Source organism: Lagenorhynchus albirostris, chromosome 12, assembly GCF_949774975.1.
Source record: "Lagenorhynchus albirostris chromosome 12, mLagAlb1.1, whole genome shotgun sequence".
In the NCBI taxonomy this organism is placed as follows: Eukaryota; Metazoa; Chordata; class Mammalia; order Artiodactyla; family Delphinidae; genus Lagenorhynchus; species Lagenorhynchus albirostris.
The window spans coordinates 65,696,821-65,768,909 of record NC_083106.1 but is presented as its reverse complement, the minus strand read 5'-3'; the positions used below and the strand labels follow the sequence as shown (position 1 = coordinate 65,768,909).

General features: G+C 41.9%; 1 long non-coding RNA gene across 2 annotated transcripts; it reads right to left on the bottom strand.

Moving 5' to 3' along the window:
• Positions 1-26,077: 26,077 nt before the first annotated feature.
• Positions 26,078-37,251, bottom strand: LOC132530778 (uncharacterized). 2 transcript variants are annotated; one of them, XR_009543888.1, is made up of 3 exons: positions 37,101-37,251; positions 26,694-26,775; positions 26,078-26,196 (listed from the first exon to the last, which is right to left on the bottom strand). It is a non-coding gene; the product is annotated as an uncharacterized LOC132530778 (long non-coding RNA). The 2 variants fall into 2 exon arrangements; XR_009543889.1 differs by lacking the exon at positions 37,101-37,251 and adding an exon at positions 35,408-35,454.
• Positions 37,252-72,089: the final 34,838 nt, after the last annotated feature.

Here is a 72,089-nt window from a genome sequence, read left to right as displayed (position 1 = left end):
GGAGGCAGCTCATTTAGCTTCTGTATTAGTCAGGATTCATGAGAGGAACAGAAAGAACAAGATAGCTAGTTAGGTAGATAGAGGATAGTTAGATAGATGATAGATAGATAGAAAGATGATAGATGATAGATAGATAGAAAGATGATAGATAGATTGATAGATAGATAGAAGATAGATGATAAGTGATAGATGATAGAGAGATGATAGTGATAGATGATAGATAGATAGATGATAAATGATAGATAGATAGATAGGTACATAGAAGACAGATAGATAGATAGATGATAGATGATAAATGGTAGATAGATGATAGATAGATACATAGATACATAGAAGACAGATAGATGATAGATGATTGATAGTTGATAGATAGATGATGGTGATAGATGATAGATGATGGATAGATTGTAGATAGACAGATGATAAATGATAGATATATAATAGATAGGTAGAAGATAGATGATAAATGATTATAGATAGATGATAGAGAGATAGATGATAGTGATAGATAGATGATAGATAGATGATAAATGATAGATGATAGATAGAAGACAGATAGATGATTGATAGTTGATAGATGATAGTGATAGATGATAGATACATAGATAGATGATAGATGATAGATAATTTTAGATAGATAGACAGATGATAGATAGAAGATAGATAGATGATAAATGATAGTTGATAAGTGATAGATGATAGAGAGATAGATGATAGTGATAGATGATAGATGATAGATGATAGATAGCTAGATGATAAATGATAGATAGAAGATAGATAAATAAATGATAAATGATAGATAATAGATAGATGATAAATGATAGATGATAGATGGATAGATTGATGATAGATGGATAGATAGATAATAGATAGATCATAGTAGATAGATGATAGAAGATAATATATGACAAATGATAGATAGATGATAGATAGATGATAAATGATAGATAGATAGATGATAGATAGATAGATAGGTAGAGAGTTAGGAGAGATTTATTATAGGAATCGACTCATGCGGCTGTGGAAGCTGAGAAGTCCCACAGTCTGCCATCTGCAAGCTGGTAAAGCAGGAAAGCCGGTGGAATAATTGAGTTGGAGTCTAAAGACCCAAGAACCAGGAGCTCTGACATCCAAGGGCAGAAGATGGGCGTCCCAGCTCTAGGAGAAGGAGCAAATTCACCCTTCCTCTGCCTTTTTGTTCTATTCAGACCTTCAATGGATTGGATGGTGCCCACACACATTGGGGAGGATGGTCTTCTTTACTCAGTTTACTGATTCAAATGCTAACCTCTTACAGGCACACCCAGAAATAATGTTTTACAGGTTACCTGGGCATCTTTTAGCCCAATCAAGTTGACACTTAAAATTAGGCATCACAGCTTCTGGGGCTCTGCCCTCTGCTGTGCTGGCTGCCAGTCTAGCCCTCACTGAGGTTTCCTGCCAGCACAGTCCATGCTGCCCCATGGTGGCATGGACCAGCCCTGCCCTCTAATACACGCCAGGGCTTCTGCTCATTCACTCATGTGCTTCTCTGTCCTGGGGAGATGCCTACACACACACCCTCCTGGGAGGGGCTGGAGGAGGGAGGGGAGATTAGGAAGGAGAGCTTGTAGCTTTCAGGTAGACCCTCAGACTGTACCCAAACCACAATTCTCTCCTGATACCCAGCCCTCGTAGCGTCATCCAGCCCACCCTTCTAGCCCAATGGATTTCTTCATTGCTCAGGAGGTTTTGTTTTGTTTTCCTCTCAGGGGTTCTGAGGTTGCTCCCTGTGATGTAGCCTCTGTTACTCTCCTCTCTCCTCCTCTGTCTTGTCAGACACGGGTATGTGCAACCCCAGGAAAACTAGGCAATGCAGCTGAGTGCAGAGGATCTATGGGAGAGATGAGATCTGCCCTCTCACCTCCAAGCCGAGCTGAGTCTCAGAGAGGGGCCCAACCAAGACACCCACTTATGCCCATAATTTCTGTTTCCTAAAAATGTCAGGAACAAATGAAATTTGTTCCCTTTTAAGGCCCTGACTCTTCTTTCGACACCTTTACATACATCTTTTCAGCTTAAACTCCTGTCGCATGTTATCTTATTTACTAGGTCTTTCTTATTTCAACATTGTGAGAGAAGAAATCTGATCGGTCTGGTTGACGGCCAGACATCAGATGGCCAGACTGGCTGCCTTGGGTGGGTTAGAAGCCCACCTCTGATACAATCAGCCATTACCAAATTGGAGAGGGGGCTGGGGAGAGGGGAAGGGTGTCACAGGGAACAAGGTCATCCAATCCTTCCCCTTCAGCTGCCCCTGTGTGTAGGTCATTCTCTTTTTAGGGGGGCTACTGGTGGATAAACGCAGTAATCAATACCTCAGTTACATTCATACGACAAAAGTGAGCTGTCTTCTGAAATACTGACTTGTGACCCCCTCCCCCGATATTCAAACTTCCAACCTTGGTTTTTTTGTTTTTCTTCTCAGGAGTATGAAAAGTAACAAAGAGGAGAAGTGTTTGGGGACACATCTTGTGTTGTCACCTAAGCCTGAGTTTTTGTTGCTTAGATGATTCGTATATAGATTTAAGTGCCGTCAGATTTCACACAGATAAATAATGATTCACAGCTTCAGAAGAACCCTGCTGTGTCCTTTTATGCTGCCTTTCATAATAAGACTTTAACTGCCCTTAAAACACTAAATCTCATTAACATTATCTCCAACACGCTAATAGGAAAAACAGGCCTGTAGAACAGTGACAGTTTATGATTAAAAACACATTTATTTAAAGGCTGAGCTGCCTCCACTTGAATATAGCCTCCTGCTTCCATAATCTGCTTTTCACAGATGCTTTTTAGCAGGCAGCCCCTGCTATAGCTCTGCTAACAGCGTAAAACCTTGAATGATATGCCTGGATTTGATATGTGCTCATTGCTTATCAGAAATTCCTCAGTTGTAGCCTATCACTGATGAAATTACTTCCCAGGAGAAAACTGGGCACTTTTGGAAGACGCACTAATGCCACCGGGCCACTAGGGTCACGTTTAGTATTCCACAACAGTAACTGTCGTGGCTTATGAAAGAGTCAGTCGTGATGGAATAGCATGCTTCATGCTTTGTTCACCTAAAGAGGAAGATACAGAGACAACCTGGCCCAAGTGTATAATGGAATGCAATAAAATTGCTCCAATCTATTATTAGTTTATTTAAAACCACGAGTAACTCAAAGCGATTGCTGGTCTTCACCTGAAATAGACACATACTGTGATTCCATTGTGAAAATCTCGGATAATCCAAACCTTACTAACTCAAAAGTTTTGTGGAGTGATGTTTGTATGTGTGGACATGTCACACAACGCTCCTGCTTTTAGTCTCAAATAACTGAGGTTACATTTTGTAGCCAGCTCTGGTGGAATAGTACCATACTTTACCTTGAACAAGGCTCAATATATTGTGGAGACAATTCATTCTATTTAGGGTTGGGATACTCCACTGAGGAACAGTGGGTGGGCGGCAGTTTGATGACAGAGAATAGAGCCAGCAAACTCACCACGTGCACTTCCCAGAGCTCCAGTGCAGCAGGGATGCTTGGGCTGGGCGGAGAGGAACCAGGAGTGTTGCCTGCACAGATGTCCCCCGCAAGGTGGGAGGTAAAGGGAAACCAGGGCGGGCCCTCCCTGGCTTGAGTAGAGACACAGGGCTGAGATGGATGGCATTAGACAAGGAGCACCCCAAGGGCAAAGGACAGGTTTAAGTGAAATGAAACCTTGACTCACTATGATAAGGACAGGGAGTTGGAATGTTTTACATTCCCCTCTTCTGTCACCATTCTTATAACATCTGTGTGGCTCGTGTAACTGGGAAGTCCAGGACACAGTCACATGGTCTCCAGTTCTCCCTCAGCTCCGTTTCTCCTCTTTGTTGGTCTCGCACTCCAGCGAGTGCTTGCTATGTGAAACCACGGAAAAGGTAGTCCCCAGCAGCTCCAAGATCACGTGGACCTCCCTGCTCAACATCTCTGGGCAGGGGCGACAACACCTTCTCTTCCGGGGTCCGTATATCAAGTTTTTGATCGGCCCTACTGGGTCACGTGCCCATGCCATGGGCCCATCATTTTAGAAAGGGAAATAAAAACCATGACTGGCACGGTCCCATCTTGAAAGAGAAAGAGGTGCCAGGTAGACAAAAGTAGCCCCTGTGAACCGCAGTTTCCTTGAAGCGCTTATTTTGAGCCGGGGTCGGTCTAATTCTGACATGAACTAAGTTTTTGTGAAAGGCCTTCTTGAAGAGGGGCGACTCAGTTTGTATGGACAGTCCAGGCACAACCTCATATTCAATTTCTCTCATCCACCCCCCAGTACCCACCCCTTCTGTCTGTCCTCTCCCAATGTTTTCACATTGTCGTGCCACCTCTGTGGACAATACCCTTAAAATGTGCTGGTGTTTATGTGGCAGAGGGTCTTGAACGCCAGACAAAGGTGTTTGCACCTAATTCCTCCATCAATAGCAATCCATTTATGACGTTTGAGCCTGGGCACGAAATGACTGAATTTCTCACTTTAGGGAGCTCAGTCTGGAAGCGGAGTGCAGGATGGATTGAGAGAGCAGGAGAGGCAGTGAGGAGGCAGGAAGGAGGCTCGCACAGGACTCTGGCCAGGAGCGGAGGAGGCCTGGTTGAAGAAGGGGTGGGAGGAAAAGAGCAGGGGTAGAACGGATGGCTCTTTCAGAGGCAAAGTCTCTCAGTTCTTGGAAACTGACTTGATGTTGGGGAGCAACAGAGAAGGAAGTAAAATTTTTAAAACAACCTAAGTTCTCAAGTTTTGGAATTGAGGAAAAAGAGGAAGAGGATTGGCATTCGATGTACAGCAGGCAGTTGGCAGTATGGATCTGGAATTCAGGAGAGGGGTTGGGGCAGGAGAGAGAGAATCCTGAATATAGTTAGAGCTGAAATAATGGGAATCACGCGATTGTGTCCAAAAACTACAGAGAAATACGGGGAAAGCAAATAACACTCAGTCCCTCATTCCAGAAACCTGGGAGTCATCCTTGATTCCTCCATCCCCTCATGTCCTATATTCAGTCTTTCAGTCACACCTGACAATTCTGTCTTCAGATTTTATCCTGCGCCTGTCCACTTCCATCCTTTGCCACTCCCTTCCCTTAGTGAAGACTCTCCTGCCTGGACCACTGCAGGTTGAGTCGCTTCTAAATGGTCTCTTTGCTTCCACTCTTGCCTGCCTCCAATCAGCTGTGGCATGTCACCCTTAGGGCTTTGAGCCCTTAATGGCTTCCCACTGAGGTTAGAATAGAATCCAAGCATCATATTACGGTACACAAGACTTTGCAAAACTGGGTCCTTGCCTCTCTCTCCAACTTTCTGTCCTTGTCCCCTTCCTTCACCACCTTTTAATCACTGTCATCTTTAGGTTTCCCAACATGTCAAGCTGTCTACCAGTTCTGCTCTAAACTCCTTCACCAGCCCTAGCCCTACCTCTTCTTTTTCATCCCTTCTCTCCAGCTTCCGCTTCTACTTCCCATTCCTTTAATCCTCCCAGGAGCACAGAGTTATTTTTTATTCCCTAAAGTATCATCTTCCACAACAGATCCCTCCGTGGCCACCCCCATTCTCACTCCAGCACTGCAGCATGAAGTCGCTGCAGTCCCTAGAGGCCAAGGGGTAGGGAACCCGGGTCTGACCGATAGCATAAAGCTCATAAAAATCATCATACTTTCCCTTTTAAAATACATTCCAGTTTTAAAGAATATAATACTAAACATGGAAATTATTTTTTAAGATAAGGTATAAAAGGATTCTTCACTTAACAAAAGGATTCATCTTGAGGTTTCCTAAAATACTGATTTTTTTCCTCCTAATATCATCAGAGATTGTAATTTTATTTTCCACCATTCAGTTCACACAGTTTTCAAGCATACAGCAATTGCAGAAGATGCTTGTGTTATTCCTGTGTCATAGACAGTAAGATTGAGTCACAAAGTCTTGCCGTGAATGACAAAGACTAAATGATAGAGTCAAGGTTTAGCAACCAGAGAACTGTTAGCATGGAATCTTTGCTGATATCAAAGACTAATTCCATTTCCCCAATAATTTCCTCTTAAAATATAGACTAAATTCCTGCCTTTGTTTTCCAATACCTGCAGTGGACTTGAGTGTAAAGATCTTGGTGATATTTTGTATAGCACTGGGTAGGGGATTCCCAGATGATGGTTACTTTGTTCCTTAGGCCACTCCTCAGCCGACGCTTATGTTTGTGTTGGGCTGCCTGCATTGAGACTATTTTTTATTTTTAACTTCTTTTAAAAAATTAAAGTATAGTTGATTTACAATGTTGTGTTAGTTTCAGGTGTACAGCAAAATGATTCAGTTATATATATTCAGATTCGTTTCCATTATAGGTTATTACAAGATACTGAATATAGTTCCCTGTGCTATACAGTAGGACCTTGTTGTTTATCTATTTTATGTATAGCAGTATGTATGTGTTAATCCCAAACTGCTAATTTGTTCCTTACCCCCATCTTTTCCCTTTTGGTAACCATAAGTTTGCTTTCTGTGTCTGTGAGTCTATTTCTGTTTTGTAACAAGCTCATCTGTATCATTTTTTTTTAGTTTCCACATATAAGTGATATTATACGATACTTGTCTTTCTCTGTCTGACTTACTTCACTTAGTATGATAATCTCTAGGTCCACCCACGTTACTGCAAATGGCATTATTTCATTCTTGTTTTATGGCTGAGAAGCTATTTTTGATAATACATTTGTGTTTTGTCCAGTGAGCAACCAGGCAGAGAGGCAGTGCTAGGACAGTTAAGTTACACTTTAGCGTAATTTCAAGACGTGAATAACAAGTTCTTTTTTTAAATAAAAAAGGAAATGAAATTAAAAACAAGATGTCAATTTAATCTGGGAGACTTGAAATGACAAGCTTGCCCCTTGTCAATTTTGTTCCAGTTCACCAAGTCTCAACAATCACAGCAGCAGGGCAGAGGAGGAGAGGCTGTCCCTCGACCCCAGGACCTTCTTGCATTTGTGGGTTTAATCTGGGCTCCAGTATTATTTTCAAGGGTTTTTATGGTCACAGATTCCTGCTTATATTAAGAAAGCTTTTTGTAGATAGAGATCTATCTGATGCTAGCTAAGCAGCATATGATTACTATAAAAGTAATTTATAGGAAAAAAAACCCACCCCACCTGAATCCTTAGGTACTTAGATGAGTATACACGAGTAAATTTGAGGTCTAGAACCAAGCCCTGTCTAAACACAGCTTCATCAGATTTTGATTTGGGCGGAAAAATTAAAGCTCGTGCTTTGCTCCAACATTTTCACATTAAGACAGTCTCACCAGCTTGATTGTTTTGTTCACCTTGTCTGTTCTCCCAGGTGCACCGGGACAAGGGTGATAAACCCGACTCAGGCAACTGTTGTAAGGGAAATTGAAAGCCATGTAAATCCAGGGCTTATATTAACTGCTAAGAGCTTAAGCACCAATAGTCAGTACCTACTTAGAAGCCTGCATGTTCCACAACTTGCTCAAGAACTGGAAGAGAAAAACACCACATCACATTCTTTCATCACATAGAAATAATATATTGGTCCTGAAAGTATTTTTAGTTCTCCATGGAAAAAGAAAATTCAATTTTGCCTTTAAAAAAGTTTAAGTAATTCCAAACAGAAGTACAATTTTTTTCCTCAGAATTTTCACATCTTGGGACAGGAGCAATAATAATTACTCTTATTTGAGGCAGACCCCAGACCAGTACTTCATATGTGTTCTTTTCTTAATCTTCACAACAACCCCACAAAGTCGTTTCTATTATCTCCCTTTTACAGATGAGTAAACGAGGGCTCAGACGGGCAGGGGTGGCCAGTTCCGTATTCAAATCCCATCTTCTGTGATTTCACACTGCATCTCTTGGGAATGGAGTTCCAGTCATTTGGCGAGACTTATTTTTACCTTTGTGGGCCCAATTTGTATCTTGATTTATTAGTTTTCTTTAATGAGAGAGACTAATAAAACTGGTCAGCTCTGACATTTGACTTTACCCTAAAAAAGGCCATATTAGACGGCCATGCCATCCTGTTGACATTGGGTTACACTTTACCTTGTCTTGGGTCTCCCTTCTTACCTCCTGTGGCCTCACTGGAACTCATAGAACTCATTCTATCTAGTTCCCTTTTCCCTCCCTCGCTGAGTTTTCTAACATGCCATCTTCAAAGGGTATAGCAGACTTACATCCATGAAAAGTTATATGCACATTAGAATATAAATCTAATGAATTTTTAGGTGAACTTGTTACTAAAATATACTTATTGTAAAGGGCATGAACCATGCGTTTACAGCTCTACACATTTTCAAAAAGTGAACCACCCATACATATAACCAGCACCCAGATAGAGAAATAAAATATTACCAGGCAAACTAATGATATTTTAAATGCTGAAGGGAATATTCTTATTTCAAAGCATATGTAAATAATCTTTTTGTAAAGGTAAGGATGCATTTGAAATGTGTTTCATTATGTCCCACCGTGTTTTATGCACCAATTTTCATACCTTGTGTTTTGTTAAACCCATGATGTGTTTAAAGAGAACCTATGGCCAAGCACCAACATCAGAGTATACAAAGCACGTCTACATGCAAATAAAATCAGAAAACATCCAGTAGAAAGATAAGCAAAGCAATTAAATGGCATTTCACAAAAGAGGCAACAGGTGACCTGTGACTTGAGAAAGCTGATCAACTTTATTAGTAATCACATAAAGACAGAGAGAAGCAACAATGAAACACTTTTTTTCCCATCCAATGCTTGGCACGTACTTTAAAACTTCGACATCATCAGAGACGGGCAGTGATGTGCAGCCACGGGGACATTCATCTATGACTGATGGTTATGTAATTCGGTAAAAAAAACTTAGGAGTGGGCAAAAAAAAAATTTTTTTAAGTAAATAGAACTTACGTAGAACAATAACAAGCAGCAAGACATGAACACCTTTCCCAGCCTCACATCAGAACTCAACACCACGTAGTCCTTAGAGTGTTTTCTCCTGGTTATTAAATTAAAAACTGTCTTTCTACAATAAACATCTAGAACAGACATTTCTGTTGTGAATTCTAAAAATTTGCTTATCTTTAAGAAGCAACCCCTTTAGGGAGGACTTTTCCTTTCTGCTCACAGGTGGGTCCTAGTTTCACATTCCCGGGACAAGAAAAGTTCCCAGTAAAAGCCTGCTGGTTCTGTGGTTTAGTTTGTCAACATCTTCTGAATACGGAGGATTATATATAACACACAATCTGTTTTACATTGTCTCCATCATTTATTGTTAGCTTTCCACCAGTGGCCACCAGTGGCAGGTCCGCTGCTGTCTCATTTGACAAAGCAAGCATCGTTTCTATTCGAGAACGTGAGGCAGGCCTCCTTGCAGAGGGAAGAACACGCGCATTTCCAAGTGCCAGGCCCCACGTGTGAAGGGAGTCTGTTATGTTTCAGTGATGAGTCACAGAGGATGTTGCAGGTGGTGCAGAGTGATGCTTCAAAAGGTGAAAAAAATACTGATGGAGCCGAGATCAAGGATTAATATAACAAGGTGACAGGGGAGAATAGATGAGTCTGAGTTAAATATTTTAGGACAAAAACTGCCCAAGTTCCAATTGTACCACTTAGTTTTGGATGATCTCAAGGAAGACTCATTCTCTTGTGCCAAATGGTTTCTTTTCTTAGATAACGTTTATGTCTCAAGACTTGTGCATAGAATGTAGATTAGTGTCCAAATGTGGTTTACATTAGAATCTCCTGGAAGCCATGATAAAAATGCAGATGCTTGGCCCCTAGTCTAACCTACTCATGGGGAATCTATGAGGTTGCAGCCCAGCCACCAGTTTATAAGAAGCTCCCCTGGTGATTTTATTTTTTTTTTATTTTACTTTATTTTATTTTATATTTCCCAGTTTTATTGAGATATAATTGACATATAACATGGTATTAGTTTAAGGTGTACAACATAATGATTTATATAGGTATATATTGAAAAATGATTGCCTCAATAAGTTTGGTTAAAATCTCTTACCTCACATAGTTATACATTTTTTTCTTTTGATGAGAACTTTTAAAATCTCTCTTAGCAACTTTCAAATATACAAAATAGTATTGTTAACTATAGTCACCATGTTGTATATTACATCCCCAGAACTTATTTATTTTATAACTGTAAGTCTACCTTTGGACCACGTTTACCCATTTTGCCCACCTGTCACTCCCCACTTCTTGTAACCACCAATCTGTTTTCTGTATCTATGAGTTCAGTCTTCCTAGATTCCACATGTGAGATCATACAGCATTTGTCTTTCCCTGTCTGACTTGTTTCACTTAACATGAGGCCTTCAGGTCTATCCATGTTAACATTGGTTGGTCCTAGGTGGTTTCCATGTCTTGGCTATTGTAAATAATGTTGCAATGAACAGTAGAGTGCAGGTATCTCTTCCAGATAGTGATTTTGTTTCTTTCAGATGTATACCCAGAAGTGGAATTACTGGATTGTATGGTAGTTTTGTTTTTAATTTTTTGAGGAACCTCCATACTGTTTTCCATAGTGGCTGCACCAATTTACATTTCCACCGTAAGTGTACAAGGGTTCCCTTCTCTCTACATCCTCGTCAGCACTTTTTATTTCTTATTCTCCTGGTGATTTTTATACCCTCCAAAACCTGCTCCAAAATTGGGGCAATCCCTTACATTAAATTATTGTGGAAAAGTAAAATTATGAAGTCTTTGACTTTTAGAGTTCAAAAGAAACTTAGATATCAATTTTCATGGAAAGAATCTGCAGGCCAGTGGTTAAGTGATTGGCACTGACATCCAGTGATATAGTCATGAAGCCAGAGAGAGAAGAAAATGCTGTGACACACAGCGTAGAGCTTATACGATACTTACATCCTCCATCTCTAAGTTAAAATTCAATTGTATTGTGTTTAGAGTTATCTCTTTTTTTGGCGTGATAGTTATTTTGTGCGCAAAACAAAAATTTAGAAAACATGGACACGAAGAAAGAAAGTTAATATTTTAGTTTATTTCTTTGAGGCCTTTTTGCGTTTTATACATGTTATTTTGTACATACTTACCACAATTTATATGTAATTTTGTATCCTGCTTAGATTTTTTTTTTCAGTTATACTATGGTAATCTTGATTTTACAGTAATAATAAGCACTTAGTAAAAGTAGTTTCATGTTGATACCAAGTTTATCGATGCTATAGAAGCTGCAGTGGTTGCTAAGAGAAACTGATACTTTGTTCCCATGGGAACCATTGTTTTACAATGAGAATTATAGACTCTCTAGATTCAAAGGATAAAAACTTAAGTTTGGGATGGAAAGTATTTCATCTCCTGGAAAACTGTGAAAATTACCAATCTGTGATTGGAAATCATGGCCATGTGGTTGTAATCTCCCAAGTGGATGAAAATGTTCTAGGTTCTATTTGATTTCTTTTTCAGCTTCCTTTGTGTTGATGGTGATGCATGGTGATCATGATAGGAGGGTAAGGGAAATGGAACTAGCTGCTGGTCAGCCACTCCTAGACAAGACAGGTAGTTAGGAAACAACTTCCATTAGATACTGTCTAAGCTGGTGGTGAGGACCTCTTATTAGAGAAGGGAACAAAGGGAAGAGAGTTTTTTATACCAAGCCGCTCTACAGCATTTAGGGAGGGCAATCTGCTTTATTCAGATTTAAATGTTAGTCTCATCCAAAAACATGCTCACAGGTGCCATTTTTTGATTCCACATAAAAGTGATGTCATATGATATTTGTCTTTCTCTGTCTGACTGACTTCACTCAGTATGACAATCTCTAGGTCCATCCATTTTGCTGCAAATAGCATTACTTTGTTCTTTTTTATGGACTTATTTACAAAACAGAAATAGAGTCACAGATATAGAAAACAAACTTAAGGTTACTAGGGGGGAAAGTGTGGGTGGGGGAGGGATAAATTGGGAGATTGGGATTGACATATACACACCACTATATATAAAATAGATAATTAATAAGGGCCTACTGTATAGCACAGGAAACTCTATTCAATACTCTTCAATGACCTATATGGGAATAGAATCTAAAAAAGAGTGGATATATGTATAACTGATTCACTTTGCTGTACAGCAGAAACTAACACAACATTGGAAATCAACTATACTGCAATAAAATTTTTAAAAAAATAAATAGAGCTTCCCTGGTGGCGCAGTGGTTGAGAGTCCGCCTGCCGATGCAGGGGATACGGGTTCGTGCCCCGGTCCGGGAGGATCCCACGTGCCGCGGAGTGGCTGGGCCCATGAGCCATGGCCACTAGGGCTGCGCGTCCGGAGCCTGTGCTCCGCAACGGGAGAGGCCACAGCAGTGAGAGGCCCACATACCGCAAAAAAAAAAAAAAAAAACCCAAAAAAACCCCAAAAAAATAAATAAATGAGCACATAAAAAAAAACACAAAAATCAGAAACTCCATCACAGATATACCCAGAATAACATTTGGCCAAATATCTGCACCCTGTGGCCCAGTCAAGTTGACATATAAAATTAACCATCACATCTATTAATGGACCGAGTTTTGCTACTACAGATAATACTGTAATGAATAACCTTGCATATATAGCATTTCATAAGTGTGCAGGTGAATCTATATGTAGGATAAATTCCAGAAGAGGGATTCCTGGGTCAAAGCAAGTAACTTTGTTAGCGATTGCCCTATTGCCATCCCCTAGGTTTACTCTGATTTGCAGTCCCACCAGCATATGTGTTTGTTTCACTACAGCCCTGTCAACAGTTATATTAGCAAACTTTGGGAAACTTTTGCCATTTTGAAATGGTATCATTTCAATACCGTTGAATTGATATGGAGCTTTAATTGGAATTGCACTTTACGAGTGAAGTTGCACATCTTTTCCCACGTTTAAGGACCATTTATATTTCTCCCTCTGTAAATTTTTTGCTCATGTTCTTTGTTCAGTTGGACTGTTGGACTTTTCTCAATTTCTAAGACTCACTAAACATTAAGGGGCTTGGCCTTTTGTGATTTAGGTTGCAAACATTTTCTTAGTCTGTCACTTGTGTTTTGTGCTTATGTTGCTTTTGTATCAATTTGTATCAATCTTTTCTTTTTTTAAAATAAATTTATTTATCTATTTATTTATTTTTGGCTGTGTTGGGTCTTCGTTTCTGTGCGAGGGCTTTCTCCAGTTGCGGCGAGGGGGGGCCACTCTTCATCGCGGTACGTGGGCCTCTCACTGTTGCGGCCTCTTGTTGCGGAGCACAGGCTCCAGACGCGTAGGCTCAGTAGTTGTGGCTCACGGGCCCAGTTGCTCCGTGGCATGTGGGATCTTCCCAGACTGGGGCTCGAACCCGTGTCCCCTGCGTCGGCAGGCAGACTCTCAACCACTGCGCCACCAGGGAAGCCCTCAATCTTTTCTTTTATGACTTCTGGATTTTGAACTCTGACTAGAAATACCTTTGAGGGGTACTTTAGATGGGATGCTCAGGGCTTGATAGAGACACCCCAACTCCTTGCTTGTGTGCTGGGGAAACATTTGTAAAAGTGCTAAGTACTTGAGGCAGTCCTGTGGAAAACGAGAATGTACAGAGCTGAACGCAAATGAGCAAGGAAACTAAAAATATGTTTTGACCCAATGTGAACATTAAAAATGAGGTAAAACAGACAATATCAGAGAATCACACATAATGAAAGTAATTATATTGATTCTAGACTGGAGAAATATAATCTTTTGGGGGGAAGAAGTTATGGTTTGTCATAATTCCTCCAACTGAAGTAGGAATGCATAGATTTGATACACATTTTGATAAATACAGCTTGACTAATTTAAAATTGATTTTTAAATCTTGCTGTTTCATCTTCATCCATTGAAAAGCAGATTTGCTTATCCTGGTAGTCTTTTATGGTATTTGAATACTGGTCTGACTACTTTTAGAAATGAATAATAGATTAAAAGTACACTTTGCAGCTTACATTAGTTACTTTTGTAATGCAAAGTAGAAGTATGATAATGTACTATTCAGCATGCTTTAATATGATTTATACATAAACTACACAGTATAAGAAATTCATTATGCCCTTCACAGTGCATTTCCTGCGTACAGAAGCTTATGTTTACTAGCGTTTCATCTCATAATCAGGTTGCCTAATGGAGGGTGTCTGGGCCCATGAGTGGCTCCGTGCTTCACTTGTCCCCTGACTCTTTCAGTGACTTTAGGCAATACTTTTCTGAGCCTGGGGTTGGGCGCTTGTAAAAGTGAGTGGATAACTTGTGGATCCAGCTCAGAAGAAGTGACTGTGGATTAATGACTTTAGGGCTGTAAATGGCTTAGAAGTGTGGAATTAAGCAGGCTTTCTGTTATTAATTATTATTCTGGGAATTATCCTACTTTGGAAATTAGACTCTACAATGGTCATTTAATAAGGCAACTGTTCATTTCTGTACATCTGGGAAGAAATCCTCTTTTGCTTTGTAAACAGTACCTGGTCACGTAATGTATTTTTCGATTTGCAAAGTGTGGATTTACTGAATAGCATAGGTGATGGCCCTTGAAGTCAGCTGCCTTTAAAGTCAATTGTATTCTATTTTTAGAATGAGCATGTACAGATTTGATGGAAGCTGGGGAATTGGAAGTGGAGGAGTGGTTCTAAGAAGTAGGGCTGCCTCTAACATTTGTGGGGCTTGGGGCAACAGTGCACATGGAGGCCCACGTGCCATATGTTGAAATATTTAAATGGTATAGATCAAACTAACAGACTGTTAAATAAAATATGTTCTGTCCTCTTACCTTGATAAATATATCTTCATAATGACCTAGAAGGCCAGGTTTGAATTTTAGATTTCTCTGAAGGTCCCAGAAAACTTGTAAATCACATTTCTCTTTTTTTTCCTCTGTTGTCTGGTGTCACCGTGATAGTGACTAGTAACCATCTCCAGGCTGGAATTTGAATACACACATCCTTGAGATATGTTTTCAACTCTCTACCTATTTGTGACATGCAAAATCATGTTTCTTTTTTGATAACCCTGATGACTGTCTCTATGAAAATGGGAACCATTAGAATAACTGAAACCTCTAAAATAGTGAGATTGGTGCCTGTAATAAGCGCTTTGATACAATTTGATTCCTTTGACAATCTAGATTTTGATTTGACTTGGTCTATTTAAATTCTGCTGGGAACATAATTTTCACATCAAACTTCCATTGCAAATTGTACGATGAGCAAAATATGCAGGTTTTGCACACAAACTTATTTTCTGCCTGACACGTAAACCGTTATTTTAGATTCAAAGGAATCTTATTGGTCAAATAGATCTAATAATGGGGATGATATAATAGAAAAATTTATATCCATAGAGAATGCACCTTAAGCAGTTTTATTTTATAGCTGTTATTTTTATTTTTGCTTGGGTATACGATTCTTGTTTGTCAAGACTCCACTTTCTTTGTTGAAATGTAAAATGCATATTGGGCAAATGCTCCAGGGCAATTTGCATAAAAAGTGATGACAAAGAGCAATTAGTACTTCATTATTATGCAGTGAAATGCTACTTTGCTCGAAAGTGACTGTAGTTTCTCCCCCCAAGACCCTTACAAATCTGGTACAGCATTGTTCTAAAAATAGTACTTAAGAAACCTCTGTTTGTAAATCAGGGTCTTTGACTTTCCGCTAGAAATCCGGGGGGAGGGGGGGAATGAAAGCACTTAATAAAATTATTACCCCAGATCTTTATAATGAAAAACAAGCACCAGAATTCTGTTAGATAAGACAGGTCAGAAGATTTTAATGTCTCATCAAATTAGATCCCTATCTTATTTTACCCCTTGGGATCAGCTGTCAAAGCAGCCTTAGATCATACATTGATAGCAACATCCCCCATCCCCCTAACATATACTCAGAAACAGGGTCATGCCACACACAGCTACACAGCACAGAGCAAACAGTCCCAAGGTATCTCTAGTTAGGAAGGCTTGATTTTTGAGTACAGATTTCATTACCATGAAATTCCTTTAGGGCAAAAAAGAATTGCATCAAAGAAACAGTGTTGGGAGGCAGACTTTGTAAATGTTCACCCCATCACCTGCGTTACCAGGCTCTGCCTGTCTCTAATTTGCCAGGAAGTGCTCCTCTTTTTGTTTTGTTTTGTTTTGTTATTTTTTGTTTCTTGTTGAGCCAACATATTATCCAAAACTCTGTAAGCCAAAATGTTCCAGCACTGTGTGTGTGATGACCAAGTAATTGGATCCTGGCAGGATGAGAAAGAAGCATGGGAGACTACCAAACCTTTGGAAAATGACCTCGGGTGGCTGGAGACAGACATGGTACCTTTCTTGGGAAACCCCAAAGCAGGCTTGGGGAGGGGAGAAGGAAGGGGTGGAGGTGGGAGTTTGGTGAACATGGCCTTAAATTTGGTTCTCCCCCTGCCTGATCCTCTGTGGGCCAGACCAGATCCATGCAATTCCTCATACCACATCCCTGGCTGACATGGCTGCAAGATGGCTGACTAACCTGCTCTACTTGTATCCTAAGGGGTCTCTCTATCCTAGGAGGCTGCGATCAGCCTCATCATCTGCAGTTTGGGCTCAGAGGCTCAAGGCTGTGGGGCATGTCTCCCACAGGGAGGGGGTGTGGAGAGACCCTTAGGCACATTGCTTCAAGGAATAAGTAACTTGTGCAGCTGAACGTTGTCCTTCACCCAGCCCAGATTTTATTTACTTTCTCCTTTGTTCCTCTTCTCCTCTGGCCACCAGTGAGAATACTATAAGGTCACATAGCTCATACCATTTCAAGGATGCATTGTCTAACCTGGAGGTAATGTATGATCATTTTATACACCGCCACAGATTCATTATTCATACAATTTTCTATTAATTTTTAATGCCTCCAAGCCCCTACTTATTTAACATATAATGCAATTGGCCAGACATCTGTATAAAGCTATGAAAAGTGTCTCTGAAGTACTCTTCCATAGATCTCCATCTGTTAAACAGCTGATGAGACAGTACTGCTCTTACCCATGGGCAGGACCCCCATCTTGGGTCCCCACACCTCAGAAATCCCCACGACTTGGATGGCTTTCCATGAAGGAAGTCCCCAGCCTGCAGGGCTATTTGGACAGGGTGTCCAAGCCTGAACCTGTTTCTCCCCTTCAGGGCACTATCCTACTCTTTAGCCAGCCTGTAAGGTTGACCAGATATCCAGAGGAGCTCTAATATTCATACCTATGGGATCCTAGAGCAAAGGTCAGGCCTAACTCAGAAGATCAGCTTTGTCAGCATAGGTTCCCACTAACACTGACTAGCAAGTTATTTCTTTTGCAAGATTGCATGACATTGGACGGGTAGGATGGTGCTGACTTGCTGATTTGGGGTAACTGTCATTCACAAGAGATGAAGAAGATGAGAATTTTCACGTTGAGCAATAAATAAGTACCCATTGTTCTAAATCTTCACCAGTAAATCACTATGCCTTACATGGGTTAATTTTCTAACAAAACATTTATATATACATGACCCTGCAAGATATATTTGCCTACAGCTCACACTCCCCAGGGGTAGTAGCCCTGCCCTAGGGAACAACTATAGGTTCTTGAACCGAGGCTGATGTAGACCAAGTATTTAGAAGGGGAGACACTGGAGGTGGAGAAGAGCAGGGAGAGAGCTGTGGCATCCACAAGGCTAAAAGCAGCCATGGTGGTTGACCTGAAAGTACTTGGATTGAGAATCACGGGATCTGGGCTCCTCCTGGCTCTGCTACTTCCCAGCTCTGTGTCCTTGATACAGTCTCTAAATCTCTCTCTGCTTCAGTTTCCTCATCTATAGAATGAGAGCATTCAAGAGGATTATCTTAGATAGTGATTCCACACGTGACTTTGCAGCAGAAGACACAGAGAAGCTGTTGGGAAAAAAAAAAAAACCCCGCTTCTAGGTACACCTTCCTCCAAGTTTCAGGAAGTCTGGGGGTGGGACTTGGGATCTGTATTTTTTTAATTATTTTTTTAAATTTTATTTTATTTTATTATTTTATTTTTATTTATTTATTTTTTGGCTGTGTTGGGTCTTCGTTGCTGCATGCGGGCTTTCTCTAGTTGCAGCGAGCAGGGGCTACTCTTTGTTGCGGTGCGAGGGCTTCTCACTGTGGTGGCTTCTCTTGTTGTGGAGCACGGGCTCTAGGTGAGTGGACTTCAGTACTTGTGGCACGTGGGCTCAGTAGTTGTGGCTCATGGGCTCTAGAGCACAGGCTCAGTAGTTGTGGCGCACGGGCTTAGTTGCTCCATGGCACGTGGGATCTTCCTGGACCAGGGATTGAACCTGTGTCCTGTGCATTGTCAGGCTGATTCTTAACCACTGCATCACCAGGGAAGTCCCCTGTATTTTTTTTTTTTTTTTTTTTTTGCGGTACGCGGGCCTCTCACCGTTGTGGCCTCTCCCGTTGCGGAGCACACACTCTGGACGCGCAGGCTCAGCGGCCATGGCTCACGGGCCCAGCCGCTCTGTGGCATGTGGGATCTTCCCGGATCGGGGCACGAACCCATGACCCTGCATTGGCAGGCGGACTCTCAACCACTGCATCACCAGGGAAGCCCTGTATTTTTTTTTTTTAAAGCTCCCAGCAGATTGTGGCACGCAGCAAGGACTGGTCTTGCTTTCTCTTAGGAGTCTCCCGGCTCTAAAGGTTTGGGACATTGATGTCTCAAACTCTAATGGCTCAGGCGATGGAGTCATTGATATGATGCTGGTGGAGTGTATAGGGGAGAGAAGCGAAGAAATATTTTCATGCAATGCCAGTGCTGGTCAAAATGATGGCTTGTGTGTATAATGAAACGCCAGGTATCGTTCTGAGTGCCCCACACACATGGCCTTGGTCAGTCCTCACCGCAATCTCTTATTATTCGCACTCTCCAGATGACGTAACAGAATTAGAGAAATAACTGGAATAACTGGCCAAGGTTAAATGCTGATATTATTGGCAACTTGGGTAGAGGAGCTGAAAAAGTGGGAGGGATCACAGGTAAATCCATGTTTTTGAGGCTGGCAGACAGGGGACACAATTGGGATGGATTTATTGTTTGTTCGCTTGCTTTGTTTTGTTTTCTCATTGGTGACGGTTGGTGAGACCACTGGGCAGGATGAGCGTCTAATTAGCTGTGATAGTGAGTTGCCCGATTCGTTGAGATACTTGAAAATATCCCCCTGGAGATGAGAAGAGAGGTTGAGCTGGAGGCTGTGGATTTGGGAATCATCAGAGATGAGAAGGGCAGTTATGTGAGTGGGAGGTTCGTCGACTAACTTCCAGGATAGAGAGGGAAGTATTTCTTAAGGGAACCGGCTTGGGAGGGAGAGCTGGGTGGGCAAGACTCCAGCATCGACTCAACAACTGAAATCCCCAGCCTCTCTGGAAGAGCTGTTCTATTATATAGTTTGGTCAGCAGCTCAGCTCCATATTTTTATCCACCAGAATGTTTGGATCAATACTACCAGTCCTCATGATTTACTGAACCTGAATTTCTCTAACTGCTCCATTAACTCCTTGGAAAGTTTTCTCCTCTGTTAGCACTGGATCATGATTTTCTATAAAACTTGCCCTTGAGCAAGAAATTCTCTCATCATTCTCACTAGGGAAATTGTCTTACTCTTTTCCCCCCTACCTTCTCCATCCTTCCTCACTTTCTGAAGAGTACTGTTTCATGAACCCACATTTTGCCTGCTAATTAGTGTTTTTGAATAAACACTTGCTATTGAGCTTGGAATCTGTCGGGTTTTTTGCTCAGGCTGGTTTGTGAGTTTCTAATCCTTTGTGTCTGTTCATAGTTCCCCAACTTGGTTATTAAATTAAGGACCTTTTTTTGCGCGGTAGAGACATTTTGGTGTTGAAGCGCCTGGTGCCGTGGTCCCAGTCTCTACGTGTCCAGTCCTGTGTTCGTGTTTGTGGTTTCGTTTCCCTACGTGCTGGGCACAGAGGGATCTGATGGCCAGACAGCCTGTAATAAAAGGTGAATTCACTCACAATGTGCCCCTTTGTTCCAGGGAATATTTTGTTCCCTGATCCTCAGCTTCAGCATCATGAAAAACCATTTGTCAAGCCCGTAATTTCCAGAGTGTTGCACTAAGAACTCCACAGAGTTTCCCTGCTGTGGTAGAGCCGGCTATGATGGAGCCAGGCCCAGGCACAGGAGCAAATTCTGTGGCTCTAGTCTTCATCCACAGTCCTGCAATTTGGCAGGAAAAATGCTGTCTTTCCAGGTATCCCCAGCCATGCTGGGTTACCTGAGTGGGGGCAGGTGTGTGTTGTGTAGAAGCAACAGTACATGCGGCAGTGCTGATAGTTTAGACAGACACCCCGGAAAAGAGGAAGGGGGAGCCAGCTAGTTTATTGTCAGGAAGCTCCAGCATCAGCAAGTCGCACCCTTTTCAACAGTTTGCCAGGCAGGGAATATAACTGTTGAAGTCCCTGCAAGTCACAGCATTTGGATAAATGTCTGCAGAGAGTTCTTGCCTGTTAGGAGCCAATAATCCAGCTTGGGATGATACAAACACATAAATAAGTATATAACTCGTGATCACATACAAGGCATAGACAAAGAAGTAGACACACATCAGAGGCAAGGGACGTTTTGTGTGTTTGTTTGTGTGTGTGTGTGTGTGTGTGTGTGTGTGTGTGCAGAGCTGTACCATTGATACGGTATCGTAAGGACTAAATGCCCTAATCCCTAAAGTACTTAGAGCAGTGCCCTGCCCTTAGTGAATGCTATGAGCCTGTTAAATGAATGAATGGACGAATGAATGAATGAATGAATGGGTAGATAAATATAGAATCAAGTTTAATTTAGGAAAGCTGGGAAAATACCAAAGTAAGTGGATTTCTCTTTCTTCCTATACCAGATTAACTAACTGGGTTCAGGTATATATAGGTTGTACAAAGGTGTGGATTTTGATGTCAGAGGCTGCAGTCTCTCCTCACACAGGAACTGCTGGAAGCCTCACTGGTCCAGTACTCAGATGTGCTGGATATGACTGGTATCTGTAATTTATATAGCTTCACACACTGGTGAGAACCCGCTCATACCAACAAGTGCAGGCAGGGACTGGTTTCATACTCAGGCAGAAAAGATAAATGGTTATTTGTCTATCAATGAGGTACATCAACAATCTGATTGTGATAAGTTGGAAAGGACCGGGGAGACCCAAAAAACTTGTTAAAGTCACTTAAAAAAATCTGAAGACCATCAAAAAGAGAAAGGAACAATGGTTGTGTATAATCTGCCAAACAATTAATGTAGGACAACATACATTTTTTCCTGGCTGAAGATAAAAATCCTAGCAAATGTACAAAGAAGAATTGCACATCCAGGAAAGGCTTAAATGGTGATCCTCTTAGCAGATAATAACCAGACACATTGTCCATTATAGGTGAACGAAAATCATAGAATACAATTTTTGAATTAACCCGGAAGTTAATACATCTTCTTGAACTGATAAATTCCTGTGCTAAGGTAATCAGCAAGACGGGACAAAGATGCCATTAGAGCTGCCACTTTAGAATTTCATTAGGTGAGAGAGAATGCCCTTCCTCAGAAATTAAAGGAAAAATATAGTTTTGATAAAAATCAAGGGTGTTTTTCTTTGCAATGTATTCCAGTGAGTTTTATAAAAATGTTGCAAGGAATAAATATGTGTAAAAGTTTAAGAAAGCCTGGAAGGATTTCCTCCTGCAAAGTGATGTGTAGATAAGTTTTAGCACGTCCTATCATTTAATGGGGGAATTGCAAGGGTTTCAGATGTTATTTTTGATCTTCTAATTCTCCAAGTTGTTTCTGATAATAACCTTTTAATTTGAGGCTAATAGCCATAAGTCTTTTTGAAATAATAATACCGTCAGCTCTTAGGTGTATGTACTAAAGGAACTAGCAAACTTGAAAAGGAAAAATAATCCTTTCAGCTGGGCTAAGTCCAAGACCTCACTCAGAGTGAAATAACAGTGACGAGAGAGGCAAGTCCATGGGTTAAAGAGACAGCGGTGTGTGTGTGTTGTTGTCTGGGGTGTAGGCACAGGGTAGTGCCTGGAGCTTTCCGCGTCTCTGCCACAGATTCTCCTGTTAGCCCTGTGGGCCAGATACCAGTTAGTCTGAGATATGTTCCATCCCCTACAGTGTGTCCTTGGAAGGACAAGAATACTGTTGTGAAGACCACCTTTTCTTCAGGGAATTCCTTATTAGTTGCTTATTTCATTGACACATGAAACACAAGGGTGGCCCTGGCCCATTGTGATGGACGCTGCATTATGCCCAGATCCTTGCAGCCCCTGCTTCAGCCCCTGCTTCAAGCTCATTCCCCAGCTCATGGCTTAGTAAGACCTCCCAGAAATTGCCCTCAGATGAAGAGAGCCATCTTAACGCTTCCTGGGGGCAGTCTGCACCCGGTGACTGACAGGGTGGGGACAGAGTCCTGCCTCTTGGCTTCGTTTTGGACAAGTCTACAGGGTCATCCCAGCTTAAGAGTGTCCTGGGGGTCCAATGAGGCTTTTGTTGTGACAGAATGAAGCCCAAGTACAGCTTGCTTCACTCTCCCACAGGTGTGGTTCCCCAAAGGACTCCCCAGTAAACTTCCTGCATTCCAGTAGGTTTCTGGGGGACCTGATCTGTAACTCTTGGTGATGTATTCTTGATGCTGAAGGATGGAGATCCACGTTGGAGTAAGAATCAGACAAACCGTCATTCTTTGGATCAGGGTGACATTTTTCTTATTTGCATAAACTCTTTCCCTAATCCCTTCCCTCCCCAATTTTCCTACCCTTGATTGATCCTAATTCACTCATAGGGTCTTCCCATGGGACAAGTCATTTGTGTTTAATGTAAAAAATTCAAATATTAGAGAAATACGCGTGAGTTGCCACTACAGCATGTCCACTGGCATGCCCATCAGCATCATTTAGTAGGAGAGCCAAAGTAGCCCCCTGCATCCCAACACAGCTCTGAGTGTTGCGTAGTTCTTTGTACATGACATTTACACTTTGAATGATCTACCTGAAGATGAATGGGCACTGCTAATTAGAATAATAATACTATTTGGGTTAATTTACAAAGCACTTTCCATCTGTTATATTGATTTATTTCCTGGCATCTTTGAGAAAGCTTGGGGATGTTAGTCCCATTTTAGAGATGGAGAGTGACTTGCTGAAGACACTGGGATTTGGGGAAATTTCTTTATGATAAGCTCCGATTTCTATGATCAATCCATGGGCTCAAGCCCATCATTCAAAGAAAATACCAGAAGAGGCTCGGTGTTTCGTGAAACGGCACATTTTGAAGTCTCTGTCACGGAGAGGAGAATGTAAGCTCAGGATCAAAGCACCGTCTTCAAAGAAGGGCAAGGTACTTGTTAAATAACTCCTGGCAACTGCTTCAGCGCTAGGCATTATAATTGCAGAGAGCAGGGGCAGAACTAAAAATAGAGAAGTGGATGGGGACAGGACCAAAGCCATCATTGTCACTCAAACCTAAATGTCACTTTTGACAGCATTTGAGCAATTGCCTCTTGGTTTTCCATGCTAGGAATTTAGTAGTCACGCTTTGCTGTGACAGTCCTAGGAGAAAGGAAGGGCAGGACCCAAGGACCCCTGCCTGGGAGTAATATCAAGAGTGGAGGGTGGGCTTCCCTGGTGGCGCAGTGGTTGAGAGTCTGCCTGCTGATGCGGGGGACGTGGGTTCATGCCCCGGTCCAGAAAGATCCCACATGCCATGGAGTGGCTGGGTCCGTGAGCCATGGCCACTGAGCCTACGCGTCCGGAGCCTGTGTTCCACAACGGGAGAGGCCACAACAGTGAGAGGCCCGCGTACTGCAAAAAAAAACGGTGGAGGGTAAGAATTATTATCAGCCTGTGCTGCCTCTTTTCTAGCCAAAGTTCCTTTGAAAGCAAAAACCAGAAACCTGCTCCACCTAGCTCCAGTCTCCTGAAGTGTTAAAGGGGGATCTCATGGATAGGAAATACAGCCAGACCCTGCTGAGTGAAAGACGGGACCTAAGAACCAGGAGGCCACCAGGAGCTGAGCCCTTCTCTCCATTTCCAGGAGCTGCACAATCTCTGTCTCTGAAAATCTCCTCTTTTGACCTCTCATCTAAGCCAGCTTCCTCTGCATAGTCATCTTTCTTACTTCATCCAACACAGCTGCCAGTCCAGCTCTCCCTCACGCTCTCCAAGCTCCAGTAACAACCACCAGCTGACAACAGTCTCTGTGTCTCTTCAGGCAAATCCTCATCTGGAGGTGCCTTATCAGGCCATATCGTGCTTTTCTTACAATGTGTTGGAGGAGGGTCATGCAGTATAGAGGGATGCAGAAGATTCTCTAGAAGGGGCTATGGATTGGGTAGACAATGGGACCTGTTTATTATATCCTTGCTTATCTATGTTTCCGTCATGTTCTCCATCATGCTCCATGATCTAGTCTAGGAGACGTGAGGTCACGTAATCATAGCAGTGAATCACTGTGTAGAAAGTGGCGTTTGCTCTAAATGGGGTTATAATCTGGTTGATGCAGTAAGGCACAAGCTCACGAAAAGGAAACAAATCATGCCAGGCAGTGCGTGAAGAGCAACAGATGACTGACATGGACAGTAGGAGTTTAAAAATTTAGAGAAGAGAGAGATCACTGTGGGTAAGGAAGTTCAAGGAGAATTTCCCAAGAGGAACAGAAGTGGGTCTGGAAGGGTGAGAAAGATTTGGAGAGCAGGTGGAGAGGAGAGGCATTCTAGATTGGGGCAGAGGAGGCCAGGATGGGAATACATGATGCATGCCCAGGGCACAATAAATAGGCCAACCTTTTTTAAGTATAAGGTATATATTGGAAAGTACTAGAAGGTAAGTTAGAAAAATAGGGAGAAACAAAATTGTGTGGGACCTTGAATATCAACCTAATAGTCTGGAGTTTATTCTGAACAGTTTATTAATGATGTTTGAGTGGGCATGGCATGGTCACGGCAGTGCTCTGTGATGACCCACTGCAGTGGAGAAGGCCAGAGGCCAGGGATAATCGGGAGGTCCTTACAAAGTCGTCAGCGAGATGGGGCAGTTGGCTCGAAGATGAGGCATGGGGTCAGATATTAGAAAATAAAAAGGAAATTCTTTTATTTAAAGTCTCAGTTACCTGTTGATTGTGCACTTAGATGAAGAGACACAGTTTGGGGAAGCAACTGACTGAAGCTATTGCCTTTGGCTCCCTGTAACCCAGATGTCTCTGGCTGCAGCCTGTGAGTACAAATAATTAAATTAGTAACCAGATATTAAGGACTCTCAGCCCCCATGTACACATAAGAAGTCCAGTCTTTATACAGTTCCTCTCTTGGCCGGTCAGGGAACTTGGCTGAAAACTCTAGTTAACTTAGGCAGAAAAAGAGTTTATTGGAAGCATCTTACTGCTCATAAATAGATGGGAAGGGTGGGAAAACCATCTGGGGAAATAATTTGGCCAAGGTCATGTCATGGGTTGGGATGCTGTCACTGGATCCTCACCATCCTTTCCAATGAACCTTGACTCCACTGCCAAAGCCATGAATATGCTCCTTCCAGAGGCAAGTCCCTAGAGGGCATCTAGTTGTCTGAGCCTAGGTCATGTTCCCAAGCCCTGGATGACAATGAGTTATGAGAGGGAAAGCACTCCTCCTTCAATGTCTATAGGGGGATACAGGGCTGTGTTTCCCACTAGGACCCACATACAAGGTGCTGTTCTGAATTAGGAAGGGGGTTCAGATGCTGGGCTGCCAAATCATGCTTCTTCCTCATATTTCGAAGAGTCTCAGTATGGGAGGGATGTACTCACTGTTACTCTGAATTAACTCCTTCCTCTCCTGGATAAGAAGGATTTCACAGCTATGTCTTTTATAGCAACCCTGTGAGCTCACTCTTTACATTCAATGCATTGCCAAGTTCTGCTTTCAAAATTTATTCCCACTGCAGTTCACTTCTTCTCTTCTGTCTAGTCTGCTCTGGCTGCCACAACAAAATACCACAGACTGGGTGACTTAAACAACAGAAATTTATTTTCTCACAGTTCTAGAGGCTGAGAAGTCCAAGATCAAAGTGTTGGCAAGATAGGTTTCATTCTGAGGCCTCTTCTCTGGGCTTGTAGGCAGCTGCTGTCTCCCTCTGTGATCACATGACCTCTTCCTTGTGCATGCATGTAGAAAGAAAGGGAGAGACTGGGGGGAGAGAGAGAGAAAGAGAAAGAAAGGGGGAGAGAGAGAGAGAAAGGTCTCTGATTATAATGCCACTAATCCTATTGGATCAGCACCCCATCCTTATAACCTTGCTTCACCTTAAAATTACTTCCTTAGGGGCCCCATCTCCAAATACAACCACAGTGTAGGGTTAGAACTTCAACATATGAACTTCAGGGAGACACAAAAACTCGACCCATAACACCTTCTCTATTTCCATACCCCTAATCTAGAGGTTCTCAAATTTCAGTGTGCATTAGAATCACCTGGAGGAGTTGTTAATACATGTATGGCTGGGTCCCACCCCAGAGTCTCTGATTCAGTGGGGCGAGGGTAGGGCCTAAGAATTTGCATTGCTGACAAGTTGTCAGGTGCTGCTGCTGCTACTGGTCCAGGGACCCCACTTTGAGAACCACTTCCCTAGTCTAAGCTGCCATCATCACTTATCTGGATTATCATTGTCGCTTCCTGAGTAATCCACTTCCACTTTTACCTCCATTTCCTTATAGCAGTCTGAGTGATCATCTAAAAATGTAAATAAAATCATGTTAGTCTCCTGCTTAAAACTCTTCAGTGGCTTCTGACCACCCCTACGTGGTCTACAAGGTCCTCAAGATCTGGCTTCTGCCAGCTCTGCAAACCATCTTATATCATAGTCACAGCCACTCCAGCTTCCGTTCTCTCTCTCGATCACGTGTTCTCAGGCCCGGCACTTGCATTGCTCTGAGAAGTTTCCCCATGGGGAGGCTGGCTGTTCCTTCTCATCCTTGATGATCAAGCTGAGATGTTACACATTTCTAAGGACATCCCTGAACATCCTACCTCAGGTGGCCTTCTGCAGTTTCTGTTTACTTCCTCACTCTTGTTCTTTCCCTTCATTGTAGTTCTCACAGTCATTACTTATCTTGTTTATTTATTATCTTATTTATTGTGTTCTCCTCCACTAAGATTGTAAGCTCTTGAAGGACAGGGCTCTTGTGTTCACAGCTTTATCCTCAGGACTTTGCACAGTGTCCGGCTTAGTAGGAAGAACTCAGTAAATATTTGTGGAGTGAATATATCTGCATCTTCCTGAAGTGGACGTGGTTCAGGTATTTTTCCTATAAGGCCCCCAAAGTTCCACAATGATCAGTGGATGCCAATAGATGCCTTGGAGAAGAATATCACCCATGTCCAGCTGTCGAAGTGATCTAGTTTGGTATAGCCCAGCTAGTTTCCTTTTGCGTGTAACACGTGGGCTGAAGGAGGCAAAGGTATCATATCAGCTGCAAGCACTCTCATCCTCTCTTCTCTCTGTCTTTCTGCTTCTCTGAGCTGCCCAGAGCCTCTCACTGTGGCCCTCAGTCTGGCTCATCTCTTTAGCACTGACCTGGTTCAGTGTCAAACCTTTCTCCTCATTATCAAAACATATTTCCCCCTTTCCCAGTCTCTGAAGACTCTGCTCTGCTACTGTGTGATGATGGGTGGTAAGTGGGCTAAACAGATTAACTGCTTTTACTTCATTTGTGGCTAAGAGACTCCAGGGCCCCTTTGATAATAGAACAAATCTAAGCTGTATCTAAGGGGGCAACACACCGTTTTTGAACCGTTAGGAATTCAGGTTTTTACTTCAGTGTGTACTTTGCTTTGGATTCTGTGTAAAGATTTCAGATATATTATAGGAATAGTAAGGTGATAAAAACATAAGTAAAAGAGGAGATCCTGAAAAATAGGTTGTAAGATGGCTTTTATGTTGGTCAGATGAGAATGTGACATTTGTCTCTTTGTCAAAGCATATGGTTATGCAATAGGAAACATTGCAGTACCGAAAAGAAAAAGAAAAAAAAAAAAAGGTTTATTTACAGACCTCAGAGCAGCATTCAGTAACATTCTTGGTCAAGATCAAAACGTGGAATGTTTTTTCCATTCAGAAAAGCAGAGTCACTTTGCCTGAGTCATGACTGCCCACTTTTTTCCATATGGTTGAGTGCTATTTATTGGCTGAGGTTGACAATTTTCTAGAGACTTTGTGGTTGATGAGTTCTATTTATGGCAGCAGTTGAGAAAGGTAAAGTTAGGTAATATTCAGAAGGAAATACTTGGTTTGTTAGAAAATGGAAATCAACCACTGTAGCAAATATTTTGTGAGGAAAAAAAACATGCTTAAACCATGAAAACTGCCTGGCTTCCCCAATGCTTCTCTCCCCATCCAGCAATTAAAAATCCCTTCAATTCTCCCTTTGTCTGGCTCTTAGAATTACCATGTCCTCATTGGTTTGAAAGTTCACACCTTGGGCCAGTGGTTGGCGTTGGTCCAAGCTTCTCTCCCTCATGGCTATTGATTCATTTTCTTAGAACAACTTTTGACAGCTCTCCCTTCTGATCCAGACTTGTGTCTGGGGAGAGTAGACAACCCCCAGGTCCTAGTCTAGCATCGATAACTTTACATCACATGTGGCTTTAAAAAAACTGTGGTAAAATGTAAAATAGATAGCTAATGGGAAGCAGCTGCATAGCACAGGGAGATCAGCTCGGTGCTTTGTGTCCACCTAGAGGGGTGGGATAGGGAGGGTGGGAGGGAGACGCAAGAGGGAGGAGATATGGGGATATATGTATATGTACAGCTGATTCACTTTGTTATACAGCAGAAACTAACACACCATTGTAAAGCAATTATACTCCTGTAAAGATGTTAAAAAAAAACTGTGATAAAACATACATAACACACGTTACCATTTTAACATTTTTTAAGTGTACAATTCAGCTGTATTAAGTATATTCACAGTATTGTGCAACCATCACCACTATTCCATTTTCAGAACAGTTTCATCATCTCAAACAGAAACTCTGTACCCATTAAACACTAACTCCTCACCTCCCGCCTCACCAGGCTCTGCTCACCTCTACTCTACTTTCTATGAATTTGCCTATATTAGGTACCTCGTATAAGTGGAATCTTACACTATTTGTCCTTTTGTATCTGGCTTATTTCACTTAGCATAGTGTTTTTCAGGTTCATTCATGTTGCAGCATATAGCAGAATTTCCTTCCTTGTTGTGGCTGGGTACTATTCCACTGTATATACCACGTTTTGTTGATCCGTTTATCCGTTGACGGACACTTGGATTGTTTCCACTTTTCGCCTTCAGTGAATAGTGCTACTGTGAACGCCGGTGTGCAGGTGCGTGTTAGAGCCCCTGCTTTCAATGCTCTTGGGTCTCTACCCAGAAGTGGAATTGCTGGATCACATGGCAATTCTTGGTTTACCTTTGGGAGGAGCCCCTCACATAGGTTTGACACTCGCACATTCTCACTTCTCTTTTTTGGTGCCTCTTTCTCAAGGTAGGCTGCTTCCCAGCACATTCCCTGGGCAGATCCATCCAGTGTCTTTCCTCAAGCTAAGCACAGAATGCTTTTCCTCTTCCCCATCGTCAGCCAGTCATACTCTTCAATAAGAGTCAAAACTAGCTCTTCTTCCCCATGATAACGAATCCCAGCATCTGCAGCCTGGGCGTGAGAAAGTAATTCCGAGGACGTGCCTCAGATCTTTGCTTTTTCTCTCAAGAAACCTCACAGCACCACATTCTAAAAACCCTCTTTCCCATCTCTCTCAGTTTCCTTCACGTGGATGGCAACAGCTCCCTAAGCATCTCTCGTTTTTTCCTCCTCAAGTTCCAATCCTGCAAGCTCCAACTCAGGCTTGCCAATCCCTCTCCCTTGCCCATCACCTAAACCCTTCTTTCTACAGACCAACCTACCCTCTCAGATTTTGAAAGTCTTTGCTGTGTTTTCCTCGTTCCCTAGACTCTGCACAGTTGAGAACACCTGACTGCTGACCCAAAAGGAAGAGTCAGTCTCTATCAAAATTAGGGATCAGGCAAAAGTTGTGAATACTTACACATCAATTATTTCTGTACTCACCTTGGAGACAATCTTTATTTCCTTCATAAGAATATTTTCCCCAGATAAAATCTAAGTTATGTGAGAGTAAATTTGGGGCCTCTTCCTTCTTTGCTTGAAAAACCTCATGTTAATAACACAGATTCCTTGCCTTGGTGTTCCTGAATTCCCAATGAATTGACCTCAGTCTGCCTTTTCACTTCTATTTCCCATTACTGTCCTTCGTGCCCTCCAAGTCCCAGTGAATAGGATTGCCAGTTGTTTCCCAAACTGTCCCTGCGTTTTCCTGTCACCATTTATTCCCTCTTCCACTTACCCTCTTTTTTTTTTTTGTGGTACGTGGGCCTCTCACTGTTGTGGCCTCTCCCGCTGCGGAGCACAGGCTCCGGACACGCAGGTTCAGCGGCCATGGCTCACGGGCCCAGCCGCTCCGCAGCGTGTGGGATCTTCCCGGACTGGGGCACGAACCCGTGTCCCCTGCATCGGCAGGCGGACTCTCAACCACTGCACCACCAGGGAAGCCCCACTTACCCTTTTTACTCTCCTCTCACACCTGTCCAGTTTCTACCCATCTCTCAAGTTCAAAGTCAAATGCTGCTCGTTCTGTAAAAGTAGCTGTCATGAGGATTAAATACAACAATGTGTGCAAAAAATTTAGCACTAGCATGAGGTCTGGCCTGTAGTAAGCCCTAGATAAATAGTATATAATAAATACTTTGCTTGTACTATTATTACTTTTGTAAACATCTTATTTATAAGCTTTTCGGTCTTATTTATTTCTGTATGTTCTACACAGCCTATATCAGTGTGGATGCATTTGGCAACATAAAACCCCAACTCAACTGGCTTCAACAAAAAGTGGAATTTATTGGGTCACGTAACTGAAAAGTCCGGGGATTGGGCTGGCTTCTCCCTGTTTCTAAACGCAGCTTTGCTGTCCTCTGTGTACTGTGATTCTCAGGCTCTTGAGGAGATTAGATGGGTGTACTTGCTTCAGCCTCCCGGGCTTCCCGGGCTTCGGGAGAAGTGAGTGTCTGCTGTCCAGCAAGCTCAAGCAAAGCCCCTTGGGTGTCACTGTCTCTGACTGGGTCACATTCCCCTTCCTGAACCAATTCCTCTTGACAGAACGATCAGATGTTCTGATTGGCAATGCCTGGGTCACGTGTCACCCAGTAAGCTCCAGCCAAACCACACCGACTGAGAGGGTGAGTGGGTGGGGTCACACCCAAAACTTGGAGGCATACCAAAGGTAGGTGAGTGGGTGCTGGGAGGCCTAGGGTCGACACTAGTGCCTTATATAAAGGAGGTGCTCAGTAAATATTTAGTGAATGGAATTGAGGTAGGGTTCTCTTTAGTGGTCAAAGGATGTACAAGATTAACTGCTCATCAAAAGACAGTTGAAAAGGGGAGGAAACTAACCTTTATTGGGTACCTGCTATATACCAGGTACTGGGCTGGGAGATTTATATAGGTTGTCATTTGATTTAATCCAACAGAAATCTGTGTCACAGTTGTCACTATGCCCATTTTACAGATGAGGAAGCTAAGAGTAAAGAGGTTGGTAATCTTTAGGAGGTTGTGCAGAGCTGGAATTCTAGCCCAGGTCTGCCTGGCCCAGAGGTTGTGCTGGTTTCCAGTAGTTCATGGCCCCTGCATTCTGGAGGGCTATTTATTTCTCTTCAAAGATCACTGGGGCTGGGAATTCTATAATCTTTCCCTGCAGACTGTTCCATCTTGTACAAATCTGAGGGCTGAGAAACTCCTTAATCTTTCCATTGTTTTAAGTGGATTGCATTTCACCCTTTCTATCTTATATAGAAAGCAGAAAACCACTGAATACTCTCTTTAAGAGAATCTTCATGGATTTGATTGTAGTAATTAAGTAGCCACTTAATCTTTTCTTCCTTTAAGTTAAAGGGTTCAATCCTTTTAACCTTTCCTTGAAGAGCCTATTTTCAGATCCTTTGACATAGGACACATTTTTGCTTAAGCTCTGGACCTTACTTTTCAGCCAGAACATGACTTGAGGCAGACCTAAGACCCAAAGCTTCTTTCTTTCTTTTTTTTTTTAAATTCTTTATTGGAGTATAATTGCTTTACAATGGTGTGTTACTTTCTGCTTTATAACAAAGTGAATCAGTTATACATATACATATGTTCCCATATCTCTTCCCTCTTGTGTCTCCCTCCCTCCCACCCTCCCTATCCCACCCCTCTAGGTGGTCACAAAGCACTGAGCTGATCTCCCTGTGCTATGTGGCTGCTTCCCACTAGCTATCTACCTTACGTTTGGTAGTGTATGTATGTCCATGCCACTTTCTCGCTTTGTCACAGCTCACCCTTCCCCCTCTCCATATCCTCAAGTCCATTCTCTAGTAGGTCTGTGTCTTTATTGCTATCTTACCCCTAGGTTCTTCATGACATTTTTTTTTCTTAAATTCCATATATATGTGTTAGCATACGGTATTTGTCTTTCTCTTTCTGACTTACTTCACTCTGTATGACAGACTCTAGGTCCATCCACCTCATTACAAATAGCTCAATTTCATTTCTTTGTATGGCTGAGTAATATTCCATTGTATATATGTGCCACATCTTCTTTATCCATTCATCCGATGATGGACACTTAGGTTGTTTCCATCTCCGGGCTATTGTAAATAGAGCTGCAATTAACATTTTGGTACATGAGTCTTTTTGAATTATGGTTTTCTCAGGGTATATGCCCAGTAGTGGGATTGCTGGGTCATATGGTAGTTCTATTTGTAGTTTTTTAAGGAACCTCCATACTGTTCTCCATAGTGGCTGTACCAATTCACATTCGCACCAGCAGTGCAAGAGGGTTCCCTTTTCTCCACACCCTCTCCAGCATTTATCGTTTCTAGATTTTTTGATGATGGCCGTTCTGACTGGTGTCAGATGATATCTCATTGTAGTTTTGATTTGCATTTCTCTCATGATTAATGATGTTGAGCGTTCTTTCATGTGTTTGTTGGCAGTCTGTATATCTTCTTTGGAGAAATGTCTATTTAGGTCTTCTGCCCGTTTTTGGATTGGGTTGTTTGTTTTTTTGTTATTGAGCTGCATGAGCTGCTTATAAATTTTGGAGATTAATCCTTTGTCAGTTGTTTCATTTGCAAATATTTTCTCCCATTCTGAGGGTTGTCTTTTGGTCTTGTTTATGGTTTCCTTTGCTGTGCAAAAGCTTTGAGGTTTCATTAGGTCCCATTTGTTTACTTTTGTTTTTATTTCCATTTCTCTAGGAGGTGGGTCAAAAAGGATCTTGCTGTGATTTATGTCATAGAGTGTTCTGCCTATGTTTTCCTCTAAGAGTTTGATAGTTTCTGGCCTTAAAGGAATGCAAGGATTCTTCAATATACGCAAATCAATCAACATGATACACCATATTAACAAATTGAAGGAGAAAAACCATATGATCATCTCAATAGATGCAGAGAAAGCTTTCGACAAAATTCAACACCCATTTATGATAAAAACCCTGCAGAAAGTAGGCATAGAGGGAACTTTCCTCAACATAATAAAGGCCATATATGACAAACCCACAGCCAACATCATCCTCAATGGTGAAAAACTGAAAGCATTTTCACTAAGATCAGGAACAAGACAAGGTTGCCCATTCTCACCACTCTTATTCAACATAGTTTTGGAAGTTTTAGCCACAGCAATCAGAGAAGAAAGGGAAATAAAAGGAATCCAAATCGGAAAAGAAGAAGTAAGGTGTCACTGTTTGCAGATGACATGATACTATACATAGAGAATCCTAAAGATGCTACCAGAAAACTACTAGAGCTAATCAATGAATTTGGTAAAGTAGCAGTATACAAAATTAATGCAGAGAAATCTCTTGCATTCCTATACACTAATGATGAAAAATCTGAAAGTGAAATTAAGAACACACTCCCATTTACCATTGCAACAAAAAGAATAAAATATCTAGGAATAAACCTACCTAAGACGACAAAAGAGCTGTATGCAGAAAATTATAAGACACTGATGAAAGAAATTAAAGATGATACAAATAGATGGAGAGATATACCATGTTCTTGGATTGGAAGAATCAACATTGTGAAAGTGACTCTACTACCCAAAGCAATCTACAGATTCAATGCAATCCCAAATACCACTGGCATTTTTCACAGAACTAGAACAAAAAATTTCACAATTTGTATGGAAACACAAAAGACCCCGAATAGCCAAAGCAATCTTGAGAACGAAAAACGGAGCTGGAGGAATCAGGCTCCCTGACTTCAGACTATACTACAAAGCTACAGTAATCAGTATGGTACTGGCACAAAAACAGAAAGATAGATCAATGGAACAGGATAGAAGCCCAGAGATAAACCCACACACATATGGTCACCTTATCTTTGATAACGGAGGCAAGAATGTACAGTGGAGAAAGGACGGCCTCTTCAATAAGTGGTGCTGGGAAAACTGGACAGGTACATGTAAAAGTATGAGATTAGATCACTCCCTAACACCATACACAAAAATAAGCTCAAAATGGATTAAAGACCTACATGTAAGGCCAGAAACTATCAAACTCTTTTTTTTTAAAGCTTACTTTTTTAAAAAAAAATATTTATTTATTTATTCATTTTCAGCTGTGTTGGGTCTTGGTTGCTGCATGCGGGCTTTCTCTAGTTGAGTGAGCGGGGTCTTCCCTGTGGAGCATGGGCTTCTCGCTGCAGTGGCTTCTCTTGTTGCGGAGCATGGGCTGTAGGCGCACAGGCTTCAGTAGTTGTGGCATGTGGGCTCGGTAGTTGTGGCACACGGGCTTAGTTGCTCCGTGGCATGTGGGATCTTCCAGGACCAGGGCTCGAACCCGTGTCCCCTGTGTTGGCAAGTGGATTCTTAACCACTGCGCCACCAGGGACGTCCCAGACCCAGAGTTTCTTGACCTCTAGAAGAAAATGACTCAGCTGTGCTGCCTATCTGCTTAGCCCCAGCAGGGCCTCTGGACTGCCAAACCCTTTCTGCCACTGTGCACCCCCCAAAAAAACAACACAGCACAAAACAATACACACATGCAAACACACAAAACACATACACCCAGCAAGAACACACAAACAAACACAAAGCACCCACACCAACAACACACACAAACAGCAATGCACACACAACATACACACCACAAGAAAACACAACATACACACGACACACACACAAATACACAATAACACATGTATACACCGACCCACGCCCCAGGCCCAATGCTGAAGCCAAGCTTTTGCTTCTCAGAGGCACCCGCTGGAATCACCTTCTCTGAACTCCTGACACAAGGGAGCTGCCTGGCTTCCCCTCCTGACTGCAGCAGATTCACGTCATTCTTGCTTTGAATCCTAGGCAATCTAATCACTTTATTTCTCCGCTCCCACAGTAGACAAGAGAGGAATGTGATTTGCTGTTTTTGAATTTCAAGAAGTGAAGCAGAAACAAGAGCTGGTTTCCTGATAACTTTGTCTCTCCATGCTCTGGACTGTGGAAGGATCCGGTTTCTGGTTTAATTGGCCTGTGACCTGTAGGCCCCGATGTAGGCTCTTCTGCTTTCTTTGAACATATCAAAGAAAAATTTTAAAGAAGAGGGTGGAAAAAGAGAAGACTCTGGATACTGGATGATTTTGTGCATCTGTGTTTTTCTGTAGTTGCCAATGTTTCTGCAATGAACATGAATTCACTTGGAAATCAGGAAAAATACCAGTAAGTGTTCAAATTAATTCTAAATAGTTAAAAGAATAAAACAATAGCCAAATCTTTATCAAGGAGATGCAAATAAAAAGATGAATGGCAGTAATAATTAGACAAAGTAGGATTCATCATAAAGCATTCCTTGGGATAAAGGATCGATTTGGCATTTTATATTGATAAAAGGTATAATGCAGACTGAAAATATTACAGTGATAAAAGTCATGGGATGAAAGCACAGCATTAAACATTAAAAAACAAAAAGTGACAGTAAAACAGTTGTCTTTAGGAGACCTAAATACCAGATTTTGACAACCAAAAAAGAGGACACCGAAGTCTGAAATACTGCAATTATTAAAGTTGATTTATAGGCCAATATTGAATTTTGGTCCCTAACAAAAATGGGCCTTTTTAAAAAGTATTATTTGAAACCCTGAGCAAAACAATACATAAGACCACAAAGAAAACTTTTATCTTTTAGATAGAAAAACCTGCACAAGTTTAAATAAGAATAAAAAAATCTGAACTCTCAACCACTTAGAAACGTAAATAATTCTTAATAAGGATCTCATAAAAGAAGAAAATCAAAACTATAATTGCAAGCTACTTAGAAAGTTTTGAAAATTATATATAGGCATTCATGGAATGTGGCCAGGTCAGTACCAGGAAATATGCTTAGGGTCTCAAATACTATCAATAGTAAACCAGAAATAATGAAAATTTAAAAACTAATCATATGACTAAAAAAATTAGAAATAGAAGAATAAAACAAATCCAAATAAGCAGAAATAGACAAGAAAGAAAAATACAGAAATTTAAAATTAGAAAATAAAGTATAATTGATCAAGTGTTTTACTATTTTTAAAGGTTAACAAAATGGAAATACTTTTCACCCATTTGAATCCAGAAAAAAGGGAAATACAAACAAATAATATTAGAAATAGAAAATGGATATGAACTTACTGCAAGGAGATTAAATGGAATAAGATAATGTTGTATGTTAATACATGTGAAAGTATTAATAAATGGATGATTTCTGGGGGAAATTGCTAAAATTCATTAAATAAATTATACATATGAAAAAACCAATAACTTTGAGAAGGAATTGACAAAGTTATCAAACAAAACTCCTTTCAAAACCTCTCCAGGTCCTGATGGCTTACCAAGAATTCTTTCGAAGTTTTAGAAAGCATGTGATTTCTGTTATGTTAAACCATTTGGGAACATAAGTAAGTTTGAAATCTGCTAAATTATGTTTATCCACTCACCAGTTGATGGACATTTAAAAAGAGGACCGTCTATTTTACTCGTAGAACCCACCAAGAGAAATGAAACATATATCCACACAAAGACTTGTATGCAGCTGTTCATAGTAGCATTATTCATAATAGCCCCAAACTGGAAACAATCCAAATGTCCATCAACTGTTGAAGAGATAAAAAAAATTAGATACATCTAACTAAGGAATTCATCAATAAAAATGAATTAAATATTAAAATGAAATAAATATGTGCTGTTATAACATGCTGAAACATGGATAAACCACAAAAAGAGATATTTCAGGCAATGGTCGATCTTTAGGACTGAGGAGTACTTTCCCACCTTGGGGTGAGGGCACTTTTGACAACCTAGCCCTGCAATGGTCCACAGTTTGGCTTCCTGTCTTCAGTGGTGCGGTCCTGTTGTAAATAACCAAAGAACCTGTGTTTCAAAACATCACGAATATGGAAAAGATGGAAGACAAACTCCTAACCAACAGGCATCCATGGTGGCTCCCAGACCCATGAATATTTGGAAACCCTGGGCTCTGAACCATAAAAATCCTCCTTCTGGGTTCCTTTTTACTTTGAAAATTCAGTCTTTTGTATACGTAACTTAAGTGTGTGAGTTGAATTGGGGAGGCAGATAGGAATCAGAGGGGCAAATAGCACAACCACAAGGAAGGGGAATTAGGAGACAGCAACTCACCGAAGCTGCTTCAGAGCTAATGAGTGGGACCTGCCAACCCATCCCTATCTGAAGTCACATTATTAGCTGCTCCACAAACATTTTCCAACCTAACTTTTTAAATAATTAAAGAAATGAAAAAGAAACCAGATTCTCATATAAAAGCTCCTAGGGCTCTGGTCTTTATTACTAATAAACTTACACCAGGCCCCCTCTTCCACCCACCTTGATAAAACGTGGGAGAATCAGCCGGCTGGTAAGGAGAGATTTTGCTGCCCTGATGAGTGTGCTCATTAGGTAAGCCGCTCGGTTTGAAGACACACCCCAGCCAATCTGATTGTGGATTTTATTGAAATAATTTTATAAACAAGTCTTCAGACAAGGTTTAGTCCTGATGAATCCTCCAAGCTCATTACCACCCTCAGGAAGAAATTTGAAGAGATAAGAATAAAAGTCTAGGATTAAAACAATACTTTCACCTTAGGCAAAACAGTCCCCCCGAGCCTCAGATTTCTCCATCTGTAAAACAAGGATAATGACATTTCCCTCTCCAGCTCATCAGAAGAGCTAATGCTAAGCTCTGGAGCATGTTCTTGGCAGTTGAGAAGGAAGGTAACACAGAAACCTGATTATTTTTAAAAGCAGGAAGAACCTAATGGTGATAAATTCATGTCTGATCTCTCTTTTAAGATGGGGGTAACAGCAATGTCCTGGGGAGGCACACATATGGTGTGATAAATCAGCCCCATATCTTAGAAGTTCACCTGGCTTGAATTAGAAGACTGCTCCCCTCCAATACCTTCTTGGATATTAAGGAGTTTCTAGTCCATGACATTTTGCCATAAAATCATGAAATGTATATGTCGCGGCTGCCACTGCAGAACCAGGGCGACCTTAGAAAGATGTCTGTATTGGAAGGCACTCGGGGAGCCGGCACATATTTCTCGGGCTTGGGAAACCCTCCACCCCTCACCAGTTGTCTCAGTCAAAAGGCAGAAGAGTTTAAAATCCCTATTGACCAAGAGCCACACAAGCTCAGCAGAGAGGGATGTGCCTGAATTTTAAGATCATTCCACGGAGCCAAAGTCAAGAGTCTGCACAGAAGCATCTCATAGAAAAAGTGTGAAAGAGCTGGATGGGGCTCCGGGATGATCGACAGATCCCTTTCAGATGTACGTGACAGCATCTTATGCTTCTACCCGCTTTCTTATTTTTGCATCAAACATAAATATAAGTGAAGAAATGTAATTCAATAGCAGAGCTTCAGGTGCCTGAGATTAGATGAAAGGGATCCTTAACACCGAGGCACAAAGGCTTGTTAAAAAAAAAAAAAAAAAAGGCAGAGATTAAAGGAGCGGTAAACGTGAACTTCAGTCGGGAAATCTCACGCATCTGAGGGGCTGATTTGAGGTTCACAGAGTCTCCCTGCGCGTATATTACACCGGTTCAGGCACTCGGTACTGTCAGATATCTCATATAAATAATTAGAAAGTCGCTGGCTGCCAGGGCCAGGTTCCAATGGACTGAAGGGGAGCGTGGGTCACCTGTTTTCAGGCTGGGAGACTTAATGAGAAGGTGGCTCTACCAATGCATTGAGAAATGCTGATTTCAGGACAGCATCCATCTCCAAGGCTGTGTGTCCACCCCATCTCCTCCAGGCCCAAATTCCTGGCTGAGGGTCTTCTCTGTGCTTATTTTCTTTTACAATTCACGGCTACCACATGCACACATTAAGGTACTGAAACTCGCCTTCTAGAAAGTGGAGTGCCTCGCCCAGTCCTACGTGGCAGCCTCCCCCTGAGACACAAGCAGTCCGGGGGTGTTTAAGATAACAGCATTGCAGAGGTCAAACAGTCCCCACAGGGGAGCCGGAGGAACCTATGAGATCATTTGGAAAAGCTTGTGAATTCACTGCCATTTGCCTACTTGGCTTTGGATGAAAAGCAAATCTTAAAGCTGCTCAAAATGTGTCTGATTCATCTGTAACTGAGAATGAGACCAATCAGGGATAAGAAGTGAGTAAAATCCTTGTGATCACAGAGCCAAGAGAGCCTATTTTAAAGCACTTAATGTATTTTTTTTCTTAAAGATATATACACCAGCTGTAATTAAGCTCTCCCTTTCCTTATTATCTTGGCAAGATGTTAAAAAAGAGATAGAGGGAAGGAGTCGACTTGCCAAGTGGATTTTTCTAAGCGTTCTCAGCCCTAATTAAAAGTCCTTTGTGCAAGGCCAGCCAGCAATCAGATTCCTAATTAGAGTTGAGCAAACTGCCTTAGTGAACTGTGGGTTTCTCTGAACCCAGGAATCTGGGGAGAAAGTCTGCCCATCTCAGTGGGGTCATTTTTTTGGAAGCACATACACACCTGAGTCCTGAAGGGCATGTACGCACAAGGGAAAGGGCACAACCCTATTCCTGTTGGGTAGATGCCTCTTTTGCCTTGAAATGGCTCAGCGGTATCCTATATATTGTGTTGCTACCTCTGTTTTATTTGTTGGTTACAGTATTACCAGGAATCATGCCTTTTTAAAAACCTGTCTTTAGAATCTGGCATTATGTGACTTGAGATGTAAGTATATCGAGTGCTGGTATTTCATAGTTTATGTCCAGATAAAGGAGACCATTTTACCATTAATTGGATTTCCCCTGGAGTCTTGGGCATCTTACTAGTAAACATGCGTGTGGTGTTTACTACATGTCGAACACAGCTCTGGGAACCCCATAAATACTAACTCACTTTACCCCCATGAGGACCCCATGAGGTTCTTTTGTTTTCCCCATTTCACAGGGAGGAAACTGAGGCACAGAGAAGTTTAGTAACCAGCTCAAAATCACATTGTAAGTGATGGAGCCGGAGTTTGCCTGCCATCCGTTAGGTTCTAGAGTCTGGGCTCAGCCCCAGCAGGCCTGGAGCCGCAGCACTGCCTCCTAGCTTGTCTGGAGTGTGGGGGGAGGACCCCGACCACCTGGCCTCGGGCCACGGGTCAGAGCATCCTCACAGCCACACAGACGGGAGTACGCCTCAACCTCCTGGGTGCCCCCGGCTGTCTTCCTGATTTCTAGATGGGGTTTTCCAAGATCCACATATCAAATTGAGAGCTTCTGAAATGTAGGTCTTGGATAAAGAGATTATATTGGGATGTAAAAATAAGGAACGTTGCTATTCTTCATTCCCAGAACTGTGGTGAGAGCTGCAACAATGGCATTCTTGTCTCACCCAGTTAGAGACGAGGCATCGAAAGCCACAGCCCCTGAGGGGCCGCCACAGAGAGAAATGCTCACCCCTGGCTCAGCCCGCCTCCTGCATGTCTCTCTGTTTCTTGATTTCTCCAGGAATGTATAGATCTTGAAACAGAGAGGAAGTTCTCACAATTATATAATTTTCTTTTCCTCATGCTTTCATTTGGGTCAAATTCATGAGTGTAGAAAGGTAAAGGCTCCTTATGGGTTTTCTTCAAATTGCACTTTGATTGTCTTAGAAAGAGAAATATTTTATCTATACATGCCTGCTTTCAGTTTAAAAATGCAACATGTAAATAGGATAGTGTCAGACTCTTTCAGTGTAACATACTGTAACTACCCACGGTGCAAAAGACATACTTTCTTGTATTCCAGGGAGCCGGCCGTTTCCACGATGTCATTTGGGGGAGGCCCAGCGTGATGAGGGGATGACAGCATTGGAACAATGGAACAGGAAGGAAGTCACAGACACCTAGAGACGTGGGGGGCAGGGAGAAAAAAAACGAAACTAGAGCGGGAATTGAGGGAAGGGTAGGAGGCCCCAGTGAAAGGCTCTTTCCAGAGCTATAGGAAAAATCTACGGCTCTTATGAGAAAGAAAAAATATGTGCTCTGTGGGAATGTGGGGAGATGGGGGTGCCTCATGAATGGGTTGGATTTCCATCCATTGCCAGGTTCTACTCTGGGGCTGGAGCTCGAGCAACCCATTTCTCCAGGAGGAGCCTGGACATCGCCACCACGACCATTCACAAATTTCAGCAGGAAGGTCAGAAAAGGGGGGAAACCCACAGAATGGCTGGTTGTTTTGCACTTTTCACGTTGTGTTGTAATTATTTCTCTCCCTCCGTCTCTCGCTTGTCTACATATTAGAGTGCAAGAGCTAGGCTTTCTTCAAATTCACATCTTCAGAGCTTGGTACCTTGATATTGTTTGCAGATATCTGGGCGTTTACAGTATCCACATCAGTGCCCTGTACATGCCTTTTAGGTAGCAGGCACTTAATAAATGTTCACAGACTGAATCGAGTTTCCATAAGATAGCGAGTCACGTGCTCAAATGCTGAAGTTCTGAAGAAAACAAAGCAGACAAGGTAGGAAGTCTAAGATACGAAACACAGACCCTGTAAGACCACCCAGCGGGAAGAATTAAGAGGAAAATGAAATGTTTGAGGATGAACACGTTTACTTCTGAAATGCTCAGGAACGAGGAAATGGCAGGGATTTCAGGATGTCTCCGTCTGCATCTAGTTCCTGAGTTTCAGTTTCTCTCCTCTGAAAATCACTGGGACATCTCAGGGTTTCAACGTTCCCTGAAAGCAAGTCTGAGGAAACGGCCCATGCGCCGCCATTGTATCTGAGCACAGGTAAACGGCTTCCATTCATGTAAGTGTTGATATGTGTAATTTATATGACCCACAGGCAATGCGTAAAGATATATATATATATCTTTATATATACATATATATATATTCAGATGATCTAAGTTACAGAAAAATGTAGTTACCTGATTAAATTAAGAAGTAGTGTTCCTAGCCAGAGACGAATGAGATTTTAAGATTAGTTTGTGCTGGTGTTTATTCTTCTTTTCCTATTAAAACATTCTTCAAAGCCATGATCAGACATCAATCCAATCCGGAAGACACCTTGTTACTTTTTCTCTTCTAGCGCAGCTTGTCTTATGTGCCAATTATATGTCAGGTGCTTTGCTGCTTTTTACATTCCTTTACTCACTGACAGCTAGGGTTGACTTTTCCTAGTTAGTACATAAAATAATTTATTCTCCTCTGTGTTTCATAAAACTTGGCTCCGTAACTGCCAAATAACTTTTTTTTAAACATCTTTATTGGAGTATAATTGCTTTACAATGTTATGTTAGTTTCTGCTTTATGACAAAGTGAATCAGCTATACATATACATATACCCCCATATCTCTTCCCTCTTGCGTCTCCTTCTCACCCTCCCTATCCCACCCCTCTAGGTGGTCACAAAGCACCGAGCTGACCTCCCTGTGCTATGCAGCTGCTTCCCATTAGCTATCTATTTTACATTTGGTAGTGTATATATGTCCACGCCACTCTCTCACTTCGTCCCAGCTTACCCTTACCCCTCCCCATGTCCTCAAGTCCATTCTCTACGTCTGCATCTTTATTCCTGTCCTGCCCCTAGGTTCTTCAGAACCTTTTTTTATTTTTTTTAGATTCCATATATATGTGTTAGCATACGGTATTTGTTTTTCTCTTTCTGACTTACTTCACTCTGTATGACAGGCTCTATGTCTATCCACCTCACTACAAATAACTCAATTTCAGCAAATAACTTTTGAAGTAACACTGTCGCACTGCCCCTCTTTGGGGAGGAACACCAAGGTGAGGAGTGCGTCGGTTCTGTTCCCTGCCTATCAGGATGGGGTAAATATTGTCCAAGCCAATCCTATGCTGTAGGAATAAAAGGAGGGCAAACCATGTTCAGTGGCTGAAAGTTTGTTGTGGACCAGAGATGTTGATTTTGCAAAACAAAGGGTAAGTGGAACTCCTCCAAAACTGTCTTTTGAGAGAATAGAGTTGAAACTGCCATCAGAGCAAAGAGCCTGGATAGACACGATTTGGGGCTGTTTGCTTATACTTGAGCTGGTAAAGTGCTGGGATCAAACACAGCTTTACCATTGAAAGCCAACATTTATTGAGGACTGACTCTGTCCATGCAGTGATCAGTGCTGAGTGCTTGGGCGTGGACTATCTCCTCTACGCTTCAACCATAATCTCATGGGCAAGGTCCTTGTCGTATTCTTGTTTTACCGATAAGGAAGCTGAGCCTTAGAAATATTAAGAAACTTGCCTAAGGTCAAACAGTAAATAAGCGTCCTTATTCACTCTGCGATATAGCTCCGGGACGGGAGAAGGGATTTGTATAACATGTGCGTAACACTTATGGTTTATTAAACTTCTTTCGCTGGCCTCATTTGATTTTACTCTCACCTTGTCTTGTGGGGATGGGTGGCATTGTCCATATTTTACAGATGAGAAAACAGAAGCTCAGAGAAGTTTTGTGGCTCACTTCGCTGTCCTTAGGTGGAGAGGAGTCTCACCCTAGGTTAACTAGAGAATTCTCTGGGGCAGATGGCTGCGCTTCCTGTCTGGGGCAAGTTGCCTTAGAGAATGCTGAACAAAGTGCACTAAACTGAGAGTCCTAGCTCCACCACCTTCCATAGAACCTGGGAACTTCTGTTTCCTTGATGGTAATATATCTAGTTTTCAGGGCTGTTTTGAGGGTGAAGTGAGTTTTGTGAGAGTTGTGTATTGCCATGCAAGTATAAGTTATGAATACTATCAAACAGCCACTCTTCAGCTTGTTCTGAAAGCTTCCTCATTTACAGCATACGCTTAAGATGTGTCTTTCTCCCTTCTGCATTTGATTATGGAGTAGAGCGGCATAGTAGAAATGAATTTAAAGTACTTTTATTTCTCCAATTTCTTTCTTTTTTTAAAAAACTGAGGTATAATTAATTGACATACGTTATATTAGTTTCAGGTGTAGAAATGAATAAATAAAGTACTTTTCTTTCTCCAATTTCTTTCTTTTTTTAAAAAATTGAGGTATAATTAATTGACATACGTTATATGAGTTTCAGGTGTACAACATAATGACTTGATATTTGTATATATTGTGAAATGATCACCGCCATGAGTCTAGTTAACTTCTGTCCCTATACATAGTTACAGAACTTTATTTTCTTGTGATGAGAATTTTTAAGATCTATTCTCTTAGCAACTTTCAAATATGCAAGACAGCATTATTAACTGTAGTCATCATGCTGTACATTATATCCCTATGAATTATTTATTTTATAACTGGAAGTTTGTATCTTTTGACCCCCTTCACCCATTTTTGCCCACCTCCCACCCCCTAGCTCTGGCAACCACCAGTCTGTGCTCGGTACCTATGAGCTTGGTTTTGTTTGCTTGTTTAGATTCTGCGTATAAGTGAGATCATGTGCTGTTTGTCTTTCTCCGGCTTACCCCACTTAGAATAATGCCTTCAAGGTCCGTTCATGTTGTTGCAAATGACAAGGTTTTATTTTATCTATTTTTTGACAAGATTTTATTTTTTATGGCTGAATAACATTCCAGTGTGTGTGTATATATCTTCTTTATCCATTCATACATCAACGGACACTTACATTATTTCCATGTCTTGGCTATTGTAAATAATGCTGCAGTGAACATGGGGGTGCAGATACCTTTGCAAGGTAGTGTTTTCATTTTCTTTGGTTAAATACCCAGGAGTGGGATTGCTGGGTCGTATGGTAGTTCTATCTTTAACTTTTTGAGGAACCTCCATACTGTTCTCCGTAGTGGCTGCACCAATTTACATTCCCACCAGCAGTGCAAGAGGGTTCCCTTTTCTCCACATCCTCGCAAACACTTGTTACTTGTTGTCCTTTTGATAATAGTCATACTGACAGGTGTGAGGTAGTATCTCATTATGGTTTTGATTTGCATTTCCCTGATGATTTGTGATATTGAGCATCTTTTCATGTGTCTGTTGGCCATCTGTATGTCTTCTTTGGAAAAATGTTTATTCAGATCTTCTGTCCATTTTTAAATTGGATTATTTGATTTTTTGCTGTTGAGTTGTGTAAGTTCCTTATGTATCTTAAATATTAATCCCTTACCAGATATGCAATTTGCAAATGTTTTCTCCCATTCAGTAGGTTGCTTTTTCATTTTGTTGATGGTTTCATTTCTCCAATTTGTATTTCCATAATATTGGTACCCACTCATGGGAAGAGAAAGAGAAAAAAACCTCAAAAAGTGCTCACCAGATACTCATAAAAACTTCTTCTTAAAAGAACAGGTTACAAATATTCAAAATGTTTCAATCTATCAGCCTTGGAGAAAAAAATATTTCCTGGTTGTGGTTATAATATGTTGGACTGGAAAATATCTTTAAGGAACACTTTTTTAAGAAAACCATGCAAAAATAAGCTCAGAGGTTTATTTGCTTTAAACTTTATTGATAGAAATAACTCTTGGGTGTTATTTGGTGATGTAAGTTGAGCCTCTGTGGGAACCTGGCTGGTGACATGGTGTGGTCTCCACTCCACCATCTTCCCTGGACCATCATTCAGTTCGTTCCCTTTTGTTTTTCCCCTGGATTCTTTAGCAAACGGCTTCCGGTTTGGGGGGAAACAATTTTTTTTAACCTACACTTACTGCTTTTTTGCAGTAATCACGCCCCCTCTAGCTTAACTGAAGGTATGAGAACACGTAATAAAACTTAACATTTTGGTTCTTGATGACTGGGCAGGTCACAGGCTGCTGAGCAAGCTGAGGATTCAGAGTGAATCCTTTACTGTACCCTTAAGAAAGTATTAAAGAAGCTCCCGAGAACAGAGCAAAACAAAATACACAAGGAAGGACACTGTGTGCTGTGAGCAGCAGGCATGTACTGGTCAAGGAATTAGATTACTCAAGGTGGTGACTCATTCCGCAACTATGTGTAGTGTTTGTGGTTGAAGAGAAACCTATGCCAGAGAATGACTAAAATCTATTGGCAGCGTCTTTAAAGGAATCATGACTGGGCCTAAACCAGTGAATACGCAAGTGTGCTTTTTTTCTTCGTCTTTTACTGATTCAAGACTAAGAGTAAGAAAACACAACCCCTGTTGACGTCTACCATTACGGCATGGTCTCAGGGGCATTCCCAGCAACCGTTCTCAGTAGGGCTGAGTCCAGACACTTATCTCCGTGTAGGGACATGGCCGTCTGTGTGTGTGTGTGTGTGTGTGTGTGTGGTTAGTAGAATGAACAAAGCAGACTTATACAAATTGTTAGAGGCATTCGGTCTAGATAATTTGGAAATAAGCCTAGAGAAGAAAATCCTCAAATTTGGTTATTGTTTTGGTTTCCTATGGCTGACATAACAAAGTGCTATAAATGGAGGCTTAAACAGCAGACAATTTATTGTCTTACCGTCCTAGAGACCAGAAGTCCAAGATCAAGGTGTTGGCAGGGTTGGTTCCTTCCGAGTGCTATGAGGGAGAATCTGGTTCATGCCTCTCTTCTAGCTTCTGGTGTTTTGCTGGCAAACTGTGCTGCTCCTTGACTTGAAGAAGCAACACCCTGATCTCTGCCTTCATTTTCACGTCATGTTCTCCCTATATGTGTCCTTCTCTAAATTTCCCCTTTTTATAAGGACACCAGTCATATTGGATTAGGGGCCCACCCTGCTCCACTATGACCTCATCTCAGCTAATTACATCTGCAATGACTCTATCTCCAGATAAGATCACATTCTCAGGACTGGAGGTTAGGACTTCAACATATGAATCTGGAGGAGGAGGACAGAATTCAACCCATAACAGCTGCTTATCTATCAGCCAGAGATAACTTATTCCAAAAGTAACAGGTTCGTTTAAAACTTCACGGTAGTCAATGTTATTTTCTTTATTAAGTCCAGAAGAAAAGTTCAGAGTTCTAAAAAAGTTTGAATATATTTCACATATATAAGGAGTAATTATTATAAAATGAGGGAGACACTCTAACCTAAAAAAAAGAGTAATTCAACTAAGCAAACATTTTTTGGATCTTCTTGGTACAATGCCTTATAAATACACTCATATTTGTGAATGCAAATACCACACTTTAAGACTTTAACTTTGAGGTTGCCCAAGGAGCTTAATTTTTTTTTTTTGACAAAAATCTTTGAAAAGGAAGTGTGCACCTGTGTGAGTGCGTCCATGTACACCCACCCGCTGTGAGTACAGTGTGCATATTTGTGTCAGTGCTGTTTCCAACACTTAGAAGTCCATCATGTAAATCAGGGTGAACGTAGGCAGTCAAGGGGGAGAGAAACACTGGGGTTACCACAGTTAAAGAGCAAGATGAGCAGAAATGTAGACCCAAGAATAAATGCGGTTCTGGATGAATTTTAGGTCTTAGGAAGGTATCAGACTTCTGGAGTGAGGCCCTTTATCTCGGACTCAGGCACAAAAGATGAGCATTTTGGCTTTGAAAGTGCCTGACCAGCCAGTGTAATTACCCATCCCTTCAGCAAGAACTTATTTCTATCTGTCCAGGAGCTCTATACATCCACATGCGAAGTCACAGCCTGTCTCCTTGTTGGATTAGAGGCTTAGGAAGGGAGAGTTGGCATTCTTGGGACATCCAGTGGGTGAAATTCCAGGGGAGGTGAGTTTAAGCACTGAAGTTGAGGCCCTGACCTTTCTTTGTGGGAGCTTCTTTTGCTGAGGCCTGGTCCCAAACAGTCTACCATAGCTAAAGACCCCTATTGTGTCTCCATTCTTTCCACGGAGATGAATTATGAACAAATTCATTCATTAGGATCATGGCTACCCTCTTAGTGTCAGTTATAATAGTTTGTCACTTTGAAACCTTTCTAGCTCATGACAGTGCTTAGTGTAGTCAATTCATACAAACATAGCCAGGTGTGCTTTTTCCAAGAGGGCTGGAGACTTAGAATCATTAAATTTTATAACAGAAGATGACCTTGGGAATCATGTAGTTCAACCCCCCATTTTATAGATAAGGAAATTAAGTTCTACAGAGGTTAAGTCACTCGTCAAAGGTCAGCAACCAGGAGGTGGCAGAACCAGGGCTTGAGTGCATTCCTGACCCTACTTTCTCTACTGAAACTGCCATATGTGATCATCCCAGAGCTGCATTGTACACTAACAAAGAACTATCCTACCACAGGTACTTGCAATGGACTCCTGTCCAGTAAATTAACTGTTATTCTTCCTCTGTGGGCTTTGGTCTCTGGTAGATATATTCAAAGCAGATGCTAATGTCCTCTTTTTAATTTGTGGGCAGCTCTAAATTTTCGAAGCATTAGAAGGGCTAACTACAGATGGAAAAGAAGCAAATGTGGGTTATTTATGAAAAGGAGAAAAAAGGTAGATCCTCAGATCTGCCTCATCCTTCCTCTTCTCCAGGCAGTAGTCCTCAAACAAAGGCCCTTATCAAAAATGTCTGTGATCTGAACAGTTCCCAGTGCCAACAGGCCACATATTCCATACCCTATTAAGATTCACTTTACCAATAGAAGAAATATGGAACTTATTTTAGTTTTCTACCAGCCACCCAAAAGAAGTTCCATGCTTTGTATATGAGCACCTCTCTTCTGATGAATTCTGAGTTCCCCAAAGCTATGCCCCAAACATTTTGTGTCACCTGAGAAGAACCTCTATTACCTTAGAGATACAGCAATGTGTCTGTCAGAAGTTGGTGCAGTGTTCTGCTGGCAAGGCGTGTAGAGCTGGGGTCTAAAAGAAATGAATTTGTGTGTATCTGGCTGACTTTAATAGCCTGACCTCGGAGCACGTGAGCAGTAGGGCCGGGAGGTAGTGGCAGGCCATACACGACTGAATTAAAACGAAGCCCTGGCATCGCTCAGGGAAGCCTTCCCACACCTGCTTCTCATTTCCTCTAGTTATTTCTGGTAATGAAAATTGGAACCGTTGCTATATATTTGGAGGTCTAGAAGGTCTATACATTTTTCTTTCATACAATATGCTTGTGATTAAGTGTATGTCTCTGTCTACAAAAAGACAGGACCTAAGTGTTCCTGGAAGAAGAAGGAAAACAGTCTTAAAGTGTATTCCCTGAAAAATAGGTTTTGGTTGGGGGCCGGTTCTTCTCTCATTCCAGCTGGAAGGCTCTGCCATGCTGCAGCCTTCCTACCTGTCCGCTGACATTTTCATCTACTGTTCTCTTTACCTTTCTGCGCGCTGGCTGTGCCCTTCATCAGGGACCTGAATGACAAAGTGGAATAATAACATCAGCTTGTTTGAAAGGAGCTGAAGGATTTCTCGGGAAACTTGAAAGAATTTGGAAGGGTGAGCAGCCCTTTCCGAATTCATCTTTTGCTTTGCGTTTTTATTCTCCGATAGTCTCCCAGGCGGTTCTGATGTCTCTATCAAAAGAATGGGACGTGTGGCTCAAAAATGCCAATTGGAGCCTTCCCTGGGGAGCTCTTAGCATAATTTGTGCTGAGTTTAGGGCTGGAATTTGGCCCAGTCCCTAATCAATCCTTAGGTGGTCCTGGCTCTTATTTTCATGTTGCTAGGGACAGCCTTGCCCATCGTCTTATCATTGTCTGCCTTCAGTTGACATTCTGAAGTGCAGCTGTATTGATTATGACTTTTCCCTCCCCTCTGTAGCTACTTGGAATCTCATTGCCAAGGAGTAATAACATGATATATATTCATATGCATATATGCACGCACTACCGTGTTCAGTATTGGCATTTGCCTACACGTCTGCTGTGCAGGGTATGCCATGCAAGAGAGTCAGCGTCTTCTCCCTCTCTGCCATGTGATGTCTATATATTTATGAGGAGGAGAGAGAGAAGCACTTGGATAAATGAATCTGCTTGCAATTTCCTAATGGAATCTGGCAGAAGAGCTTTGCAAAAGGACAAGTTCCAGTAAAAAATGTGTTCGTGGAAGTGCTTTACCCTCATGCCTGTCACCTATTGGCCCTTCCAGAGCATTGAAAAGATTAATCATGGAATGAACCAGATTCTCTTTTTGAGCAAAGAATAATACTCTGTTGAAGAAGGGGAGAATCTTATAATTGTGTTCCTTTTTAACAGGCCATATCCTGGGAAAGAGTCCAGGTGAACAAGATCCTAAAGGTGGGGAAAGATCTTGTGATCGATGACCATGTCTTCTGCAGCTGACTGGGCTTTGGTATTGCCATTTGGGAGATGAAGTGCTAGGAACGTTCCTTAAGGAGAGAATACCGACGTTGCCAATGGGATTAGAGGTAAAAGGGCTTGAAAATAGTAGATTCTTCTCTCTGGGAGCTACTGCTTTGTTGGGAGGGCATCCTCCCAAGAGGAAGACAAGAAGCCTTCACTATTAAGAAATGGTTTCTCTGCCTCTATCAATGCCATGATCTTCTGTTGCCCTAGCCTATGACTGAATGGACTATTTTTTAAAAATTATTTAATTAATTAATATATTTTCTTTTTAAATTTTAAAATTTTTTTGGCTGCAGCAAGTCTTCATTGCGGTGTGCGGGCTTCTCTCTAGTTGAGGCGCGCAGGTACAGTAGTTGTGGCATGCGGGCTTAGTTGCCCTGAGGCATGTGGGATCTTAGTTGCCTGCCAGGGATCGAACCCGCGTCCCCTGCATTGGCAGGCGGATTCTTTACCACTGGATCACCAGGGAAGTCCCCTGAATGGACTATTTAAATCATGGGTCTTAAAGAAAACCTTTGCAAAGGCCCCCTCTTGTCCCACATCCATAATCCCTAGACTTTGTCTAACCTCCATCGTGGGCTTGGCATAGCAAGGGCTGTTGGGATGAATGGAATGCTGGAAAGGAGATTTATGGTGGTTAGAGATGCCAACACATGTGAAATCCACAAACCTTGGAAGTGTCTAATTCTCTGCAGGCAGACCTTTTAACTGAAATTTTATCTACCTGAGGTCCATGTCCTCAAGTGAAAGAAAAATAAGTTGCTTATTTGGGGAAGTCTTTGCCCAGTTCACCTGGGATAATAAGGCCCTTGGATCACACATATCTCACTCTGCAGACACTCCATGGAATGCAAGGCTGCAACGTAACTCACAGCCTTAGGCAGAAAAGAGGCAGCAGCAAATATTTTCAAGGTACAACCTGATCTTTTACATTTTTCAAAAGTTCAATTTTTTTTTGCTATTTATTTTTTCTTTCAAATGCAATCTTCAATTTTATCTGAGTAATTGCTAATAAAGATAAATGAGGGCTATGTTTGTTTAGAGTTCTGCCCTAAGGGGCAGAGCCGAAGTGTAAATTCTTTTGCTATGGACGGTTTCAAAGGATTTTAATATTCCACATGACCTCCAACACTCTCCTCATACGGAGGGAGGTCTTGCCCTAGGCAGTATGTATGAAATGTGATGGCTAAACATCTGTTGTGGCGACACTCCAGATATCTTAGGGAGGGATTCTGAAAGCTCCGGCAATGGCTGTCAAGCCTAGCAGATGGCAGGATGGCTGTGGGAACAGACTGGTGATTCTAGAGTTGGTTCATATAAAACAGGCTGAAGAGGAAAAAAAAAAAAACAACAAGATGTAGCCACCTTGCAGCATCCAGACACTTCTCCGTAGACTAAGTTTTGAAAGGTTCCTCCAAGTATGATACCGTCCACACTTCTGTGCCTTTTGAAGGGACAATGGGCTGAGTGGCTTCCTTGCTGGTGGGGAGCCAGAACTGGCAGCTTTGCAAGTGTCTGAAAATGTGTATCAAAGGAAAAGAAAATTATGGTTGATATTTATTAATAGTATGGTTCAAATCCTCTACGTTTTTAGGGATTTTTTGGTCTAGCGACTCTATCAATTGCTATGGGGGTGTGTGTTAAAATCTCCAGCTATGATTGTAGAATTGTCTTTTCTCCCTTTACGTGGCTGTTTTATTTCATGTATTTTAAACTCTGTTATTAGGTGCATATCCATTTATAATTATTATGTCTTTCTGTTGAATTATGAGAAGTCCCTCTTTTCCTATGGCAAACTCTTTGTAATGAAGTCTGCTTTATCTAATACTATTGTAGCTGCTCCAGCCTTCTTATGACACACATTTTCCATTCAATTCATTTCAACTGATCTGAATCCTTATGTTTAAAGTATATCTTTTATAGGCAATACATAGTCGGGTTTTACTTTTTATCTGTTCTGACCATCTCTGCTTTTTAAATCAAAGTGTTGAATCCACCTACATTTAATGTAATTATTGAAATGGTTGGATCTAGGTCTGCATTTTCCTATTCACTTACTGTTTGTCCCAACTAACATTTATTATGTGCCATTAAGAAAAGATACCTAAAGATTGGAAATTAGGGAAGATGGCTGTACCCCCTCTTAGAGTCATCATAGCCCATTGTCTAACAAGCGCACCAAAGGCTCAGCTGAAGGCTAGGGGAAGATGACTTTGTTCGGCTTACTAATTACTATTAAGGGAACTAGGGTGCAGAGAGGTTAGTTAACTTCTCAAGGTCACCCAGGATTAAGTGCAGGAGTTGGAATTCAGAGCCCCAAGCCCATATATCTGATCACTTTACCATACTGCCTCCCACTGGTAATTGCCTCATTATTGAGTTTATGGATAATTACCAGAGGAAGTAGGGAGGGTTATTGCTGCCTTTTGCTAGCTGTGGTTCCTGCAGATGGCATTTTCCGTTAAAGTGAAGGGCAGCTGTGTGGGACCTCAAGACACATGTGAACTAAGCCCAGGGGTCCCAGGGCAGTGAGGCTCAGCCTGACTGCGTAAGGTGTTTGTTCACTCTGCTGATCGGGAGCCCCTCATGTGCACCACTGCCCAACACACGGTTAAGTGCACAGAAAAGAAACGCTGTTTCCAGGAAATATTGCGGAGCGTTCTGGTGACATGCATTTGTTTTTCTATTTCAATGGGGAAGTGGCACTGAGGTGAAAGGAAGAGTAGTATAACCAGCCAGGAAAACACACTGATGTAGCAAATGTTGGTGATGTTCTAGCACTTCCTCATGAAGCAGTGTGACCTCTTGCCACTCAGACAGGCTCTTTCTTTAGATTTTTCTTGTTCATTCGACACAGCTGTTTGTTGTTTTCTTAAATGCTAAGCTTTTTATAGCTCTTCAGTTACTTATAAAAAGTATCAGTTATTCAGGCCATGGGAGTACTGGCTCAGTGCTGGTCTAATGAGCAGGCAAACACTGAAGGCATATTTTTGTTGCTTCTATTTTTGCCTTGTTCCCCCTGCCCTGCCCCTACTCTCACAAGTTCCCTCTTTGGACCCAAATGACTCCAGATTTTGGGAATTTACTAGAAAAGCGAACCACCAGTTGGTCTTTGCTGCATAAGAGCAATTCGTTGCGACTCACCTCCCTGCCCGTGTTAACGCTATTGGCCTTCCACCATTGCGTGAAGAGGAGATGAATGGCTGGGACCTGACCCCACAAGTCATAGCTTCTCCCAGGGGTTCACAAGGGACTCACACCTGTACAGATGCACCTGTGATCTCTACAGAGAAGAAGTCTCATCTTTGTCATGCAGAAGAAAAGAAGTCCAGAAGTTGGAGGGCCTTCACTGAGTAAGTTGGAACTGTCTCTGCAATCTGACTCCTTACAGAAAGCAGTTAGGACCGGTTACAGAAAGGATCCTGCTAGAATCAGAAGGAAGATACCACAAACCACAGTCAAGAACACAGAGAACATTTAAGTATTTGAAGAAACTGGACGGTCTCTCCTGGGCTTAGAGGCCTTTACAACGGTGTGTGGCTTGTACATACATTCTACATGATAAACACAAAACTCTCGGTGAAACTGTTATGATCTTAGTACAAGAAGATGTCACTGAACACAACATGGGGGAATTCTCTCAGGAGAGCCAAGGCTGAAAAAATCTGCATGTATGTTCTGGTATAGAGGTTCCCCATCTGTGAGCCCTAGACCCTGTGGGGTACTTGGAGTGATTGCAAGCGTCCTCAGCAAGCGTTTTTAGTTGGTTTAATGAATAACTGCCCTACATATATGTGTACTATTTTTCACAAGTAGGTAGAAAATGAAATGATTACTGAAATATTAATTTAAATACAGTATCCAATTATTGGTGCTAAGTGTCTATCAACAGATAAATGGACAAACAAGATGTGATATATATACACATTAGAATATCACTCAGCCATAAAAAAAGAATGAAGTAATACCATTTGCAGCAACATGGATGGACCTAGAGATTATCATACTAAGTGAAGCAAGCCAGACAGAGAAAGACAAATATGTGATGTTGCTTATATGAGGAATCTAAAGAAAAGGATACAAATGAACTTATTTACAAAATAGAAATAGATCCACAGACACAGAAAACAAACTCATGGTTACCAAAGGGGAAATGGGGGGAGGGATAAGCTAGGAGTTTGGGATTAAAATATATACACTACTATATATAAAATAATCAACAAGGGCCTACTGTATAGCACAGGGAACTATACTCAATATCTTGTAATAACCTATAATGGAAGAGAATGTAAAAAAAAGAATATATACATTTATACATATAACTCAATCATTTTGCTGTACATCTGAAACAAATATGTTGTAAATCTATATTTCAATAAAAATAAAACTATAATTCATTGGTTATAATTTTTATAATTAATTGATTATAATAATTTTTAATTTATTTATTTTTACCTTAATATTGCTAAGGTTAGAAGCTGCTGTTCTAGCAAGTGATTGGCCTCATATCCAGAATGTCTTACAAAGAAACTCCTTAGGAGCCACTGGCTAATTATTTGGGTTGAAGAACATCAAATTATGGGTTTGTTTTCAGGAAACCATTCTCTCAGCTCTTTTTTCTTAGTACTGGAAGAGGTGAAGTCTTCCTTTTAGAAAGGAGGACAATTCATCTAACATATTACCTGGGATGATTTTTCAGAAATGAGTCATCCTTAAACGTGTTCTGAGGTGGTAAATAGGCCTCATTCCAACCAGTGGTGACCTGGATTGATCTCAAGTATCAATCTTGTAAAGGGTCTATTTATAGAGAAAATCACATGTTTGTTTGTTTAGCTCAGTGGCTACGTATTTCAATCTCATGCTTTCAAGTGTCTATATAATAATAATATCATCATCATCATAACAATGACTAATATTTGTTACATTACACTTAATACATGCCAGACACCATTCTAAATACATGTGTTATCCCAACAAACCTTTGTTTATTATTACTGTTTATAATAATAATATTGTTATTTTCATTTTATACATTTCATACATTAAAGACATCAGACTCAGAGCGCTCAACAACCTGGCTTATCAGCACATACGTGCCAGAGCCAGGATTTGCATCCAGACTGTCTGGCTTTACCGCCAACGCTCTAAACTACCGTACTATATTCACTTTATGTCAAAATCTTACCTAAAGCTGAGATTTTTAAAAATTGTGAATTAACATTTTAAGGTATTTTCTTTCCCCTCGTTTAATTTAGGATTCAATTTTTTTCTCACTTGAAAATTATACTATTGTGTTTAAAAATCTCTCTCTCTCTATTTAGTAGACTAGCAAATGTACTCGTGGAAATTCACACATATCAGTTTTCCTAACTCTGTTTAATAAAACCTCTCATTTCTTCCTTAAGGACATTGTCTCAGGAGCTCTGTGGCATAAATGTGAGCATTTACATTTTCTTTCTGTGGCCTTAGTTCATTGATCTTTAAAGTGGGGCCACCTTTACTCTAAAACCATTGTAAACAATTGTGAATTGAAGGAGATATATGAATGACCAATAGGAACAAAAAAGATATTCGACATCATTAGTCATTAGGGAAATGCAAATTAAGATACCGAGATGACTGCTACACCTACACTAGAGTGACAAATACGAAAAGGACTAACAGTACCAAGTTTTGGTGAAAATGTAAAGCAACTAGAACTTTCAAAATCTGCTGGTGGAAATGCAAAATGACACAGCCCTTTTCAGAGAAACAGTCTGGCAGTTTCTTATAAAGTTAAATATATACTTCCTATATGATTCACCAATCCCACATCGAAGGTATTTATCCAGGATAAATGAAAGCTATGTCCAGCACAAAGACCTGTACATGGGTGTTCATAGAAGTTTTGTTCACAATAGGCCCAAACTAGGAACAGCCCAAATGTCCATCAGCTGCTGAATGGATAAACCAATTATGATATATGCACACAATGGAATATTACTTAGCAATAAAAAGGAGCAAACTGCTGCTAGACACAACAACATAGGATGAATCGCAAAAGCAACAGACTAAGTGGAAGAAGCGGGACCAAAAAGACTACCTGCCGTGGGATTCCACTTGTATAAACAACTAGAAAAGGCAAAACCCTAGTGACATAAAGCAGATCTGTAGTTGTCAAGGTTGGTGGGCATTGATCATAAAGGGATTGAAGGAAATTTGGGGGATGAGACAAGTATTCTATATCTTGGTGGTAGTGGCAGTCATGTTTGTCAAAACTCTTCAAGCTGCACACTTTAACTCACACCTCAGTGAAGCTGATTGGAAAAAACAGCGTACAGGGCTTTGTGACTGAGCTGTATATAATTGCAATTTGAAAACTCTATGTTACCTTCTATTGAGTTCACCCTAACTCATTTCCCCCCATGTTTAATAAAAAGGTTTGTGATTTAAAATGTTTTCTAATCTGTCATCTTAGGATTGAAGTTCTTCAACTGAAAAAAAAACTGGTGTTTTGAATTCAGTGTATTAACAAATATTCGGTGAAAAAAGGAAAGTTGAAATAAATTTGTTCATAATCGAAATAACTTTATATCATTTATTCAGTGACTGTAGAGTCCTCTAAGGGTCAATACATCTTTACATTCGTTGATCTACTGTCACATTGGATCAACTGTCGTGTGAAGACCCTTTTTAGAGTATTGGAATTTTTATGGTCCTAGGTGACAAACCAGTTGCTACATGAGCCCCCAAACACCAGAAATTCTCTTGTAGAGAGGCTGAATCCAGGACCTACTCGGTAAAGTTTAAGACTGGATTAATTACAAGAGAACAATTGATTGAGGGCAAAATAATTGAATTATCCAGTTTATATAGTAATTTTGCCTATGGGAACCAATGAAAAACTAGTAGTTTTTCCTGTCACCATATCTCCCAGGGCTATGAATATATTTCTACTCACCCTCTCCCCCTGTCAAAATATATTTATTAGGGCTTTACTTTGAGCAAGACATTGTGCTAAATACCATGGGCAACGCAAAGTTGCTTAAACCATGGTGATTGTAGTCCTTTAAGTTAAACTTCTACACTTGGAAATTGGCTGAAATGTCTACAAAATTACATACAGATAATTATTTTTGGTTATTTCAGGCATAGGATTCAAAAGACATAGTTTCCAGAGTCAGAATATTTGAAGGTGCTGTGGCGTGCTAGAAAGGGCACATTCCCCCAGATACGTCTCCCACCTACCCGCCCCTTGGGCCTGCCATGGCGCTATTAGAGGAACACTGTGTTCAGCATTCTCATTTCCCTCCAGCCCTGATTCAAAGGTGGATCCCCTTGGAGAAAGTGATATATTAAATTGCAAATTCCTTAATCTTAACTAGGATTTTCAGTTATCTCTTTTTGGTGATAGAGGTAGCACTTGTTTCTCCTATACTTAGAGACAATCTTTTTTTTTAAATTAATTTTTATTGGAGTAGAGTTGATTTACAATGCTGTGTTAGTTTCTGCTGTACAGCAAAGTGAATCAGTTATACATATACATATATCCACTCTTTTTTAGATTCTTTTCCCATACAGGTCATTACAGAGTATTGAGTAGAGTTCCCTGTGCTATACAGCAGGTTCTTATTAGTTATCTGTTTTATATTTAATAGTGTGTAAATGTCAATACCAACCTCCCAATTTATCCCCCCCCTTTCCTCCTTGGTAACCATAAGTTTGTTTTCTACCTCTGTAACTCTATTTCTATTTTGTACATAAGTTCATTTGTACCATTTTTTTAGATTCCACATATAAGTGATATCTTGATCAACTTATATCTTTTCTTAATACAAGCACCCAAAAGGCTTTGCAAAGCTTTATTTGCTTTATCCAATAATAGCTAAGAACAGGTGCATAGTGAATGGAGTTGTTACTCAAAGTGTGGTCCCAAACCAGTGTCAACATCACCTGGGAGCTTTTTAGAAACGCAGAACTTCAGAATCCACCTGCAGACTGATTGATCCAGAATCTACATTTTAACAAAATCCTGGGGCATCAAGACCCCATCATAATGTTTCTTCCAACCCTGAAATTGTCTGCTTCTCTCTGTCTACCAGTAGTATGGACATTTAAGGGCTTGATTCCTTCTGCTGGAGTATTTTGGGATTCACTGAAGTTCAGGTATCTATCTGATCCCTTCTATTAGGGAGAGGAACCATTCAGCAGGTTTCCTCTGAGATCTCTCCAGGTGTTTACTTACCTCTTGTAGTTCAATAAACATCTTTGTAAGTAAGAGGAAGAAATTGCAGGCATCTGAAAAGCTGTGCACACAGTCAAAAGGGGCTCAGATTATGAGAGCGTGCTCTGCGACACTCTTTATTGAATAAATGTTAAATGAAAATAATAAATGCTTGGAAATGGCTTTTGCATGTCCCCAGTAACAAATACATGTAATCCTCTCAAAGCACCTGTTGTTTCATTCCTACCTCGTTCCTATATGGGTGACTGTATTTACTCACTGAGGTGTGCGAGGATTACTTTAATGGCTGAATCTATTTCTTCCAAGCTCTGGCTGACATCTGAGTGTAGACTTTTCTTCTTCGCACTTGAGGTACAAGCTGACTAGCATCCTGGGAGGGTGCCCTCTGTCTCTCTGTCCTTTCAGAAGCTGCATCTTCTGTTGTAAGAAGCCACTCAAAAACCAGGGAAAGTAGAAAGGGAGTGAGAACAGGAGTCAGGAGACAAGGCCCTGGAGAAGTCATCTGACCTCCTTGAGCCTTAGTTTTCTGACCTGTAAATGGAAGGATGGGACCAGGCAATGTGTGAGGTCTCTTCCAATGCTAAACGAGGGAGAAGTAGACTAGGAGTTAGATTTGTGCAATCATGACACCCCTTCATATGCATTCCCCTATGTCCTGATCACAACTCTAAAACAGAGCCCCCATTTTACAGATGAAGAAACTGAGTCCCAGAGAGAATGTGACTGCCTCCATTTCACCCAACTCAGATGGCAGGGCCTGAACTCAGTACTCAAACCCAAGCATCCTCACTCCAAGTCCTTCCCACCACACCTCAGCCATCACCAACACAGGCCGTTTGCTTCGCTGGATCAATCTTTTAAGGCTGGGCCAAGGTCAAACTGTCCAAATCTACCTGCTGCTATAAGAAGGCTAAAAGAAAGTAGCTTAAAAATAGTCTCATGCAGGTGTTCAACAGTAGAAAATACACAACAAATTTGGATTCTATTTGGACATTCTGAAGAGAGCAAAAAACTTTTCTAAACATTGCCTCTTTAGTGTCAAAATGCCCCTCATGAGGTGGGCAGAAGTAAGTACTGCTAATGCCATTTCAAAGGAAGAAAAACGGAGGCAGAACAATTAAATGACCTGCCTAAGATTTCTCAGTCAGAAATGGACAATAGTTACAGCTGCCCAATATTTCCATTATCTTTTGTTCTCATCTAGCTGCTTGTCCTGCCTGCAGCTATCATGCTCCCTGTTCTCACGCCCAGGTGTAGCTGTCCCCAGCTGGGGGCCCCAGAAACTCGAGGAGAGGGTTGCGATGTCTGTGAGGGAACGACTAGGAAAGTGCAGAATGGAAGGATCTATGGATATCCCAAGGCTTTGATAACACAGGAAAGAATCTTTACATTCCATCCAAAACATCACTGGGTTTAAATATTTTATCAGCTACAGCTAAACCTTCTCAAATTTTTGGCCCTGCTAAAAACAGGTACTTACTTATCTGGAGTTTAATTACAAATATAGCTTTGTTCTGCATGGATAAAATGCAAAAAAGTGAAGAACAGTTAGCTAGGGTCAGGGCAAGTGAGAAAAACAGCTGCTTCCTTTTTTTTTTGTTTTGTTTTGTTTTCATCTGTAATAGTCATAACACCCAAGTAGCAAAGAGTCTAAGAGGGTAATTTAGTGTTGTGGTTAAGACTGTGGGCATCAAACTGTGTTTGCATCTTAGCTCTGCCACTTATTAACCCTTTGACCCTGAGAAAGTTATGTCTCAGGTCAGTTTCCTCATCTGTGAGATGTGGAGAATCATGGAAGCTACCTCCCAGGGTAGTGAGGGTTAAATAAGTCAATACCTGCAAAGTGCTTATAACACAGCCTGGGTCATAGTAGGAAGTCAACAAATGTCAGCTATTATTGTAATTGTCTTTAGTGAGGAGGGAATAGTTAAACTTTTGTTTTTATTTAATTTAAACTTATTACTAATATACAAGTGAATTCTAATACACCAAGTAAGGAACATAGATCATTAACTGAGAAATTCTATATGGTTGCCCAAATCAAGAGGTGAGTTGTAGATGGGCTGGGAAATAGCCAGTCCATTTGAGATGACCAAGCATAGAAGATAATATGAAGAAATGGTTGAAACAAATAACCTAATGTAAGATTAGTAGCTTAATCTATCGTAATGTCTACAGTCTGAAGTGATGGAATGGTGACAAATGATCAAGAGCCTTCTTGAAATCTAGAAAGAGAAATCAGTTTTAAGGCACTGGAGAAATACACTGTATTTGGTCACAATAGGTTGTATAATTATGGGAAGGACAATTCCTCCATGGCAAATAAGTAAATGTCTAGTCTGGTTTATACATCAGTTTCTAATGTGTAGAGTTAGTGTGAGTCAGTTCCCTTCATCCTAATTAGTTAACTCTGCATGAACTAATAAATTCAAGTCCTGGAGCCAGCAATATTGACCCCTTGGATTTGGGGAACTCCCCAAGCACTGCAGCCTGCGGGGTCTGGCCACTGAAGTCGTTTTATTTCTTTCTGGTAAATCTCTCATGAGATATCAGAGTTTAAAAGAATAGAATTCCTGGGCTTCCCTGGTGGCACAGTGGTTAAGAATCCATCTGCCAATGCAGGGGCAGGGGACATGGGTTCGAGCCCTGGTCCAGGAAGATCCCCCATGCCGCGGAGCAACTAAGCCCGTGCGCCACAACTACTGAGCCTGCGCTCTAGAGCCCGTGCTCTGCAACAAGAGAAGCCACCGCAATGAGAAGCACGCGCACAGCAATGAAGAGTAGCCCCCGCTCGCCGCAACTAGAGAAAGCCCACACAGCAACGAAGACCCAGTGCAGCCAAAATTTTAAAAATAATAATCATTAAATAAATAAATTTATTAAAAAAAAAAAGATCAAGATTCCTATTTCAGTCCTACCAAAGTCATTACACCTACTGCTTTTTATCAGGAAAGGCAAGAGTGCTCTAGATGCCTGTGTGGGAGAGCTAAAGCTACAAAAGACAATACTAAAGATAAATATTATACTTAAAAGGAAACGCTCCTCAGACACGGTGAGAAGTGACAGAGTGTGGAATTGACTGGAAAGTGATCAAAACAAGCAAACTTCTCAGAAAGATCAAAATGACCCCTGCATGTGAATTTCAACAATGCACAATCGCCTGTAACACGCGTGGACCCCCTCTTTTGGTTCTACCAAAGCAGTTCCTGGGCCACACGAGGAAAATAGTTTCATTACTTCACCATCATCCACGGTTGTTCACCTAAAAACTTATTTTCCAGAGCTCACCCTGTTTACCATGCATGGCTCTGATTTTTGGTAGTTCCAAAAACTCGAATCTAGTTCCAAGAAGATAAAAACTGTACCAGAGCAGGGCCAGAGGACTGTACCACATGGACAGAGGTGACCCAAAGGCTGAGCATGTCTTTAGGCAGGGTCCTTTATCGGCAAAGCCTCTCAGGCGCCTGGCCTGATGGAGTAACGCACGCGGTGGGGTGAGCTCTAGTGTGTTTGCAGCAGAGCCCAGTGGCTGCTAAGTGCATGGATTCTTGGAACCTGTCTTCTGGGTTCTAATCTTGACTCTGCCAGTTTCTGACTGCATGACCTTGGGCAAGTTCTTAGACTCCTTGTATGTAAACACATCTGAATATGGGTTTAAATCTCACAGGTTGTTAGGAAGATTTAGGTGGTTAATACATTTAAGGTGCCTGGCACACAGTTAGCATTATTTTAGGGTTGATTACTGTGACATAATCAACCATTTTTGTCCCATCTTGTCAGAGCCTGTTGCTTCCTCTGCCATCCTGGGATATAATGGGAAAAGGTGCCTCCCCGCCATCCTCGAGGAGCCCCCGACTTCCCCCAGCAGCAGCCCTGCTCTGGAGCCCCAGGGGTTGATTTTGTACTTTCTTCTTTCTCTCTTTTTGCCTTCTCTGCTTCCCTCTCCCTTTCCCTCTTCTGTATCTCTCTCTGTCTGTCTCATCTATCTTTCTTGAGACATGCGTGAGAATTAATAATGAACTTGACCTGCATCTTTTTAGTTTTATGGGCTCTGTGATGGATACACGTGCTTATTTGTTTATTTGGTTTTATAATTCAGGAGACTTATAAGACATCAGGGACCATATGTTCTGTTTGTTTTAGTGTGACGGTGGTAGATAGCACAGTACTTCATGCTGTGTGAATATTTGCATCTCAGAAGTATTAGTATTTGGAACTTGTAAAAGATGGTGTTTGAAAAAAAAACTCTTTTGAGTGAAATTTACCATTTCAAAATATCTACTTCCAAATTTTGAGGAAGAAAACAACTTTTGAAACTGAGTGCACTTTAAAATTTTTATTCATGCGATGTCTAAAGCAAAAGTAATTTTCAAAAATAAAATGTTGGGCTTCCCTGGTGGCGCGATGATTGGGAGTCCGCCCGCCGATGCAGGGGACATGGATTCGTGCCCCGGTCCGGGAGGATCCCACGTGCCGCGGAGCGGCTGGGCCCGTGAGCCATGGCCGCTGAGCCTGCGCGTCCGGAGTCTGTGCTCCGCAGCAGGAAAGGCCACAACGGTGAGAGGCCTGCGTACCGCAAAAAAAAAAAAAAAAAAAAAAGTTAACAAAAACCACATTTCTACGTATCATTATAGACGTTGTCACAAGGCCTGGAATAGGTATAATTTCTTAGTGCTAAAATTAAAATTGGTCTGTTCTCCTTCAGCCAGACGTTGGTGTGGGAACAGCATAATGCGTTGCTTAACAGTATGAGGTGCCCACCAGGCTCATTTATGGGATTTGGAATGTTAAGGCCAATCAAGTGATCTAATTGTTTCAACACTGCTAAAGGATTTACAGTAATCTTCAAGATCAGGGCTGTGCTAGTCTGAACTTCCCCTTTCCCACCTCCACCCCTGCTTCCTTCTCTCCCTCCAAGCAGGTGCATACTATTGTGTTTGCCCGATTGAAGTTATGTAGGAAACGGTTCAAGTGGGAGCCTGGGTTCAAGTCCTAGGGTAAGATTACATGTGAACATTCGTGGGGGGATCTTTCTGTAATTACCCTTTGTGCATTTTATAAAACCACTGCTGGCTTGGGAATGACTGACAGCCTTGACTCACGGGAGGTCAGCAAGGAAGGGTGTGTGTTTATAAGGTTTGGGTGGAATTGCTCAGGGAGAGCCCCCTGGGGAACATGGAACCACTTTGCCAGTCTTCTGTCTACTGAGACACCTTCATTAGGCCTTCAGAGCTGCTCACTGACATTGACCTGGGTGACATATTAAAAACCAGCTTAACCAATGTGTTGTGAAATGAACTTGGACAACAAGAAGGTATACAGCTCCCCAGATTTGATTATTCAAAGCCCTGCAGATACGTAGAGGGCAGTGTGATAGATGACGGATGCCAAGCCCTATATGACGATCACTTACACAGAGCAGGCATCTGTGTCCCAGGAATACTGTACTGTTCGGTTAGATAAAAAGAGAAGCAAGAACATATGCAGTTTATCTTTTTTTCCCCAGTGCATCCAAGTTGCTAATTTTTATAGTTATCGAAAAGAAAATATCAGCTTTCTAGTGGGCAGGAAGATTTGTGCTTGAGTTAAGAAAAAAAGAACTGAGAGGGAAGACAGGGTTTTATCTGCGCCTTTATGGTGGGGTTAATGTTTTCCAAACCACTGACAAGTTACTGTGCAAAATCTGCAGGTGTGAGTGTTGGGGGTTACTGTCCTGGCTTTACAGACTGCCATGGAGAGCACTTAAAAGTTGTCTGCCGGGCAAGTAATCAGCTAGGGATTGGATTTCGTGGGGTGAGGGATCCTGTGATTAAGAAGGGAAATGGGACAAGACAGAGCAATCAGCTGGAGAGGTGTAAGGAAGGAGCAGGACAGGTGACAGCCATGCCAGGTAGACTATGACAGTCACCGGTTCCCTTTAGGATTAGAATCTACTGGATAAAGGACAGGGCGGAGATCCTGGGAGGTCGCCACCACCTTCTGTGTACCAGCCTAGATTCGGTTGGTGCTACTAGGAAAACAGTACTCTTGGTCCGGTCAGTGTGAGTTGCCTGGACCTCAGAGTTGGGTTTTGTTTTTGCTTCCAGGTGGTAGGGATGGGAGGCTCCCTTTCTCCTCTATAACCTAACCCCCTTTTCCTAATCCACCTTATCTCTCTGTGAGCCTCAGTTTCCTCATCTGGAAAATGATATAATAGCTCTGGGGAAAATTAAATCAGCCACTGCCTGGTATAGAAGAGGCATTCACTTAACACCCATTTCCCTTTCTCTCCTTTCAAAACTGCTATCAGAGGAAAAACCTACAGGGTTGTTTTTTTTTTTTGCGGTACGCGGGCCCCTCACTGTTGTGGCCTCTCCCGTTGCGGAGCACAGGCTCCGGACGCGCAGGCTCAGCGGCCATGGCTCACAGGCCCAGCCGCTCCGCGGCATGTGGGATCTTCCCGGACCGGGGCATGAACCCGTGTCCCCTGCATCGGCAGGCGGACTCTCAACCACTGCGCCACCAGGGAAGCCCACCTATAGGGTTTTTTAATGGCATGGCGTCTGGGGTCATTAGCAAAGGATGTCAGAACACACAGTTCCTCCGCTCGGGCTCAGCGCTCAAGGGAGCCCTTCAGCTGGGCACCTTGGCTGCCATGGAAGGAGGGGTGGTGGCCACAGAATGCCAGCTTTTCACCCCCACCTCCCAGGGCCACTGAGTGGGCCCCTCACTTGCCTTCACAAGGCGGGTGTGAGGACCCGCTAATTAGCACACGCACAATGTTCGGCAGAGCCGAGCCCGGATAAGGGCATGAGACAGCCGTCATTTTGTCTAGGTGACAACACAAGACCACCCATTTTCCAGAAGACAATTAAACCTGTTTCTCGGATCATAAATGTTGACAATTACAGTCACCAGAAAGATTTGGTACAGTTTATTCTTAGACCTGGGTTTAGGCACTGCTTTTGAGCAGGAGGGGAGAGGTGGTGTTGTGTAGCTCAGACAAACTGCAATTTGGGGTGTGCGTGTGTGTGCGTGTATGTGTGTGTGTGTGAGAGAGAGAGAGAGATTTTCCACACTAAAGCCAGTGTTCCCAACCCCCCATCCTCTGGGAGGGGGGCTGGTCTTCTTAATAACCCTCCCCCGTAGAACTCAGAAGATGCAGACGGGAGAATTTGCTTCACTTCCCTCCCTCCAGTTAGAGGGCTGCTTGACTCAAATATCTCCATCTTGGCAATTTCCTGCACACAGTTTCCATTAAATGACAAGCTTGGATGACTGCTTCAAACATCCTGCCTCGAAGAACTTCATTTAAAAAAGCATAAAAACTTTGCCTGGACTGAAAACTCTGTAGGCGACAAGGGAAAGGGGATAATGATTTTAGTTTACAGCTTCAGATATGGTGAGAGCTTGTTCGTTCTCCTTTGTTGCGCTTTGATGTTAGTTGGAAAGCGGGTGTGGGCTGTTTTGCGCACCAGGCCGAGTCCACACGGGAAGCGGGGGATCTGGGGGTGGGATTGATGGGTGAACTGTGGCATGTGAAAGAAATTGTGCCCTGACTGACTGAATTCTGTGCAAGGTTCGTTCAGAAAAGTCATTTCCTTCAATCACTCAGATCAAAAAGCAATTATCTTTGGAACGCCCACCCTCCCATTCATAAAAGCACAGACTTTGCTTTCACACAGCAGCTTACCTTGGCTTCTCCCTTTCATGAGTATACTGACTTCTCCCTTTATACCTAAAATGGCTGTGTTGGCAGAAGAGGTGAAAAAAACAGTATGCCCTAGGCCGGCAGCAAATTAAAACAACCCCAGAAAAATACGGGTCTGCATCCTCCATTGATGGGTGAGCATTTGTTTTTGTGACTGGCTTGATATTAGCTAGAGAACATGCGTTTAAAAAAATCCACCAAGCAAATGCTTTGGAATTTGATTCCCATCTAAGAGGAAACCTTCACTGAAAGACTAACTGTACATTTCGAATGTGGTTTAAAACCCACCATCTGGGGCTTCCCTGGTGGCGCAGGGGTTGAGAGTCCGCCTGCCGATGCAGGGGACACGGGTTCGTGCCCCGGTCCGGGAAGATCCCACATGCCGCGGAGCAGCTGGGCCCGTGAGCCATGGCCGCTGAGCCTGCGCGTCCGGAGCCTGTGCTCCGCAACGGGAGAGGCCACAGCAGTGAGAGGCCCGCGTACCGCAAAAAACAAAACAAAACAAAACAAACCCACCGTCTGTCCAGGAGGGATGACACATCAGTGGAAATCTAAGATCTTGTCTTCAAAATGAGGTAGGTTCTGACACTTCCACCCCCTCCCCATGTTGAGGTCTGCTTCTTCACCTTTAATCAATTAGTCACAGCTGCCTGGTGTTGAAAGATGCTCCTGTCCTCATACCCTAACGGAAAATAAGCAAATTTCTAAACTCCTAACCTGAGCTAAGGCTGACGACCAGACTCTTTGTTTCCCCAGCTTGGGACCCAAGGAGTGGTAAATTCAAGCTGAGAGTTAGCCAGCAAACATTGCTGTAGTCGTAGCTATTATAAAGTAGTGTAATATTTCTCCATTGGCTGGTAAATCGCTGTGCTCTGAGCCCCTTGGGTATCCCTCCCTTGCCCTCCTCTGGGACTGCCTGGACCACCCCCCAGGATGTAGCAGCCAAATGGCTAACACCTGGGGTAGCTGGGCCTTCAGGGCAGCTGGCTTGGTTCTTGGAACCCCTCGTCCTCCCAGTTGTGAACTAATTTGAATAGCACCCCTGCCTTGCGTTCTTCATGTTGAAAATGACTGATCATACATCTACCTTCAAGACCTCATGAAAACTCTTAAATTTTAGGGTGACGTCATTAGTCCTTTGCTTCTTGGGTAGAGAAGGAGCCGCTAATTGGACATTACTCCTAGGAATTTGTCTCAGTTGATACACTTAGCTTCTTTCCTCTTGTTCAGCTGGAGTTTGATCCCAAGGGATGCAGGCATTTATTCAACAATTTAGACCAGTTAATTAAAACCTCATGGCCTCTGTAAATACAATTCTTCCTCTGCAGCACCAGAATGCTCGGTATGCATGCATGGTAGGAGAATTAGAAAAAGCACAGAAGTATAGAAAAAAATGGAGGTGGACCATCCCTTTATATTGCTGGGGGCCTTCCAAGTGGAGGCAAACTGTGAAGCATGAGGAAGGCCCCAGAGTGGCTGTGACCTTGGACTTGTTACCTCAGCCCAACTCTGGCCAAACTCTCACACCACTTGGAGCTGGAGGTCAAGTCTTTTCAGGGGCTTTCCTCGCTGAATTCTCCTCATGGAAAGCGTAGGGTCTGCTGGCTGTGCAGATGACTCTTTGTTTCCTCAGGACCATGCTCTACAGTGCTGAGGCTTGCTGCTCTGTATGTTTGCATATCTGAATAAATACATAGTGTGTAGGACAAGCTATTCTAAGCCTTGAGAACACTTTTAAACATTAAAAGTCAAGAGACTTTGAAGTTAAGTAAGTAAATAATAACAATAAGGGAGTGGTTATGGTATTTGGGGGATACATATGCTTCCAATGTCACATGAATAGGAGGGAATATTAGAGGCAGAGCAAAACTTGGTCCTAAATGAGCTTGGTTCATTGCTGGTCCACCAGCCAAACCAAAGGGCAAGGCTGTTAGAACAATTAGGCACAGTGTTTTTAAGCTTGGGAAGTTTAGAAATTCTTTCAAAGAAAATTTTTCAAAGAAAAAAAATCCTCTGGAGTCCCAGTATTAATCTAGAATAGTGTTATTTATATATGTAAAACAAAAAGGAGACATCAACTCCTGCTTAAAGCTCTTATACAATTCTAAAAAGAAATTGATAAATTAAGTAAAAATAAATGTAAAGAAAATTTAAATTCACACCATTAATTCATACTGACAGGAGATTTTGCTGACCACATAGTGCCTCTTGCCATGGAATATGGCGTTGTCCGCTATAATACACGTTCTTTTGAGTTCAGTGTTTCTCTACCACTGCGAGCTTTTGGGAGTGACTCAATTCTCCCACTCCTTTTCTCCATTCACACTCTTAAAAATCCACCACCGTATAGCATATTGTGATAGCATTTGGACTTCACTAAATGTGAACACAACATTTATGTATCCAGCCTCCTTTTCTTTCCCCTCTTAGCTCTGAAGTTCAAGTAGTATTGGTTACTATGTGAGTGTAAATACACAGGCAAACACAAACTTGAAATCATAAGGCATTTTGTGGTAATAATTAAAATAGTGACTAACATTTATAAAGTCCTTACTGTGTACCAGACACTGCTCCAAGTGCTTTATATGTTTCAATCCATGTAACCCTTACTACTACCCTATGAAGTAGCCTTATTGTACAGCCAGTAAAGGCAAAGTCGGGGTGTAAACACAGGCAGTCTGCTTAACCACTACGTTCTACAGCCTCTCAAAGGTAACCATAACCCACAATGTGCTTATGTTAATTTTTCATGAAATGTAATAAAAATGCAACACAAAAGTTTCTCCCAGAGAGCTCTAGGACCTCTGAGAAATCATCTGTGAGCCCCAGTTTAAGAAACAGTCATTTAATTCTCTACTCTCGAGCTCTTTACTATTTCTAGACATCATTACAATATAATGCTCTTTAATTCTTTAAAGCATAAAAATATGTCCTGCTTCTATCCATGATTACCTTGGTTAACCATCAAGGCTACAGCGCTGCATTAATTAATTAGTATACAAGCCCTGCTAGTAATAGAGGTGATAAAAGGAGTGACATGTAGACACATTAAAACGTACTTATCTACATAGTCCTAACAAGGGTGAGAAATTATAGATAAGCATGGATTTAATCTCATTGCCTTTTTAAAAAATTTTATTGATTGATTGATTGATTTTTGGCTGCATTGGGTCTTCGTTGCTGTGCGCAGGCTTTCTCTAGTTGCGGCGAGCAGGGGTTCCTCTTTGTTGCGGTGCGTGGGCTTCTTATTGCTGTGGTTTCTCTTGTTGCGGAGCACGGGCTCTAGGCACGCAGGCTTCAGTAGTTGCAGCACGTGGGCTCAGTTGTTGTGGCTCACGGGCTCGGTATTTGTGGCACAGAGGCTTAGATGCTCCGCGGCATGTGGGATCTTCCCACACCAGGGATCAAACCCATGTCCCCTGCATTGGCAGGCGGATTCCTAACCACTGTGCCACGAGGGAAGTCCCAGTCTCATTGCCTTTGATAGGAATGGTGATGAGGGCAAGTGCTCTGGGATGAGTGGTACTAAACTCTGAGAGATACCATGACAGGGGTAGTTGGCTGAAATCTTGAAAGGGAAAGCTGGGAGCAGAAATCCACCCACACCCACTCTGCTCTGGGGGTGGCAGCTGGCAGAAAATTCTGGAGACAGTGATCCGAAGTTGTAATTAATCTGGACTTTAATGTAAGATTTTAAGAAACCTGGGAGTAGCAGAGTGGGAAGGTTAAAGAAACAGGCATAGAAGATCACCTTAGCCTTTTGTCCTTGGTTTATATTTGTAACCTAAATACTGCATCCAGGTGGGTATTAGTTCAAGTTTATTTCTCACTTGTCTGTGTCTTCAACAGGTTCATCTGTGTCATTGCTGTCTGCTGCCTTAGATCATGAATGAAGACAAACTGAGAAGTATGTTGAACCTATTCCACCCATCACAATACCATCAGAAGACACACTAAAGTACTTTTGAATGATAAATCAGACTTATTTATTGACCACCTACTACGTGCAAAGCCCTCTGCTAGCTGTGAATGGATGAAAGCATGAGTTACCTAAGGTTCCTGCTGTCAAGTAAGTTCCCAGAGCAAGATAATAAATGGTGCATGTGAACAGAGCAGGTTGTAAGGCCAGCCATTCATAGCATGGTGGCTGGGCTCTTGGGTTGTAGACTGGAACCACTTCCACTATCAGCTCTAACCACTGGCTGGGTGTCCTTGGACAAGCTGACCAACCTCATTTTTCTCATCTGTAAATGGAGATGATGATAATCATAGTACCCATATCATAGGGCTGTTGTGACGACTTGAGATGACGCGTGTACAATGCTTAGTACGTTTGCTGTGCAGACCCTAGTTTATCAAACGAGAACCTGCAGTCTCTGAGGCTCTGCTAACGATGACCACGTCTGCGCAAGGGTGTGGTTTGGATTTGGTCCGAGTCACCGCAGCATGACCTTGTATTGCAAGGGGAGGAGAGGCGCTTGGGACAGGCAGCATTGGTTTGGTGGTGCCTGGGGGTCAGCGTCTGTGTCTACCACTGCCCTCTACTGGAGACAGTGAGCACAACAGATGTCTAAGGAACACCCAACCTACCTTGGTATTCTCCTGTTCCAACACCCTGTGTTTATAAAGAAAAGTCTCCTTTGTTGAGAGCTTTACAGCCCATCTGAGCTAATTTTTCCTTCTTTCAGATACTTAAGAGCGAGAGCAAATTCTATTGTCTGCCAGCCTCAGCTCCTCACTTGCTTTTAACTAATGTGGAGTCTGGGCAGGTATTGATTTTTCTGCTTTTCTCTGACTGCACTCATCAGTCATTTTATATTACTGGAGAGTCCATTAGCAATAAAAAATAAAGGATGGGAGTTACAAAGCCATTAGAGAAACTTACTCTCTGTACCTTTGAAGTGAGGGAAACAATTAAAAGCACGTCATCTTATAAACATTCTAATAGAATTATTAGAAAAGTGAATAAACCCAGGATGTGATTATCAAGGGATGAAATGAAATCCTCCTTAGAAGTCAACTGGAAGGGAGTGCCCCGACGTTCCGCAACGTTGTAGTAGGCATGGAGCTCAAATGCTGTACGTGGGTGAGATGAAAAGAAGATTAGCTACTAGAATAAAGGAACATTACACAACAGAGATTCAGCCGTAGGCTCACGCATGAATGAATTTCAGAGCTATGATGGCAGAGCTAAGAGGAGAGAAAGGAGGAGATGAAATGGAAAGGGAAGAGGTGACTTTGAAATTTAGTAAGTTGGGGAAACAAAGCCATGTCTCCACTCTTGTCCAATTGTACAAGATGGTTACTGAAATTCACTGAATTCTCCACTGGGAGCTGAGAGGGGGTGAACAAAGCAGGGACAGACTCTGTGGATTTTGATGCTTGTTGACTGGAGAACGTAAGAAGATGCATCCCTCGGGGGGTGCGCACC